Source organism: Cervus canadensis, chromosome 23 (genome assembly GCF_019320065.1).
Source record: "Cervus canadensis isolate Bull #8, Minnesota chromosome 23, ASM1932006v1, whole genome shotgun sequence".
NCBI lineage: Eukaryota > Metazoa > Chordata > Mammalia > Artiodactyla > Cervidae > Cervus > Cervus canadensis.
Genome location: NC_057408.1, coordinates 38,930,996 through 39,003,084, shown reverse-complemented (window position 1 = coordinate 39,003,084; position 72,089 = coordinate 38,930,996).

Here is a 72,089-nt window from a genome sequence, read left to right as displayed (position 1 = left end):
AAGTCAACCACCACGCTATACTCCTGCTAAAGAGGGCCAGTGTTCCTAAGATGACACAAAAGAGCAAAAGAGTTTTCAGGACCCTCTAAGGTGCTATTGTTTTAAGGTTAAAAATAAATATGCAGTTTTCATCAATTATTTGTTCAATGTAAGCCTGGTTTGACTTTGGAATCAGTGGGAAATTATTTCAAAGTCTCTGTTTGAGACTATAGAATTACTCTCAAAATTAAATAGATTTAAAGCTTAAATGTTAAAGAAAAGCAAGCAGCTAGAGATGGTTTATGTAAAATAAGATGAGAAAGGCCTCTGAGCACAGCACCAAAAACACATTAACATTCTAGAGATATGGCTCCACAAAAATTTAGTCACCTAGCTATGAAAAGGGCTTCCCTAGTAGTTCAGCTGGTAAAGAATCTGCCTGCAAAGCAGGAGACCCCAGTTCTATTCCTTGGTGGGGAAGATCCCCTGGAGAAGGGATAGGCTACCCGCTCCAGTATTCTTGGGCCTCCCAGGTGACTCAGACGGTAAAGGATCTGCCAGCAATGCAGGAGACCTGGGTTTAATCCCTGGGTTGGGAAGATCGCCCTGGAGGAAGACATGGCAACCTATTCTTGCCTGGAAAATCCCATGGACGGAGGAGCCTGGTAGGCTGCAGTCCAAGGGGTCGCTAACAGTTGGACACGACTCAGCGAGTTCACTTTCACTTTTCATGTCCATGCATTGGAGAAGGAAATGGCAACCCACTGCAGTGTTCTTGCCTGGAGAATCCCAGGGACAGGAGAGCCTTGGTGGGCTGCTGTCTATGGGGTCGCACAGAGTCAGACACAACTGAAGCGACTTAGCAGCAGCAGCAGCAGCAGCATAGGGGAGAGAAAAATAGTATAATATGAATAACATACATTTCTCTTTTGGAAAGGAAATTATAAAATTTTTTAAAAAGACATCTTTTAATTCAGGGAACCATACTTAAAGAGATAGAAAATGAAAAATCACTTCTACCTAGAAATTCTTTTTATTCAGGTACCCATGTTGTAAATCACTTATCTTTATTAATCATTCAAACTAGAGGATGTAGAATATTTGCAACCCCTAGAATCAAAGAACTTATTAAGAAAAGTAAGCTTGAACTTCAGATTGCCTCACTGTGAGAGTTAAGTTCTAATGTGCCAGGTTTTAGACTAGTCATTCTATGTAAAAAGATAAGCATCTCCTCATAAAATGATTTTCTTTCCTACCTAAAATGTAACCTTTTTGTTTTTCAACACTTTCAGAACATGTAGAGATAATTATGAGATATGATAAGGCACAACAACTATAAGAAAAAGTTTTGGTTTATAAATTGAATTTATTTTAATAACTTCAGATATATCTGCACCTACAAAGAATTATCTCTCAAAAAGATTAGCCTTTGTTTTTCCAAAATTGAAATATGCCAGAACAGCCTTGCTTGAATAAAAAGCAGGCCTGTGATAGCTTCTAAACCTAAACATAATAACCCTATTGTGTGACTTTATTCATTCTTAAATGACATTTTTTTTTCATTTTTTAATAACAGTTTTATCAGCAATAAATATATTAAGTTCACAACAGAGCACTTTTGATTAGTCTTTATATCTTAACTATCCTGAATTATATTTGAGGACTGTGCGAGTAAACACTATGTGTTCATTGCATAATTTTCTCTTTCTGGGCACATAGGAAAACTAAATTACAGCAGTCCTTGACCTTATACACATTCTGTTTGCTCTTTCAGCCTTCTTTTCCTTTCCACAGCAACATTGGAACCCACATGTTCTACATCTTAGATCTACAGTGATAGAAGCTGGGTTCCTGGGCTATCTCTTACAAAAGACCCACTTAGGAAAACTGCCTGGTCTACATCACAGTGACATCATTACAAAAGAGATATTTGCTTCATTAAATCATTGTGGTTTTGGAATTTTTACATAATGTAGTCTCAACCATTCTAATAGAGGTTTGCATTATTAAAGCAATTAGTTGATTTAAAATATCGATTGGTAGGTAAAACCATGATTATTTGAAAATGAAAAAGAGCAATAATAATGAAAATGGCTGAAATGATGACTGTTATCAAAACTAAAGAATCAAGTCGACATAAGTGAACTATAAGTGATTATTCCTTTAACAGTGTATTAGTAGAATGTGGAAAATAGATCTCTTGTGTTTTATAAAGTTCTCTATGTTGAAAGCTAAGAACATATTCTGTATGGTAAAGCATGTTCACATTTTCCTTGGAATAGCTGAATTACAGAATTCTCAGTTATGAACATATTTTGATTTTGAATTTAGGAACATGATTTTTCATAGAAAACACAGTCATACTGTATTATTTCACATCTGGCCATTTGTATACCACCATCATTTTTTTTGTTGTTATTAGCTTCATATACTCCTTATGCTTTCAGTTCAGTTCAGTTCAGTTGCTCAGTCGTGTTCAACTCTTTGTGACCCCATGAATCGCAGCACGCCAGGCCTCCCTGTCCATCACCAGCTCCCGGAGTTTACTCAAACTCATGTCCATCGAGTCAGTGATGCCATCCAGCCATCTCATCCTCTGTTGTCCCCTTCTCCTCCTGTCCCCAAGCCCTCCCAGCATCAGGGTCTTTTCCAATGAGTCAGCTCTTCATATGAGGTGGCCAAAGTACTGGAGTTTCAGCTTCAGCATCAGTCCTTCCAATGAACACCCAGGACTTACCTCCTTTAGGATGGACTGGTTGGATCTCCTTGCAGTCCAAGGGACTCTCAAGAGTCTTCTCCAACACCATAGTTCAAAAGCATCCATTTTTTCGGCGCTCAGCTTTCTTCACAGTCCAACTCTCACATCCATACATGACCACTGGAAAAACCATAGCCTTGACCAGACGGACCTTTGTTGGCAAAGTAATGTCTCTGCTTTTCAATATGCTATCTAGGTTGGTCATAACTGTCCTTCCAAGGAGTAAGAGTCTTTTAATTTCATGGCTACAGTCACCATCTGCAGTGATTTTGGAGCCCAAAAAATTAAAGTCTGTTTCCACTGTCTCCCCATCTATTTCCCATGAAGTGATGGGACCAGATGCCATGATCTTAGTTTTCTGAATGTTAAGCTTTAAGCCAACTTTTTCACTCTCCTCTTTCACTTTCATCAAGAGGCTCTTTAGTTCTTCACTTTCTGCCATAAGGGTGGTGTCATCTGCATATCTGAGGTAATTGATATTTCTCCCAGCAATCTTGATTCCAGCTTGTGCTTTTTCCAGCCCAGCGTTTCTCATGATGTACTCTGCATATAGGTTAAATAAGCAGGGTGGCAACATACAGCGTTGACATACTCCTTTTCCTATTTGGAACCAGTCTGTTGTTCCATGTCCAGTTCTAACTGTTGCTTCCTGACCTGCATACAGGTTTCTCAAGAGGCAGGTCAGGTGGTCTGGTATTCCCATCTCTTTCAGAATTTTCCACAGTTTATTGTGGTCCACACAGTTGAAGGCTTTGGCATAGTCAGTAAAGCAGAAATAGATGTTTTTCTGAAACTCTCTTGCTTTTTAGATGATCCAGCGGATGTTGGCAATTTGATCTCTGGTTCCTCTGCCTTTTCTAAAACCAGCTTGAGCATCTGGAAGTTCACAGTTCATGTATTGCTGAAGCCTGGCTTGGAGAATTTTGAGCATTATTTTACTAGCGTGTGAGATGAGTGCAATTGTGCAGTAGTTTGAGCATTCTTTGGCATTGCCTTTCTTTGGGATTGGAATGAAAACTGACCTTTTCCAGTCCTGTGGCCACTGCTGAGTTTTCCAAATTTGCTGGCATATTGAGTGCAGCACTTTCACAGCATAATCTTTCAGGATTTGAAATAGCTCAACTGGAAATCCATCACATCCACTAGCTTTGTTCATAGTGATGCTTTCTAAGGCCCACTTGACTTCACATTTCAGGATGTCTGGCTCTAGGTGAGTGATCATACCATTGTGATTATCTGGGTCATGAAGATCTTTTTTGTACAGTTCTTCTGTGTATTCTTGCCACCTCTTCTTAGTATCTACTGCTTCTGTTAGGTCCATACCATTTCTGTCCTTTACCGATCCAATCTTTGCATGAAATGTTCCCTTGATATCTCTAATTTTCTTGAAGAGATCTCTAGTCTTTCCCATTCTGTTGTCTTCCTCTGTTTCTTTGCATTGATCACTGAGGAAGGCTTTCTTATCTCTCCTGGTTCTTCTTTGGAACTCTGCATTCAAATGGGAATATCTTTCCTTTCCTCCTTTGCTTTTCTCTTCTCTTCTTTTCACAGCTATTTGTAAGGCCTCCTCAGACAACCATTTTGCCTTTTTGCATTTCTTTTCCATGGGGATGGTCTTGATCCCTGTCTCCTGTACAATGTCACGAACTTTTGTCCATAGTTCATCAGGCTTTCTGTCTATCAGATCTAGTGCCTTGAATCTATTTCTCACTTCCACTGTATAGTCATAAGGGATTTGATTTAGGTCATACCTGAGTGGTCTAGTGGTTTTCCCTACTTTCTTCAGCCCTATGCTTTAAGTAAAGCAATTATACCAATTCATATTTTAATATATATTTTCTACTAGATATTAAAATAAATACTTAGCTATTATAATACAAATGATCAAGGATGGTCACAAATTAGTCTTGTTGTCACCAGTGATATAAATACCCCTCTTAGAAACCACTCTTATAATAAAGGATGGTTAGGTTCCCAGGTAACCACATCACATCCACCTTTCCCCCAAATAACACCAAGTTTGTTAAAATATTACTATATCAGATAAGTCTGTTGAAATATTAATTTGTATCTATTCTTCCCATATGCTCCTCCCACACCCTTCTCCCATTTTTATCTCATAACAAGATTTCGTAGTTCTCTGCTGCAAGGGTTTTGGACTGGAGGAAAGCACAGGCAGCTTGAAATGACTTTGATCTTTAACTCATGGTGTGTCCTGAAGATGAAGTTAGGATCAGTAAGAAGTATTTAATTAGGATCAGTTTAGAAGTTTTCCCCAAGACTTGATGGTAGAGGTCTGTGAGTCCAGGAAGGCTCTGGCAGTAACCAAGGAGGTGACCAGACCTGCGGGCAGGGGGATGACTGTTAGGTGCAGTCAGAAAGGCTGCATCACAGGCACGAGGACTTCCAGCTCGTGTGTGCACACTCCTGGGGGGCAGACCTGTGTAGTCAACCAAGCCTCTGAAAAGCCTGGAACTCCCATTGGACCACAGTGCGCATGGGAGACAGTGGGTGGGACTCTTAAATTTCCATATGCTCTTGATGCAGCTACAGACCCCAGACACTTGGTCCAAATGGTTTGATCTCATTTGCGGAGTGGGACAGAGATGACACCGGATGACACCAGAGTGAATAAAAGTAAATTTCCTGCTAAAATGGTGGAATGGGGCCACCAATGGAATCTAGTTGATTTAGAGGACAATTTTAAGTGTGGTATTCTTTATACAGCTCAGTTTGTAGACTAAGATCTATGCTTTCCTACACTAATAAGATCATTCTGCCAATAGAATCGAACCACATTTTAGCAGTTTTTCTAAGGGAACTGTGTTTTACTTAAAGATTGCAGTTCTATATTTCTCCAACCCAGATGTTAGCATTAGCCCCTCATGTCATCTCCCCATACACACACACACCTACCCACACACACACAGACGAACACACACCCCAATACAATACTCCTAGGTGTACAAGCCAATGAGGGCTCCTCCTTCTAATTTTTCACACTGTAGGATCCTTAGCCAACAAAGATAGAATTCTCTTTTGAAAAACACATATAGAAACTTCTCTAAAGAAGGACTGAACCAACAATGGGGAAAGCCTTACCATTTATTATCATTGGTAAGAGAAACCATAGAAAATACTTTGGAAAGTGGTATGCCTTTGCTCGTTGATTTAATTACTGTTTTATAAGGTATCAACAAGTAGCTCCCTTGAAAATGTTCAGATCTATTATCTGTTAAGAAACTTAAGTGTTGACAACTCAGGTACAGTGATTAACATGGTATTATGATACATAAAATATGACCTTTCCAGAGGTTTGTTTATTGCCTTTATAAAAGTGTGTGTGTTAGTTGCTTAGTCGTGTCTAACTCTGCAACTCTATCGCTGTACGTAGCCCACCAGGCTCCTCTGTCCATGGAATTGTCCAGGCAAGAATACTGGAGTGGGTAGCCATTCCCTTCTCCAGGGTATCTTCCCTGCCCAGGGATCAAACCCAGGTCTGCTGCACTGCAGGCAGATTCTTTACCATCTGAGCCACCAGGGATCTGGCTTTATAAAAGAAAAGACTCTAACATTATCAACTTTTCTAAGGTTATATTTGAATAATGAAAGTGAAAGTGAAGTCGCTCAGTCGTGTCTGACTCTTTGAGAATCAATGGACTGTAGCCCACCAGGCTTCTCCGTTTTCCAGGCAAGAATACTGGAGTGGATTGCCATTTCCTTCTCCAGGGGATCTCCCCCACCCAGGGATCAAACCCAGGTCTCCCGCATTGCAGGCAGATGCTTTACCCTCTGAGCCACCAGGGAAGCCAAAAGTTACTCAATGTTTGTTAACATTAGTGTAGATATTTTAATGACACTGATCAAAATTTGTTAATTCTTCTAATGCAACACTCTTCATTCTGCCTGTCATTTTTATAAATTTTGTAGGGTTTAAAGGTTGAATAACCTGAGAGGAATCCTGAGTTTTCCCACAAGGGATATTTAAGTTCTACTGAGAATTGTTAGCTAGCACTGATTTTTCTGCTTTTGCTAAAGGATATCCATGCCTTGGCATGGCGCCTCCAGAGTATAGCTGATTTGTATTCATCCAGATTCCCTAAATGATCTTCCCCCAAATGCAAGCTACCGAATTAATACAAACCATATGTTACTAAATAAGAAAGAATTCTAGCTCATATGAGCTACCAAATTAAAATTTAATAAAAATGGAAAGACTAACTCTCTCTTGAATATGACCTCGGCAGAAGGTCATTATTTTTTCTCCTCGAAATTTCCTCAAACACGAAATTGAAAACAGGTAATGTACTACCTCCACTCACCCCATCACCTTCTATTCAGTCAGTATTCCTCTTCTTACCTTCTTTACCAGAGCCCAGTAAGTCATTCAAAGGGAAGGAAAATATGAGACTAAAACTAATAAGAAAATAAAGAAGAATAGGGTGAAGTTTGACAATGAAGCTTTATTTCCTCTAACTATAGCTGTAAGCCATTAGTTGAAAAATTTAATAATATACCAAGGTTTCCTATTACACGTTTCATTCTAAACAGTAATGCACCTTAACAGCTTCCCACTCCATGATTGACCAGTAATTCAACAAGAGTGATTTCTTTGTATGGAAAGGTACTTTCTTATACATTAAAAAAAAAAAAAATCAAAGTAGATGTCACTATGAGGTTGTCATTATGCCATGAGGGGAAAGAAAGTAAGTAATGCTTTCATTAATAGTTCTATTTTTGAAAGATTTTAAAATATAAATGTTTGGATTTTAAAAATTACTATGATTTATCAAAGATCTCAATACAAGCATTACTTAATATATTTTCAAGGATTTGTATAATTTTCACTACTACATGATTTTAAATTGTTAATGTTTAGTGTAAAAATCAGAAATTCATCAAGTGGTATAGCTCTTGAGAAATATTAAGTCACACTGGAAAATTAAGCTCTTCACTAATTTCCTATTTGTAAGTTATCAGTTAAGAGAAACAGTTTCTCTGTTTTAAGACAAACCAAAGATATAAATGAAAATAAATAAATAATAGCACCCATAAGAAATTTGTGCTTAGAGAAATAACTGAAAAATAGAGTGTAAATGTGTAGCCATCTGGAGAACAAGAAAATCAAAAGTAATAGGCAGCATTCAGAATTTATTACAAAGAAATTATGCCAAGAGCTTCTTATTGCAGTTTTCTGTGGAAGTGTTTAAATTAGTGAGTAAAGAAATACATTATATACTACATATTTGGGCCTAGTGATATCATTTTATACATGATCTCATGGCATAATATTTGCTAACTAATATAAATTAACTTGGCTGTAAATGCTATCATACTGATTGAAAATTTGCTAGCATACCACAAAAACAGCCAGCTATAATGAATGACACAGTCTGATGAAATTGTCTAGAGCCAGAGGGATGATATTGGATCATCTGTGATACATCAGATTATAAAATGCAAAGAAATTAATAAATCTGAAAACAGTTGAGATATCAAACAGGTATAAAATAAAGAGTAGAGAAGAAAGGAGATGTAATGAAAATGACATAAGTCAAAGAAACCAACAGAAGTTCATCACCACCTTCAGGTGGGGTCAACAGTGGGGTCCAGAATGGTTCCTGTCATCATCACAAGTATAATTTTGGCAAGGACACTCCCATTGGCTACTTCCAAATCTAAATGGGGGAGGAGGGAGAGAAAAAATAATTTAAAATATTCTTCACCACTATTATCTAAATCAGTCCTTCAAAATTTCTCCCAAATGGCAACAGTTCCAAAATCAAATTCCATTACCAGTTGATGTTTTCCTGCTGCACCTTTGAATGAAGAAATATGTGTTTTACTCTTTGAAGCCACAGTGTATGACATCTATTAAGAATTCAAAACTGTTTTTTGAATGAACACTGTTTGAGAGAACATCTCCAGAATGTCAGTCTTAAGTGGTGATGATTAATGGAGCAAAAGAGAAAATTGCTTTAGTTTATTCCACTGAAGAGTTAATTAAATAAAAAAAAAATTAAGCAGTTTTTGGGCCTATTTCCTAGTGCCGTGCTGTCCTATACTATAGACAGTAGCCATAAAATTTTAAAATTAAAACTTCTGTTCTTTAGCTACACTAGCCACTTTTCAGTACTCAGTAACCACAGATCAGGTAGGTAGCCTCTGCATTTTAGAACAGTTCTATCATTGAAAAGTCTTTTGAACAACACTGTTCCAGAGCATGTCAGTAGAATATCATTTTCTATGCATATTTTCTAAACTGTATATTCATTTATTTATTCAAAAATACTCACTGAATATACCTTATATACTAGTCACCAAAAATACAAAAATGAATAAGACCCCCTTTTTAACCATTTAGAATCTTTCATAGGAGAATATTAGTGATCAGATAGTCACAGTCTAGTGCCATGCCATGGACAGTTAATAGGAAGAAAGCAAAAAAAAAAAAAAAATGATGCAGAAGACTACTAAGGATTGATTACTGAGGTAATCAAGGTAAATATTTTTTTAATTAAGCCAGAAGAAGTAGAAATGGAGAGGAGAAGGAAGAACCAAAAGGTATTTAAGAGGCATAAATAGTGTGATTTGGTGAGAAATTGAGTGTAATAGAAAAGATGCAGTTTAGAATAACTCCCAAGCTTCTAGCATGAGGGGATGAAAGAATCGTACCACCATTATCCTGAATTGAGTCTATATGAGGAAAAATTAGTAGGGTTTAGAGGAGAGATGGTTTTCAATTTTTATATATGGATGCTTTTTAATAGTTGTATGTATGTTTGTCCAAAATTCATGAGAAAGTTTGAGACTAGAGCTGAAGTTTTGGGTATTAATATTGTGGAGCTGGTAGTGGATGAAATCACACAACAAAAAGGAATGTTGTCAATGAAAGCCAAGAAAACAAACATTAAGAACTTGTAGAGAAATTGCGGGAAAAAGAGAAATGAATGGGATCATAGAAACCAAGAGAAAGGAATTATAAGAAGGCGCCAACAACCTAAAGAGCTTCAAAAAAAAAGTTACATGAGATAAAAACTAGGGGGAAAAAAATGTCCATTTAATGTGCCAGTAGGTCAGGAGTGACCTTAACATGAACATTTACCTTAAATGACATGAGCAGAAGATTGGTAGCAAGAAACCCATAAGTTAATATGTGGGGAAGAAGGAAAGATGTGAGTAGAACACTTTTTCTGGAAACTGAACAGATTTGAGATGGAAAGAGCTATACATGAAGTGATATGTAGATGTAGGAAGGGATTTTTACTCATTTGCTATTTCAAGGTTTGAGCATTTAGTTTAAAAGTTTCTGTGTCCATAGACCATGGGTCCATCTTAGCTGGTGTGGATTACTTGTAGCTTACCTACAGAGCCACTGACCCTTGGCCAATGCTATGGAATGCATTAGCTAAAGATAAATGATGTTTGGAAACCATGGGCCTGTAAATTGTTGCAGAACAACAGCCTGCAAGTACTGTTTAGTAATAATAATTGGATTTATAATTCTACTTAATTTCAGAGTCTGGAGGAGGGGGCTTTCAAATTAAAGTCTGGCAGCATAGCTAGAATATACCTTTTATGAGGAGTTCATGATAAGAGATCTCCATCATGAGCAAATTTGAGTTTGCTGCTTAGGAGGTGCTTGAGATGTGTACACACATGGTTAGACCAAGAATACCTGTGTGACCCACAGATGGGAGAAAAAAGAAATCTAGGCCTGAGATCTCTGGCCCCTTCCCTGTGAATGTCTTTCTTCTATTGTTTCTGTGCTATATCCTTGCATACTTGTTCCAAGAGCATAAGCTAAGTAAACTAAGCTCTGTAAATCTGTGGAATACTGAGGGTGATTAACACATAATTAACACTGGCTAACATAATTTTAATAGCAAAAGTCCTCAGTTTTTCAGCCTCTTGAGTAATTTGTCACAAGTGTAATTTAGGGGCTCAATAATTACAATTCCTGAGGCTAGGTTTTTTCTCAAGGGAAAAAAAATAGAAATATAGTTTCATTTTCACAAAACAAGTTTAAAAGAAAAAAAAATTGTCCAGTTAACCATGAAATTTGTTACTAACAACAGCACAGGGATATTTGAATAGCTGATTTTCCAGGCAAACTATTTGATTGGTTCATTAAGAGAATAATCTATTTCAGATATTCACACCTTCTTGGTTGTACTCTTTCACTATATTTTCAGCCATTTATTCACCTCTCCATCTTCACTATGTAATTTCACATGCCCAAGCATCCCATCCATTTTTTTGGTTTATGATTAAAAAGCCAAAGTTTTTCCATCATCCTCAACAGTGGAGTGAATCCCTTCAGTTCACAGAGAAAAGACTTTTAATTACCTCTGTTCACACAAAGATCCTATAAGTACTTAGGAAAGAAAGCCAGATGGCAATGTTCATAGATATAAACTAAGCTGAAATAGAGTGATACAGGGATACAAGTAGGAGACAGTTTAACAAAGTGCTAAAGGACATATATTTTAAATCAGTTAGATGTGGAATAAAATTCCAGATGGGCTTCAAGGTATGACCCTGAGAAGGGTACTTAATGAATTTGAGCATCAGTCTCCTCCACTGGAAAATGGTGAAAACAATAATGCTTCACAGTGTTACTATAAGGATTAATGTAACATATATATGCAAACTGTTTAGTCCATTGACCAGCATATAATAAGTGCTTAATAAATGGTAATGATTTAAATTCAGTGAATAGGGTTCAATAGCAAATTATATGTTTATGAATATAATCCTTAACCTTTCCAAATCTCTCCACATCTCATTTTTTTCCAAATAGGAGAGTAAAATTAAATTTACTTAACTGAATTTTTATGAGCATGGAGGGACTGAATATATAAATGGTCAATGACCAGATCACATATAAAAATAGAATTCCAACCCACAGTCTCTACACCAAACCATCCAGAAGCCAAACCAAAGCCTCTGCAGCAAATCTTCCCCGAACAGTCAGTGCTTTGTCAGTTACTTCCAGCTCCCCTAATATCTGCCTGCACTTCTAATTTAGGACCAACCAGAGAAACCCAAATAAACTCCTCAAACCCACCTCAGAGGATGCTCCACTTCTAGTTAGCCCGCCTCTGGTTTCCCCATGTCAGCAGCTTCTGGTCAGAGCATACCTAAATCCTTTCTCTTTTCCACGATAAAACTTGACCACTCCTCCATCTGCCTTTCAGTTTCTATCCTAAGCAATGATGGTGGCTGACTCCCTTGCTATAGCAAGCTCTGGATAAAAAAACTGTTTGTTTTCATTTGGGTGGTCTTTTTTCCCACAACATTATAACTGAGGTTAACCTCAGTTCAATGCCAATTTTAAATGGCCACATATATTTTATTAGTGTTATTATTGTGCAATAAACAGACATGATCATTAAGGCAACCATCTGCTTGTGGCTGTACTACTTATCCATCAGGTATGTAATACAGATGCTCATGATCAATCCAGTTCTGTCCCTGCATCGTTACCAAAACCCAGTCTTTGACTGCTATGAGTGTTCCAGGTGCTTAAACTCTCTTCATTTCCTTTCTGATCATATGTCCTACCTTCTCTGTTTTGTCTGGACTCATGTCTAGCATTTTAGCAATTCTCTAGTCAGCATTCTCATATACCTAGATAACTCTTGAGTAGACACATACTCTTTTTTCCCCAGAAAGGGGACTCATTTCTTTTGAGTGTTTCCCCACTCCATCCATGTGGTTTGATAGATGCTATGAATTCTAGTAGCCCATCCCAAATATGAATGCTGTAAAAACAGGCAGGTTGAACCAACTGGGGTCAAGAACAGTTGTCCTAGGGCATTTCTAGATTTTTCTTACTAGGTTTAAGACAGAATCTTTTAGTCTTAGAGCTCACAAATTCCCAATTTGTGAGATTTTCAGAGCTCTTGGAAGTCATGGTTCTAGCCTAGTGGAATAATACATTGTGAGAATGATGTCTTTATTCAAAAAGTAAAAGAAAGGAGAGTGTATGCAGATATCATTCACTGCTCTGGGAACAGAGAAGAAAGAACAAAGTTTAGTTGAGTATGGGCTTACGCTGAGTCTTAGACAAGAGCAGAGGAGAGAAAGCAGGGTTGTGGATAAGAGCCAATGCAGTTACCACCATGCCAAGACTTCACCCAGGGAGAAGGGGAGGATTAACTTCACACTCAGATTTTTAATAGTTTTGGAAACTAGCCAGATATGGTTAGTAATAAAGCCTTCAGAATACAACAATAAAATGAGAACTGTTATATACCTGAGTATATATACATGAAAATGCAGCAGTCTCACATATAAATGTCTAGATAATTGTTCAGCGTAAACTGAAAGTGAAAATCCTTCAGATTGTTGATGTGTCTGACAATTAGATATCCATTTTTCTCTGAGTTCTTGACTTTGGTAAGTTTGCTATTGCCATAATAGGACCAAGAAAAATTATTGGGGTAGAGGGAGAATATCTCAAGAATGCTACACTTGGGTGAGGCTGCCCAGACATGTCATGCAGTAATAAGTAGGCCTGGAAGCTACCAAATCAACTCACAAATATTTATTGAATAACCAATGAATGTCAAGAAAGAAATAGTAGAAAATGCTTTGAATTGGGAGGAGACCCTTAGTCTTCCAGGTCTGAAATTTGCAAATTCTTGACTTTGATCAAGACAATTAACAGGCTCTGAGCCTCATTTTTCTCATCTGCTGAAGGGAGGGGTTGCGGACCATCTCACTGGAGGCCTTATAGGAATCCGGCCACACAACAGGAGGTGAGCTGCATCTGGGAGCAAGCAAAGCTTCATCTGCTGCTCCCCATCGCTGGCATTACTGCCTGAACCATTCCCCTCCCCTCAAAAAAAGTGTCTTCCCAGAAACCAGTCCCTGATGCCAAAAAGATTGGGGACTGCTGAAAATACAAAATCCCCAGCCTCCTAAGATGTGCAGTATTTGGGCAAGGCACTTGAAAGATGAAATATCAAAAGAAGAAATATAAATAATAATTCAAATAATAATACTCGAGCCCCACACTATTATAAGAAAAATAAAAGGTAGAAATAATTATTTTAAAAGAATAAGACCTTAGGGATTCAATTTTAGACAACGTGAAGTTCAACTGGGCGGCCAGTGGAGGGAGACTTCCCCTGCCTCCCTAAGGCCCTGAGGATTTTTCTCATACACTCGCTGAGTGACAGTCTGGGCTCAGCCTCCAGGAGGAGACTGATAGCTAAGGGATGGACCGAATGGGATAGTAACCCAGGCGGAGGCGGCCCAGGGTCCTCGGGTCTGTATGCTGCCGTGTGGGCGGCTGGAGAGCTGGGAGCTCCGGACTCACCAGCTCATCTGTCTCACCGCGCTTCGCCTGTCCACCCCGCCGGCTCCGCTGCGCCAGCGACCGAGGCCCCCGGGTCGGTTACCCGGTGTCCAGGCAACAGTGGCGGCAGCCGCTTGGGACCGCGGGCTCGCGCTCTGCGGTGCCTCCCCGCCGGTCCTGTGCCGGCCCCGCGTTTCCTCGGCGGACCCGTGCTGCCGGGCTCTGCGCGCGCTCTAGGCTATTCGCCGCCGCCAGCTCCCCACTCTTATTTCTTTTCTAACCAGTTCAATCCCACCAGACTCCTTTTGGTCTGTAGTGAAGGGGGATGCGGAGGTGGAGGGTGAGGGGCGGGGGAGGGGACGACAAGCAAACTGTAGCAGTTATGATTAGAATCAGGATCAGATTTCTTTAGGGCTTTCCAGGTGGCGCGATAGTAAAGAAGCCGCCTGCCAATACAGTAAGACGCGGGTTCGATCCCGGGGTAGGGAAGATCCCCTGGAGTAGGAAATGGCAACCCACAGTCCATGGGGTCACAGAGTCGGACACGACTGAGCACGTGCCCAGAGTTCTTTAAGGTGAAAACAGCAGAATTCCGTTTCTTTGCCCCTGAATGGAAAGTTTCTGATATCCTACCCTCATCATCGCCTCTTAAGAGAAAATCTTGCAGCGCCTGCTGTCCCAGTGTGAGGACTACAGGTGATAAGATCCTTTTGGTTTGATTGTTAGTTCTAAGGTGACGTTAGTACTGAGAAACTTGAACAAACTACAAGGAAGGATAGGAAATATTTGCTTTGTGTCCGGAGGTTGAGGTGGGGAAAGTGATGAAGACATCTACGGGTTTATTTCTAATAAAACAAATTTTTGAAGTGTGATTCATCTAAAAAAATATTAAGTGTCACAAAATACATACCTAAACTTTGTTTCCAGCTCAGTGAAATATCCTGTGACCTGAAGTTAAAGTGTTTTCAAAGAAAGAGTCTTGTGCATTACACTATGCTCACCAAATGTCGTCTTGGATGAAATCAAACACTAAACGATGAATTGAAGATGGTTAAAAACATAAGATCAGAATAAAGATTAGTATTCTTATGTAGTCAAATCGTATTTCCAGGCAACACTGGATACAGGCAAAGGTCTGGCAAGGTTAAGGAAGCAAAATCTATTACCTTAAGAGGCAATTCAATTAGTAGTCCTTTTTAGTGGAGTGGAGTCCGCAAGGCCATACCTGGAATAAGATCATTCCAGCCCAAGATGTAAAAGAGGAAGCAATAACAAGCAACCTGGAGGGAGGTCTTAATCTTAAATTCATATATGCAGAAGCAGAGCTCTTTTTGCAATTAAAAAATAGATTCCAGAATGCACTCTCCAGTTTCCCATCTTCCTCCATTAATTATTTAAATTTGACATGTTAGCAATACAATGTTAAATTTAAACCAAATGAATCATTTGCATACCAGTAAATATATATTCATGAGGGTTCAAATCATCTAAGTGAATATATTAAAACAATAACTAGCCTTTTTTCCACCAAAAAAACTTTACCTACTAGAAACTTCTTTCTTGATATTTTTTCACTTAATTAATTAGGACTCATTGACTCATAATTACTATACATGCAATTAAGGTAGAATTCTAAAGTGAACCCCAAGGACCCTGACTCCCTGGTATACATGCTTTGAATACTTCTGGGCTTTTAATAGGATGGATTGTATTCTGGTAATTAGTTTGTTATATGACACCATTGGCTTTAAGGGAGATTATCCAGGGTGAGTTGGACTTAACTGGGTGAACCATTGAAAGGGACTGGCCTCCTCTTGGAGTCAGACCTCTTCTTGGAGTCAGAGATTTGAAACTTCAGAGGAGCATTGGACACAAGGGATATTCTTTTTGTCAGCTTTGAAGATTGAGAGGCCCTTAGCAAGAAATGTAAGCAGCCTCTAGGAGTTGAGTATGGCTCCAGCTGACAACCAGCAAGGAAATTGAGGACCTCAGTTCTACAACCTTCAAGGAACTGAATTTTACCAACAATCTAAATGGGCTTAGAAGAGGACACTGTGTTCCAAATGAGAATATATCCTGCCAACACCTTGATTTCAGCCTTGTGAACCCTGAGCAGACCACCCAATCAGCCTCTCCTGGATTTCTGACCTACAGAACTGTGAACTAATTGAGTTGTAGGCTGCTACATTTGTGCTATTTGTTACATAGCAATAGAAAATTTATACACCTATTAACTTACTTCAAATGAACAAAACTGGGAATTTTTTAATAAAGATACAGGGTTATCTCAGGAAACCCAGGGCAGGATTGTAGAAGAAACTCAAATGGACCAAACATCAGACACTGCAAAATGAAATCAGTACTAGACCTATTGTCATAAAGAACACAGTGGATAAGGTTATCTTATTAGCAAATAGGAAAAACAGATTTTTTATGAAAATAAAACAGAAGTAACTGATTTTTCTATAGCAAGAATAAAGGATAGATTGAAATATTAACCATACATACAGAAAATAATGATCAAATACATTCCCTGCAAAACTATCGCTCAAGAATGAGAACAACAACAAAAACTCCATATTTTGAAAAAAACAAAAATGAAATTTACCATTGGCAGAGCTATACTGAACTATGTACTTTAGGAAGAATGAAACTAGTAAAGCTATTGAAAAGATGTGTGGTTAAATCTAAACAACCTGGCTGTATGACAACAGTTAGCCATCCACTTGTCTTCCAATTGTCCTTGGCTTTCTCTTCCTAATCATCTCCTATCCAATTAGTCCTTAAGACCTACACCTGCAACTGTTTTAATATATCTCCTGACAGTACTAGACTATTTCAAGAATTAGATTTAACAACAAAGTGCTCTGGGCCTCTTCTTTCTTACTTACACTGGAATTATTTAGAGCTGCTTTTAGATTAACTAAATGCATACCACACCTGCCATAGAAAATTGGCTGAATACTCCTATTTATTAATAATAATGTTTTATTAAGATGGACCAGACGGGTCCTCAGCAGACAATTGGAATCGGCATCTAATTATATCTAACAGAGTGGCATGATATAAATTATTCTAAATTAAAAATTACTGTCTTTGGCAGACATTCTCCAAAATTCAATTTGCTTACATCAAATTACTTCTTAAAGCAACTTAGCTCATTTTTATGTTGTAAGTAATTCATACTGATGTACAATGAGAAAAGAAGACATTCAAAAAGAGCATTACTGATGTTTTTCTATAATGATATATGATTCAAAATATTTCAAGATCAGAACCATTTTGCTCTATCATCAATGGTATAGAATTCAGAGACAGTCTTATCTCTATTCATGTGCTAAAGATGACCATTTATGCTTTCTAAATTAAATTTTAAATGACCCTAAAGGCTTAACATGTTTAGAGATATCTCTGTTGCCACCCTCTGTAAATTGTGGTAATTTATCTAAGTAAGTGCGTCTGAATTTTCATCATAAGATTACATCCATCTCATCTGCTTTTAATAAAGCATATGGATCTGCTTTCAATCCATATGCATTATAAAATACCTGCAATATAGTACTTCATCAGAGTACATAACCTCAAATTCTGTCTGGGCAGTTTTATTAAAAACTTGCCTGAAGGGATACTAGATGCAGAATATTTGTTGTTTTAAAGATGTAAAGTTATCTGCCTTTTCTAAATGTTTACAGCTGTTTTCCAGAATCAGATGCAGCCCATGTCAAATTACCTATTTGAGCATTATTAGCTTCCCACATAATGGGATCATTTTTACTGTGACATTAATCTTTCAACTTTTATCAAAAAGCACTCTGATTAAAAAGACATATGAAATGTGCCGATACATTAATAATGGATGATAATGTCCATCGTATCACTCAATGGACCCATACAAAATTCTATGTAAGAAATTGGGGTATCTGTGTGTGTGTATGTGAGAGAGAGAGAGAGAGTGGGAGAGGAAGGGAGGGAAGGAAAGAGAGGTTGAGGAGACAGTATTAAAAGAGATTAAACAGGCAGTTGTTTAACTCAAGAAATCAGTATAAACTGTGTATAAATTATGAGATTTATATAGATATCTGAGTCTCTCCTTTTATCTTGTCTGCCAGACTCTAAGCTTAGTTTTAGCAACCATATTAGCCCTTTGGCCTTTATTTTCTACTGCAATAAACATTGCATTTGTTTTCATAGTATATTTTTATTATTTGCATGTGTGCATGCTAAGTCACTTCAGTCATGTGCAACTCTTTGTGAACCAATGGACCATAGCCCAATAGGCTCTTTTGTCCATGGGATTCTCCAGGGCAAGTTGCCATGCCCTCCTCCAGGGGATCTTCCTGACCCAGGGATTGAACCTATAGGACCTTACATTTATTGTGAGAAACAATGACTTATAGCAACATAAATCAAATGTTTTTATAAAGGATACTGCTCAATAAAGATATAACCTGTGAAAGTCCTATCATTCAATAAGCTATAAACATTAATTTCTGCACTACCGGGGGAAAATAAGTTGCTATTTCTCATACAGTCATGATGCCGTCTGGTCCATAACAGTGTCTTAGCACATTGAAATGTTGCCTATAAGATAGTGTTGACTAAAGCAGAATCCAGTATGTTAGAATTAATCTCAGTAGTGAAAAGTAGCAGACTTGCATTCTGCTAAAGGCACAGTACTCACATTTCCAACCTAAGCAGCATAGTGAAGAATTATTCTGGTGGTTTTGGTATGTAAGCTATGCCAGAATCCCTATCTCAGAATCCCTATCTATGTGTGCAAAGCAGAACTTTTGGTAGCAGGCACCATATTAGATTTGAATGTCTTTACCTCTTGATTTTTCCATCCCCCTTTCAAGGGGTAGAGTCCTAATATTCTTGTGGGAAACTGTCTCATTGTCAAACAAGTCACGTAAGAGAGATGAATAGATATATAAGTACATCCATACGTATATCATGAGCAAGTCTCAGGAAGTACCTTTCATTAAAAACATTAATGAAAGGGGAATAAAAGAATCTCCTATCTTTGCTCAAAGCTGTGTATCTGTGATCAATGAGAAGGATCATTTGTAATTTCTAAGTTTACTCATTGATATTTTGCTTTTCCTGAGAAGTTTTGGATAACAAATTGTATTATTTATGCTATTATCTATTTGTGCACCGTTGGTGGTGTAGTGGTGAGTATAGCTGCCTTCCAAGCAATTGATCCAGGGTCGATTCCTGGCCAATGCAGCGGGCCAACCTTGGGCTTTCCTGGTGGCTCAACTGGTAAAGAATGTTGAATACTGCCACATGCCAGCCTCTGTACATTTCTCTACTCAGATCTACCTCTTGGGCAGATATTATCCCCCCCTTTTTAAGTGAGATTGTCATTTAGAATAAGTTCAATGACTGGCCCAGAGGCACAATTAGTAATTAATGAAGTAATAGTCACACAAAATTGTGACTAAAATCAGTGCTCTTCACAACACACCACTCACAGAGCCTGTTTTATAGGAAAATATAAAAGCTCATCCCCAAATAGGTGTTTAATTATTGTTTACTCCACTTATGTCCTGTGAAACATGAACCAGACAAGATTGTCATAATAATCAAGAAGGACATGAGGATTAGAGTCAGAAGGGAAAAAACCTGTTTTCTTTAGTTGGGATTCTGTCAGGAAGTAGATGAAACACTCAAGAAATGAGTGTTTTAGAGCAAAACTTAATAAAGTTTTGCTTTATTAAACTTATTGACACAGAGCACCAGACAGTATAGAATTATAGAAGCAGTATAGAATTAGTTGAAAGCAGACTTAGATTAGTTGTAAATGTACTCTGAAAAATCTATGGGAATTCCTAAAAATGTCTCTAAGTGTATTTGATATCATTAAAGAGAAGAGAAAGTGGAATCATACAAAACGCCCAGTGAAACCTCCCAAAAGGCGGAAACAAAGGGGAAGACTTTTTAAAAAGAAACAAATCCAACAAACTGAAAACTGATATTATCTAACTTCAAAACTTCTATAAACCTTTACTAATCAAGCAGTGTGATTTTAGTAGGAGAACACACAAACAGATCAATGGAACAAAACTGAAAGCCCAGACGTAGACCCAAACAAATACAGTCAATTAATCTGTGACAAAAGAGCAAAGGCAATTTCAGTGGAAAATATAGTCTTTTCAACAGATGATTCTGGAACTACTAAATGTGCTCAGTCACTCAGTTGTGTCTGACTCTTTGTGACCCCATGGACTGTAGCCCACCAGGCCCCTCTGTCAATGGGATCTTCTGGGCAAGAATATTGGAATGGGTTGTTGTTTCCTTCTCCAAACTACTAGATATCCACAAGGTAAAAAAAAAAAAAAAATTAGACCCTTCCCCAAAATATTAGCTTAAAATTGATCATAAGCCTCAGTGTAGAATGAAAACCTTTAAAACTTCTAGAAAATAACAAAGGAGAAAATCTAGGTGACCTTAAGTTTGGTGGTGACTTTTTAGATACAACACCACAAAAGGACAATCCATGAGAAAAAAAATTGATAAGTTGGACTTCATTAAAATGAAAACTATCTGCTCTTTGAAAGATGCTATTAAGAGAATGAAAAGTCAAGCCATAGACTGGGAGAAAATATTTTCAAAACATATATCTTATATAGGACTGGCATCTAAAATATATTGTAAAACTCTCAAACCTCAACAATAAGAAAGCAAGCAACTCTTTTTATTATTATTAATGGCCCAAAGGTCTGAACAGACACTATAATTCAGTTCTGATATCCGTGAAAGGAGAGTGGTAAGATGAGGCTATAGTGCAGCCCTGAGAGTGTCTCAGCCAAACCAGGGGCGGAATCCAGGGCAACAGCTGTCCCTGATAGGAGTCCCACTTGGAGCAGCAGTGGCTTGGTTCTAGTAGTACTACTGCCTTGGTATCTCTGTCATACTCAGTGTGAAAGCTATGAGGCATCCCAAAGTTGCATCACAGGCTGACAGCTAATTACACTAACTATATTGTATCCTTTCTCCCAGGGTCATCTAAGCTGGGCATTTCCATGGCTTTCAAAGTAGTTCTGAGTAATTATTTGGTGTTCTAGTCCAGATGTACATTCCCAGAGAAATCCATTTAACAATCCAGGAGCAGCTATTCAAATAGATAATAATTTTCAGCAGAATAGATCATGAATTTTGACAAAATGCAATATGAGCTCTAGGGCAGCTCATATTGGCTCATAGTGGCTCTGTACAACACCTCAGTTTGTGACAGACTGCCTTAATACTGTCACATTTGCCATGACAAAAGGCAAGGAGCAGGATAGTTGACGCCCTCAAGACACTGCACAGCACTTTACCGCTCCAGGTACAGTTGGAAACTGGCAGCATTAGGGTTACCTGATAAACAGATCAAGGCAGCACACACAGAGTTAGTATATGTTGCCTTCAATATCCAAAGAGGTCCACCAAGTGACTTGCTTCTTTGATTAGTGATGAGGTGCCACCATTTGTATTTCACTTCCTAGGTGGTCTAGTGGTAAAGAACCCACTTGCCAATGCAGGAGAGACAGGAGACCCGGGTTCAATACCTGGGTTGGGAAGATTCCCTGAAGGAGGGCATGGCAACCCACTCCAGTATTCTCGTCTGGAGAATCCCAGGGACAGAGGAGCCTGGCAAGCTACAGTCCATAGGGTCACACAGAGGTCAACACAACTGAAGTGACTTAGCACATAGAAAGTAACTTCACGTGCTCAAGACCACCAGACCCTTAGCAGCTTCATATGTATAGTATTTGCATCATACTATAGGATTCCAATTCTCTGGAATCAGTGTGGTTTACTAAGGCACCTAGGGAAATTTCATTTTCTTAATCATCCGTAAAAGTAGCCTTATTTCATTAACACAAGGAAGTTGTATTGTATGCTCTGGAACTTGTCAAATGATAAAGGGTCCTTCAGACTAAGAAAAGAGAAGTGAAGATTTGGCATATTGTTATGGCAGGAAGTGAAGGCATGTTGCTGTCTTCCAAGTTAATTTCAACTTGTTTCTGATTATCTTTGCTGATAGGAGTGGAAATAGGGAGCATTTGTTAAATCTGTGCATGAATAGCCTGGACTAGGGGATCTGTTGATCTGCCACCATAAAAATAACACATCTGGAACCACAGCTACAAATCGGCAGCTGACTTTTCAGCAATTCTGCAGTCATTCTTTAAAGACCCAAGTGACTTTTGCACCAAACACGGAGGTAAAGAGAGAACACGGTAGGAATAAGTACCTTGGTTTCTTCGTCTTCAATCATAGCACTAATTTGTAAAAGTCCTCTGGAGATTTGGCATCATTACCTTTGGTTTATTTTCTTGGTCAGAGGTGGGATTAACTAGAGGGGCTTCCACTTGGCTTTTATACCATAATAACTCCCACTCCCTGGGCCACAGTATCACTGTGGATATACTACTAGATGCAAAATATATCCATTTCCACTATATGTTTTTTGGATTAGGGTAATAACCACATGATTGGTGTACAGTCACAGTGAAACCAGCAGAAGGAAAAAGGAGGCCAAGTTCCATATATAACCTGGGATTTCTGTAGTCTTCACTCTGCTGTACTTTAGGCATTTTGGGTCTCCAGAGATAAGCATCATTTCAGAGGCAGGATCTAATAATGTACAAAAGTTCTGGGAAAATTCCTTAACCCAGTGCATATCATAATGACCATTGATCCTTGTGGGCAGGGTTTAGAGAGAGTCACAGTCTATATGAGCAATTGCTCAGTTAAGGTATTTTATTTCTGGGAACTGGCTGAGGTCTGAAAGTAGGTAAGAGATTATGAATCCCTTAAGAAGATATGCTTCCCTAGTGGCTCAGAGGGTAAAGAATCTGCCTGCAGTGCAGGAGACCTAGGTTCAATCCCTGGGTTGGGAAGATCCCTTGAAGAAGGGAATGGCTACCCACTGCAGTATTCTTGCCTGGAGAATTCCATGGACAGAGGAACTTTGCAGACAACAGTCCATTGGGTTGCTAAGAGTTGAGTGAGCGATTAACGCTTTCACTTCTTCACTTTTAAGAATGTGTAATTTTGCTTTTTGCGCAATAGATCCAGATACTTTCTGCCTATATGTATCTAAATGCACTTTATAGGCTGCCCAACTATTTTATTCCTATGACTCCCAAAATAATTGGACTATAACACAATTTCCTATGGGACACTTCATCTGATTGTCATTCTACCTGTGCTATTTATTATGGTTATTGTTCTCACTTTGTATCTGACAGTAATACAGATTCACTTGGCTTCTATAAGTGAAAGAATGACTGACTTGAAGGGAGGTTCATGGGAATTGAGGATTCAGTTTCCATAGCCTTGACTGTGTCTGTCCAATGTTTTCCTTTTTACTTCTGAATTAATCTCTTCCTCATCAATGCCCTTGGCTTAGCATAAGAGACCTAGAAATGTTGAGTTTTTAATTGAGGCAGGATCCCTGCCTTCATTAGAGGCAAGCCATGGACCTTATCTTAGCCATATTTTCTCTGAGACTTCAGGAGATAAGGAGTTTGTTGAAAGCTAACATAGAAGCTTTCTGATTTTCCACTCACATTCTGTACTAGCATTCAAGGCCCTCAGTTTGTCATTTTCTCTGTATATACTATACAAGTTCATCTGAAAAGTCAAGTAATCACGTAGCTTTATAATCATGATTGTCGCCACAGTGACTAGTTAACAAATTTAGTTTATCTCCCAGCACCTTACTTTCCACATAGACTTTTTTTTTTTTTTTTTTTTTAGTGGAGTGCAGTTTATTACACTGGCGGGCCCAAGGCAGAGTCTCCTCTTAGCCAAGGGCCCCGACCAGCATTTGTGACAATCTTTTATACCCCATGTGTACGTGTCCAAACCCACCACCCCAAATCCCTTGAGACTTACAAAGGAAGGGTAAATACAATCACAATAACCCCATCATTCACGTGTTATGTGTTCAAACAGTTAATAATAAGCCTGTGGTTACATTCCAACCAGTTAACAACCAATAAGCCTGTGATTACATTTCGATAGATACTGTCCGGAGGCAGGGGTGATTAGTGTCTGTTTTCTCTTCTTCAAGATTCCCCTGCCCAGAGCGGGGTCTTATCCTTCCATTGTCATTCCCACAGGCGCTAAGCACAGAGTTCAGAGTCCACTGGAGAGGTGGCCGCGCACGATCAGCACGGACAGGCCTGAGATGGAGTCCAGGCCCTATGAATTCCTTCTTCATTCCCCCCTCTTGATGCTCTTAGTTTCCATAACGAGCATCATTTATTGAGATATATTGTACCTTAGCCCTCCTGCCACCCACATGAGAGAATGCTATCAACCTCTGGGTTACAAAATTCACAAGGCATTGTAGGAAGCAGGGCCCACAAAGCAGTATGATCAAGATTACTATAACAACAGTTCATTAGACATGGCTTTCACTTGATTTTGCATATCCTCCAAGGCAGTAGATACATCTTCAGACAGGTCAGGGATGTACACACCATTCGCCAAAGTCCCTCCTTGGGCTGCTGTGAGTATGTCTAATGCCATCCTATTTTGAATTACTGCCTTCCTCATCTGAATCTGTTCTTCGTTCAAAGCTTGAATGGCTTTAGTACTGTCTAAGAGGGCCTGTTTAATGAAATTAGTTAAGGCCTCTACCTTAACCATGATATCCGTTGTCCCTACAGAGGGTATAAACAAGGCAGCAAGATAGTCATACCATTGGAACACAGATCGTGTCCATCTTGCATGCAGATAAGGCAGGTTTACTGGAGGCTGGTGTAGGCTACGCTTAATTCTGCCATGGGCGAAAGCAAATCCTAATGTGCAACGCCCCACCCAGCCGACTGGTAACCATGGCCATAAATTAAGCCCACAGAGCCACTGGTTCCCATTGGGGGCTACCCAGCGGATTCCAGGATTATATTTCCAGTCTTAACCGGGCCACTGAGCAGACTGATTGGGGTGATAGGTAACTTCCAAGAATTGTTTACTTTGTTCAGGGGACAAATAACAATTCTTTTGGGTCTAGGGGATGGTCTCCAAATCCAACTTTCTGTTCTTTTTGTTCCCAGCAAATAGTAGCAGGGGCAATCAACTGTCCTTTCTCAGGAGTCATCCAGAAATATTCATCCCAGACCTGGTAGTATTGCTCAAGGTACCGGGAGGCCTGTCCCCTTTTTGTAAGGGAGCCCTTTTCCTCTTTAATTCTCATATATGAGGTATAAGCCTTTGTTATCTCCGTAAGGCTGGTGTTCATGTTAAATGTAACCCTACCACATAGACTTCTTATTTGGTAACAATTTGGACAGTAACAATGCCATCACATGAGTCGTATTACTGTTAACGTTTCTCTCTAGTGAGCAGTGTTCACTAGTGCTCCTTAGGTATTTAAGAAAACCGGTTTCATAAGCTCAACTTGAAGTTCTGTTTTCAGGGACCACAATCACTTACACTGTCAAATCCAGTTAATCCTTGAAAACATGGAAGTTAGGGGTGTTGACCTCGGCGAAGTAAAAAAATCCACTCTAACTTCGCATTAGGTCCCCCTTATCCTTGGTTCCTCATGTGCAGATTGAACCAGCATTGAATCAAATTGTATGGTATTGTACTGCACTATTTACTGAATTTTAAAACAGCTATGTAAAAGTGGACCAAGGAAGTTCAAACCTGTGATGTTCAAGGGTCAACTCTAACAGTCAAAGTAGAACCAGCTAAAAAAAGGCATTCTAAAATAGTAACACAGAGAACAATCAAGAGATAATTCACAACATGTAAGTAGGTTTGGAGGCTTCCTTGGTGCTCAGATAGTAAAGAATCTGCCTGCATTGCAGGAAACCTGAGTTCAGTCCTTGGGTCAGGAAGATCCCTGGAGAAGGGAATGGCTACCCACTCCAGTATTCTTGCCTGGAGAATTCAATGGATAGGGGAGCCTGGTGGGCCATAGTCCATGTGGTCACAGAGAGTCGGACTCAACAATGCAAGTAGGTTGGAAGAAAAATAAATTATTAGTGAAAATTCCTGGGAATAACAAAAAGGGGAGCTGTAACCACCTGAGGATGTAACAGGAAACAGAAGTTAGCAGAACAAAGAAAAATGAAATATAATCCTAGAAGAGGATGTTTGACAAGAGTTCTGACCCTCAACAACCTGGTAGGACTGAAATGGGAGAACATATACCCTAACAGCACTCTTTTCTTCCCCTCTAGTTTCTTGATGATGTCCCCGTTAAGAGATTGAACTAAGAGAGCAAGGGTTCCTTTGGACTTAATCCAAATAATTCAGCCTTCTAATGCACAGAGCAGAGTGGTGAATGGTGCAGAAATGAATGCAAAGGAGCAAATAAAATGTATTCAGCAGAGTTGTAAATGCTCTCATGATACCTAAGAAGGCACACTGAACCCACCTGACTCAGTGTGGACCTAACCTCGTGGTAAGGGATGATAGAGAATAGGAAATAGCAGAAACTCTAGATATTTGGTGTAAGGATCTAAAAAAGCGAAAGGATCCATGAGCCTCACTTTCTGATTAAAGATGCCAAACATCAGAAAGAAGTCTCTCAAACCAGCATGGGTTGCTGAAAGTAAATTTGAAATTGTGACCACATGGAATTCAAGCTGGCTTGAAATTCAACATCTAAAAAAAAATTAAGATTATGGCATCTGGTCCCATCACTTCATGGCAAATAGAATGGGAAAAAGTGGAAGCAGTGACAAATTTTATTTTCTTGGGCTCCAAAATTACTGCAGATGGTGACTGCAGCCATGAAATTAAAAGGCGCTTCCTCCTTGGAAGGAAAGCTATGACAAAACTAGACAGTGTGTTAAAAAGCAGAGACATCATTTTGCCCACAAACATCCACGTAGTCACAGCTATGGTTTTTCTGGTAGTCACATATGGATATGAGATTTGGAATATAAAGAAGGCTGAGCACCTAAGAACTAGGATACTTTCAAATTGTGGTGCTGAAGAAGACTCTTGAGAGTTCCTTGGACTGCAAGGAGATCAAACCAATCAATCCTAAAGGAAACCAGTCCTCAATATTCATCGGAAGGAATATTCATTGTTACTGAAGCTGAAGCTCCAATACTTTGGCCACCTAATGTGAAGAGCTGACTCATTGGAGAAGACCCTGATGCTGTGAAAAGATTGAAAAGATTTATTCCCTTTTGGAGAAGGGAGCAACAAAGTATGATATGCTTATATGGTATCACTGACTCAATAGACATGAATCTGAGCAAACTCTGGGAGATAACAGAGGATAGAGGAGCCTGGAGTGCTGCAGTCCATGAGGTCACAAAGCTTGGACAGGACTTAACTCCAACGTGTTCAGGTCTCTTACAACCATAAAAAAAGGGAGAAAATGCAAATGAATTTTCCTACACTTACCACATTCTTTGAGAGGGTTGTGTAAGGTCTCAGATACCTGGAGGGATTTAAAAAGCCCTCCAAATAGTCATGAAAGTCCACAAGCCAACCAATAAAAGGCACGGTGGGCCCTTAAAGATGGCCCACGATGCTGTGGGACAAAATGCTCACAGGCAGAGACCATAGGATGAGCTCTGTCTCAGTTTGGCTACATCGAACAGAAAATATGCCACACTCATCATCAACAGTTGGGAGAACCATCATGGGAGGAAGTTTTGGATATCTCTGATTTGACTGATTACAATTTAAATGAAAAATAATGAAATGTCAGCATGTACCTGAAATTGATTGGAATAAATTATCAGCCATCCATCAGAATAGGCGTTCAAAATAGAGGTTGTTCAATGAACAAGCAAAAGGTTACATTTGCCACTTGAATATCTGACTTAAGAAATCTTGCCCCCAAACCTGTAACACACACATATTGTATAACCACATAATGTGCTTCACTAAGGGCAATTTGAACAAAGGTTTAGATTAGGGGGAACAGAAATAAAATTTCCAATATCCATAATTCTGTTCTGCTTACCCTCAGGCTTTTCAATATATAATTTCAACAAAATATTTTACCCAGATGGCACATTGGGTTAATCAACACCATTAAGCTTAAACTATGCAAGTTTTCTCTTTAACACATATTTCTATAACTCAGCATCATCAGGACGTTATGTTTTTAAAGTAGCAATACATTTGCAGTTATTTTCTTTTACTTGAATGTGAGATTAATTCTAATTGAGTGTACTTAGAATTTATAAATTTTACAGAAGGAATAGCACAGTTATTAGCCCTAATGAAGCCCCTGTGGTGTGTCAGCCCAACCAGTGACTATTTACCACATGTCTTATTTGGCCTTCAAATTCTTCCTCTGCCACAACATGCTATTGCTAAGTTAATTATAATCTAGAACTCCCATTAAGTTTATGTGCATGTGTTGCCTTGCAGTCTTCAAAATTTAATCATGACTTCTGAAACAAAAATTTCCATTTTAAGAAAACTATGCTTTCCATTAGAGTTTAATAAATTAGCAATATAAAATGAATGTTTTTTCCTGCTTTTCAAAATATGAGAGTGAAAATTTCTAACTAATGGAAAGACATTTGTGCTTGAAATGAACACAACATATACCAAGTTTTAGCCCCAAGCCAGTTTTTATGACCAAGTCACCAGATCCTGAAAAAGAAATTTTTATGGTAGAAATGTCACTTCTTTAATATACAGACAGTAATTTCAAGGCTTTTATCACTTTAATTATTTTTGTTAATAATCTAGAGGCTCAAAAAGGTTTCTTGATTTTAATGTCATGATATCTGCTAAAATATTCTTTTATATCTTCTATCTTATCAAATTTATCTGCTTCAAGATCTATTTTTCATTGAGAGATTTCTGCACCTAGCTAGAAATACACAGTAATGAAAGTAGTGCTTCTAAGGCTGCATGGACTACTGGCTTCATTTAAGAAACAGTTATATCAAAAAGATTAAAATTCTCCTTAATTTATTGTTAAAAATAAAGGGTATCTCCACTTACTTATTTAGTAAGGAGCCTGTATTTGGCTGTAGCTCTTTTTGGCATACTTAAATGCTTTGCTCCTCATCCCATTGATTTCCATCCTCATTTAGGAAGAAGAATGAAATATGGCAAATACTTATTACACTTACTGAATGTTTATTACATACCAGATACTGTTATAATGCTTTACATTCATTAATTTATTTAACCATCACAGTGAAACTCTTGGGTACTTATAGGTGAATAAACAAAGGTAGACTTCCCCAAGATATCACAAGCAAGTAGGTGACAGAGAAAGCAGTAAATTCTAGCTAAGTGACAGATACACTCTTGACAACTTTGTTGCACCACCTCACATGTGAGACTCAGTTGGTTGGGACGATCTCTTGGAGAAGGGAGTGGCTACCCACTCCTGTATTCTTGCCTGGAGAATCCCATGGACAGAGCTTACAATCCATGGGGTTGCAAAGAGTCAGGCACAACTGGAGTGGGCTGTGCCTGACTGATGCACAGTCAGAACTGTGATTAACACAGTTCTGCTTGGTAAGGGTCAAAGCTGTTATTGCCCAGAATTTTTAACAATGGGAAGTGAGACCTCACTATTCCACTTGACACATTAGAAATAGGGAAGGTTAATAGAGGATTATCAAAAATAGGTTGTAAAATCCAGACTTAAAGGGAACAAATAGCTTAAGAGGTTAAATGTTTGTATTGCCTAGTATTGATCCTTCAGATATCTCATTGGAAAATAAAAAATGTAACTAAACAAATGCATGGGTATTACTAAAGTCAGTTAGACTTAATTTTTCTGATTTAAAGGTCTGGCATTCCTACCATGCCACAGAGCTTTAACTTACTCTCTTGAAATTATTAATGACAACATTAAGCATCCTCAGGCAATTCTTTTTAGTTAAAAGAATTTTAGCAATTACATTTAAGTTATTAGCATTGGTTTATGGCTAAATGTATTAGCTCATGAAATTACTTTAACTCTAAGGTTTAAAATAATTTATTTTATTTAATATGCAGTTGAAAATGAGAAATTATTTTCCCAAGGTAGTCTGTATCAAAAAATACTTATAGAAAAAACTGTTTATTATAGGAGGAAACTGTCCACACATTCAGTCACTTATTTATTAATGCAACAAATGCTTACTGAGCACTTAGCTATTTGCCAAATATTTTTATTGCAGTGAACAAAACACACAAAGGGCCTGCCTTGATGGAACTTACATTCTTATTGCAAGAGACATTCAGTTACTCTATACACTAGTGAATACATATAATGTCAGGAGCCAAAAGACAGTTAAGAAAAGTTAAGGCACTAGAGTAATAAGGGTGGGTGTTACTGAGGCATTTTATATGAAAAGGCCTCTTGGGGAAGATGTCATTTGAAGAGAGGCTGAATGAATTATGGAAATAAACCATGAGTAATAGCTGGAAGAGTGTCACTGACTCAGGGAACCACATATGCCAAGTCTCAGAGACAGGAGAATGAGGAGTTTCTGCTATATATTTACTGTATTTATACTAATGGTAGAGGGCAGAACTGCTTTCTGCAAGAAATATGGGCTTAAAGGGAAATTGGAGCCTTTGTGGCTCAAATGTAAAGAATCTGCAGTGCCAGAAACCTGAGTTCGATCCCTGGGTCCAGGAATATCCCCTAGAGAAGGGAATGCAATCCACTCCAGTATTCTTGCTTGGAAAATTCCATGGACAGAGGAGCCTGGTGGGCTGCAGTCCATGGGGTTGCTAAGAGTTGGACATGACTGAGTGACTAACACTTCACTTCATGGAAACTCTAGAAAAATAATAATTTTGGGCTTCCCTGGTGGCTCAGATGGTAAAGAATCCACCAGCAATGTGGGAGACATGGGTTCGATCCCTGGTTGGGAAGATCCCCTGGAAGAGGGCATGGCAACCCACTCCAGTATTCTTGGTCTTCCCTGGTGGCTCAGATAGTAAAGAATCTACCTTTAATGTGGAAGACCTGGGTTCGATCCCTAGGTTGAGAAGATCCCCTGGAGGGGGGCATGGCAACCCACTCCAGTATTCTTGCCTGGAGAATCCCCATGGACAGAGGAGCCTGGCAGCCTACAGTCCCTGGGGTCACAAAGAGTCGGACATGACTAATCACAGCACATCTTGGGCTTCCCTGGTGGTTCAGATGGTAAAGAATCACCTGCAGTGTGGGAGACCTGGATTTGATCCCTAGGTTGGGAAGATCCCCTGGAGAAGGGAATGGCTGCCCACTCCAGTATTCTTGCCTGGAGAATTCCATGAACAGAGGAGCCTGGCAGGCTACAGTCCACAGGGTCACAGAGTTGGACACAACTGAGCGACTTTCACTTTCAAAGGGGGATTAAGATTAAGAGCAGATCCTGCAATATCTTTACAGCTGTGAAACCAGAGAATACGTAAGTCATTGGTACCACAAACTGGGTTACCCACACAGGTAGCTAAGTTTGAACGGAGACAACCATAGTGAATATTTAAAGTGCACAAAAGCTACAGGTTAGAAATCAGTTGGCAATGCTTACTATCATAACATGACTGTCAAGAGTTGAGAGACTGCAGAAGACAATAAGGTTCTAGGAGCAGGAGCCAGCCATTCAACGGGCTTGAGAGCCAGTCCAGCCCACAGAGCTGAGAGCCACATAAGGCTGGTAGTTGGTTGGAGAATGCTGGGAAAGGAGCCTTGTTCTTTCTTAGAGTAGGTTCTTACCCCCAGTGCAGCAACTGAGCAAAGCAAAGCTTTCTCTCCTGCTGAAGTAATATTTTGACTCCCTTCGGCTGGAAAAAATCATATATAGATCCAGTGCAATGTGGTGGCTTGTTACCCTGTTCACCAAATAGAAGCTAACGTGCATTACTAATGCATGGAGAGAAAAGACAAAACTTGGTGTATTATTGGAGGAAAAATTAGATCAGTGTGTCCAGAAGTCGGTGAGTGAGCAGGAATTCTAGGAAATAACAGCAAATAAGTAGTTAAGTTGCCAAGACCAAATCCTATAGAGCTTAGAAGGGCAGACAGGTCCTAATCATACAGACTTTAGGACTTCGGGTTTTTGTGTAAGTGTGATAAGAAGCAATTGGAAGGTTATGAGCAAGGGAATAAAGTAATCTGTCTTCCATTTTAGAAGGAACATTCTGGCAGCTGTGTGGAGAATAAGATCTAGGGATCAAAAAGGAAAAACTGAAAATGAGTTAAGTAGCTATCCAGATAGGAGATTATGGAGGATTAAACATCACTGAGCCATGGTGATTATAATAAATGGTCAGATTGTGAATATGTTTTTAAAGATAAAGCCAACAGAATTTTCTGATGGACTAGATATGGTTTCTGAGAAAAAGAGAGAAGTCGATAGATTACAAGGTATTTTTGGCTTAATCCAACTGAATATATGTCCTATTTACTGGGATGATAGACACAGGGAAAGGAGTAAACTTAACAGCAGCTCAGAAAGGAATCACTAGCCTCATTTAGGTATATTAAGGTTAAAATACCTAATAGAAATCAAATAAGGGATGCAAAGTTCCAAATGAAGAAGAAAGTTTGGCCACAAACTATATATAATTGCATTATGATTATATGGATAGCGTTTGAAGACATGGAACTGCAGGAGGTCACCTAGGGAGTACGTATAAATACAGAAGAAGTCTGAGTGTGATTCCTGAGCCAAACAGATATTAACTAGAAAATAAATCAAGGTGAGGTGAGCACTGGGAGCCAGGGGCCCGGGGCTGCACCGGTCCTTGGGCTGTGTGGTTTCAGTGAGGAGGCAGAGTGCACTGAGGACAGAACAGGAGAAAAGGCAGTGGAGGTGGCCAGTACAGACGACCATGGTGAGGGGCGTGGCGTAAAGCCGAATTAAAGTGTGAGCTATAGCTGGAGGGAGATGTGAGATAAAGGAGGGTTTTTGGTAAGAAGAAAAATTTTATAGCATGTATATCTGGAAATGGAGGTAGTCCAGCATAGAGTACTTGATATTCAAGAGAGGAAGGACATAAATTTGGCTAGAGAAAAAGCAAATGAAAAGTATAGGACAAGGGTAAAATTCATGATTTATTTACCTTCTAGGTAAAACTTCTAGGTTAAAATCAACAGACTATAAGAAGAGAAAAAATTTTATTTTAATATTTCTGGTCTCACAAACAACACGAGATATTCCTTAGGAAATAGAACAAGGCAGAAATACATAATAGTTCTAGGAGCAGAAGTGGGAAAGTTCTTGGGCTCCAGAAACCAACAGAAGCACATGGAAATTAAATTATATTAACAATTGGAATTAAAAGTGCTCTTTAAGAGTCAGGGACCAGGACTTCTCTGGCAGTCCAGTGATTAGGACTCCACAGTTACACTGCAGGGAGTCCAGGTTCAATCCCTGGTCAGGGAGCTAAGACCCCTCATGCCAAGGGATGCAATTGCATAGGAGTCAGGGACCATGCAACTAGCAATTGTCATCCTAAGTGAAGTAAGCCAGAAAAAGACAAATATCATATGATATCATTTATATGTGGAAACTAAAATACGTCACAAATGAACCTATCTATGAAGCAGAAACAGACTCAGACATAGAGAACAGATCTGTGGTTGGTAAGGGGGAGGAAAGATGGAGGAGGGGTGGACTGGGAGTTTGGGACTAGTAGATGAAAATTATTCCATTCAGAATGGATGGACAACAAGCTCCTATGTATAGCACAAGGAACTGTATTCAATATCCTGGAATAAACCATATGGAAAAGAATATGAAGAAGGATGTATATCTACATGTATAACTAAGTCATTCTGTTTCACAGCAGAAATTAATACAACATTGTAAATCACCTATACTTAAAAAACCATGTCTGAGCCAACTTACTACTCAAACTTTGCCTATCACCTGTCCAACTTTTGAGGAGGTGCTGGGGGAAAAAAAAAAAAAAAAAAAACAACCTGTTGACCACTAGTTTGGCTTATATGAAACTATTCTTAGGGTGAGAGGACTTAATTGTGACCACTTGCCCAGAAATTGAACCGAGACACCTTTTGATAGATATCTCCAGTATCATTAGATAGCATACAGCCAAAGTGGCAATAGAAGTTAGACAGTTCAATCAACTGCCAAGAGAGACAGAGGATATGTGAACATTTTGTTTAAGAAAAATCTGCAAATCAAAACTACAAAACACATAAGAAAAATAACAAGAAGAAAAAAAGTCAACAATTTGGAAGTGAATTTGTTTCAGGTGACATTAAAAAATCAGAATGGTTTGGGGAAAGTACTTCAAATATTTTAGAATTCTAAATAATATAAACCAATATCTGAAATTCTATTCAGAGGCATACACTGTTCTAGGTGCTGGGAATAGAGCAGATAAAACAAGACACCCAAAATTGTTACCTTCATGGAGCTTACATTTCGTGTAAGTAAGAATAATTGAATAAATAATGCCCATGAAAGTAGGCAAGAAATTCTGAAATAGAACAAAAAGAAATGAGTCTGTATGAGATTCATTAAAGTACTGGAAATAAAAAGATAGTTACTAACATTGTAATGCAAAAAATGAATAAACTCTAGATTGGAAACTTTAAAAGAATCAATATATTAGAAAACCAGGAACACATGCAGACATGCAACCATCATTTAAAATATGAAGAATCACTTAAGAGATTTAGCGTAAAGAGAGATTTAGAAGAAAAAAGAGGAATTAGTGAGGAATCGATATTTTGAGAGGTAAAGATAAATAATTTGCAGGAATAAAAATTCATTAGTATTCTATTCAGAAGGACTCTCTGAGAGCTAAGCAGAAGTAATAAAAAAATAAATCAGTGCATAGAAACATTATAGCATGATTGCAAAATCTCAAAGATAAAGAGAAGGATCTTAAAAGCCACCTGAGGTAAAGAGCTGATGACTTACAAAGGAATAATAATTATACCTACAGCAGTTTCCTTATCAGCTCAGTCATGCCAGGAGAAAATGGAATAATGTGTGCAAATTGTCAACTTAAACCTAAAATGTAATACCCTAATATTTCTAGAAGGAGAGAAAATTAAATGACTTTATGTTGAAAAAGGTTAAGATAACTTGCCAATATCAGACACACAATAAAATCTGTAAAGCCTCAGCTTCAACAAGAAGAAAATCCAACCCAGGATGAAAGAATGGGATAAAAATATATAGTTGACTCTCATTCACAAGTTGTGTTTTAGAAAGTCACTGGGAACACTCAATTCATGAATACTGAACCGGTGCTCCTCAGGGAAACACACATATCTCTCACGGAGATTATAATCTTAAATCACTCATTCTGGTAGATTCTGTTTTCTTTATTTTACAAAAAAGAAAACAAAGTTCAAAAGCTTTAAGTGACTTGCCTGAGGCCACTGCTACCAACAGGTACCAGAGTGGGGACTTCCAGCCGACTCCGAGCCAGATCTTCCTGCCCTCCACTGCACTGCCTATAATGCTTAATCCTCCTGTCATCCTTGCAGAGGAGCTTGAAGCAAGAAGGCAAGCAACGCCTTGTGACCTCAGCTACAAATATCTATCTTGTGGATTCAAATGTCTCACCACTAAGTGCATAACTACAAATAATCATGAAAGCCAACAGTATGGATTTAGGGTTACAGATAAACTTTAGTGAGTAGATTTCATACTACTTACGCACATACTAGTGAGTAGTATGAAATCTGGAAACAGTGAAGATGGACTATATATCTATCTATATGTATAGTCAGTTACATCAGTACAGTTTACTAATACTTAAAAAACAAATAAGTGGTTTAGTTTGTTCTTAAAAAACATAAGCAGAAATAGCAGGCAGAAAAACAAGATAGAAGGACAGACACTGTTCATAAAATAAGTAGATGATGTTAAGTTCTATATGTCATTGGTGAATAAGAGATATCAAATTGTGCAGAAAAGATTTATCATAGTAAGTCTGAGACTGCTATTCTTAGATAACTTGCAAAGTTTACCCCTGGCTGACATCTAGGAACTACTAATTTAGCAAGGTTCCCACAGTTCCCTAAATGATATGGTGGCTCACTGAACCCAAAGTGTTTGTGCAAACAATATGGTTTATACTGAACACCTGCTTTCTTTGCGGGAATCTGGAACTTTGATACAGGTTAGGCATGGGGGACTGAATCCAAAATACCCAAGCACTGAGTTTCTAATGAGCCTCCTCGGTAGTCAGTATTTCACTCCTGTTGTTACAGCTCATTGCTGAAGGAACTAAATGATCCTTTGTGACACCACTGGGAGAGGACTCTCAGATGTTTGTGTCTCGTTTCCCGCGAACTTTGCCCTGCATGCCATTTCCCTGTGCTGATTCCGTTTTGTATTCTCTTGCTGGGATGTCAATAAACCATAACCATGAGATGGCTAGATCATGAGCCTCAGAGTGAATCGCTGAATCTGCAGGTGGTCTGGAGGACAACCACACACAAATGAATTGAGTTATTTTAAGAAATGTTTATTTGTTGAAATTGTGTAGCCTTAGGGAGTGTTGTGTCCTGCGATAATGGCATTATCTAAACTAAAGGAATTTCCTTCCCACCCTATACAGCTATAAACTGGACAAAACATATAAAGCATCTCACTTTTTGAGCACTAGAAAAAAGCAAAGCAGGGTCATAATCTATGAGAGAAAGAAAAAATAGGAGGTGAGCTACACATTTGCCGAATTCTCTGCCTTGGAGGTCTTTCCCTCTGCTGGTGCAGGAGGCAGAAGCTCACTCCGGTGTGGTGCAGTCTCATCCAGCTGAGAAGCAGGAACTCATGGCCTTGGAGACACATTTGAAGACACCCAAAAGGGTCAAAATCTAAAAAACTTGGAGCCCCATTAGAAGACTTCTTGCTTCACCACCTCCCACCCTACTCTGCTCGACAACCAATTGGTTGCCAAGTTATGTAGATGCTATTCTGTACTCTATAATCCTGACAGATTGATGTTCCCAAAGTACAGCTCTAAACACATCATTTGCCTGCTCCCAAAGCACTCCTCACCTAGTGTACATTACTTTAATTGAAGAGGAGCTATGAAAAAATAAATAGCCTCATATACTAAATTTATAATCACTAAATATAGCAAGAGTCGTAATGTTGCAAGAACCTTGAATCATCACAACACTTTAGGTTCAGGAAAGCATTGAGTACTATTCAGCCACTAATGAAGTACAGTAGACAAATTCAGTTGCAGCACAAAATGGCCGTAGTATAAATAATGGCAGCCTATTTAAAATGTAATAGCACATTTTGCTCCCAGCAGACTTTGGTTTCTGTCTATCTGTTCTAAAATCATCAAAGATATATGCAAATTGTGTGTGTGCACATGTGTGTGTGGAGAGAAAGAGAATTTCATTTATTTTTAGTAATCTATTCTTTTCACAGCAATGCCCACTAGCAGAAATACTTTGATTGAAGAGGAAAAAGCATATATCACCACGCATCCATTTGTGATAAGAGGGTTTTTCTGTGTATAATAAAAGCATGAATTCACCAGAAATATAATGTATATTTATAATATTCCAGTTGTAAAGTCACCCTGCATTAATGTTCCATGTTAAATAAAGAGAGAGAAAAATGAGACAGAAAAAAATAGCTACATTTCTATTTAACTTTTTGTAGCAATGTAAAGAAATAGAAGTCTCTTTAAAAGCAGTCATACTTAGATTAGGCTTCCCAGGTGGCACTAGGGGTAAACAGCCTGCCCGCCAATTCAGGAGACATAAGAGACACGGGTTCAACCCCTTGGTCGGGAAGATCCCCTGGAGAGGGGCATGGCAACCCATGCAGTATTCTTGTCTGGAGAATCCCATGGACAGAGGAGGCTGGCAGGCTGCAATTCATAGGATTGCAAAGAGTCGGACATGACTGAAGTGAGTTAGCACGACACATACTTAGATTGGTGGTAATTCACCTCATTGTGTTCCTGTTGGCTAAGCACTCCACAGCACTCAATGGCCATTATCCATATTATCTATTTTTATCCATTTATCCATTTTTAGCACTCTTTCTCTAGTAGTGTACATCACCTCTACTCCCCTAAAGCTATGTATATAACATATAATCCTTTAGCTTCCTTAGTAATTAGTTGAAATAAAAAGTGAGATTTCCAGCACAAACATCCTCAATTTTCTGCCATTCTTCTTCCAGAAAATTGTCCACACCTACAGTTCTCCTCTCTTCCTTCCTATGTATGACTGTGAATATTCTTCCTATTCTAGAGCAATTCTTCCAGTTGTTTTATTTTTATAAATAATTTATTTCTCATGAGAAAAGTAATACATACTTTGTTGTTCAGTCACTAAGTCATGTCCAACTCTGTGACCTCATGAACTGCAGCACACCAGGCTTCCCTGTCCTTCACCATCTCCCAGAGTTTGCTTAAACTAACATCCATTGTGTCAATAATGCTATCCAACCATCTCATCCTCTTCTCCTCCTGCCCTCAATCTTCCCCAGCATCAGGGAAAGATTTTAACATACATGTTAAAATAAGATGCTAAAACTACACTGTGAAAATAATATCAACATAAAACAATTTTCTTATACCATATCCTTGGTGTCCCTTCCCTAACAAGAAATTTAATAACTTTTTACACAAAATGAAGGCATGCCTTTGTATGTCTTTTGATGGAGTATGCTCAGTTCTTCTTATGTCTTCAGCGTTTCCATGCTTTTTTAGCTTCATAGCCTCTTCTACTTGACTCTTAAGTTTTTGTTTTACAGTTTTCTGTTCTGCTATTACCACTCCTTCCAAAGTGCAGACTCTTTACTGAAATATATACATTATATATACTTTAATAGTCATCTATTTGACATTAAAGGTTCTATCTCTAAGCAAATTTGAACTTGTGTAAAGTAGCAAACATAGCTCTTATGGGACATGTACATTTACGATGTACACGAGTCTTCAACTTATCCTGTCCAAAACTCAAGTCATCTTTAAGAAATGCCTGAAGTTTAAAAAATCACAACAGTTGATAGCCTGGCGTGGTGACTTTGGGTGATACAGTCTCTTCAACAAAGTATTAGCTTTTTACTTGAGTTGTGTCTTGTCATTTTAAAGTACCTGCAAACATGGATGTGGCCTAAACATAGTCAATAAACCCAAAGAATCTAATCTTTAATTGGCAGGCCATTATATCTATCATCTGCTTCATTTGCTTAATGGCCATTAACTAGATACATTTTACAAATGCGGTACTTGCTAGGAAGGCAATACTTTAATCTCGTTTTTTGCTACTTGGGACCCCAATCTAATATCCTGCTAAGGCTGAGACTTTGTTCCCTCTGATAGTATCAATTTTAGAAGAATATTTGGTTGTTATTATTGTTTTACGCCAACATTTAAGGTTTCAAGTTACATACTCAAAAAACTAACCAAAAAAAAAGCCTTTATTTTCTGACCTTTCAGTTTTCCCACAGGCTAGACAGGCTACCTGTATTCTTAGTTTATCCAACTTCTTATAGGACATTGCTAAAATCATTGAGATAACTACTACATACCAGTCTTTTGCATTTTTCCATAATTAAACTAATGAGGCATAATAAGCTTCACCTAGCACCAACTTCACTTGACTTTGAAAGATAAAGGACAGGAAATGGTGAAGCATGCACAGCAAGAAAAGAGCAGAAGTCTCATGACACCCAGACATAGCTTCCAGTTAGCCAGGCATTCTTCCTCATCTCTACTGCACTAGTCCCGGTACTCAGGACAGCTTCATCTCATCAGTGCTCAGTCATGTCTGATGCTGCCACCCCATGGACTGTAGCCCGCCAGGCTCCTCTGCCCTTGGAATCCTCCAGGCGAGAATACAGGAGCTGCCTGCTGTTTCTTACTCCCTGGGATCTTCCTGGCCCAGGGATCAGAACCAAGTCTCATGAATCTCCAGCACTGGCGGGCAGATTCTTTACCACTGAGCCAGCTAGGAAGCCCCTTATCTCATCAGTACCAGTGATCATTAATCTCAGTGAAGAAGTAAAAACGAAAAGCTTGTTCTAACATACAGAACTTGACCTAATTCTCTTTTATCTTCGATCAAGGGGAGGTAATGTACTGACAATTCCTTGCGTTAGTGTTGCAAGAGGATTTGCCAAGAGTCATCAGATGAAACTTGAGAGAAGGCTGTAGAGCCCGTCATGAATGTTCCTCATCACCGTTTCTCTTAACTCCCTAGTCCAGGTTAGCACATGTGTCTTTCATCCTATATAGTAAGATCAAAATACTTTAAAAAGATCACACATTTTTGAGCTTTGAATAAGTGTCTTTCTGCCCACCTTCTGCCCACCTGTGTCTTTCAGCATCACCTTCTGTCAGTCAAAACTATGTTTATTCTGTGTGTTTTTCTGTACTTTCCAAATTTTCTACCCTGACAAATATTACCATTAAAATATATCTTTTAAAAGAATTATATAGAATTTTTTAGATAAATTTGTGGAAATGCCAAGAATTCGTCGGATTTAGAGATAGAAATAGAAAGATATATATAGAAAGACAAGTTTAATGAGAAGCTGTGTTTCTCCTGTATATCTGTATGTATTCTGTATGTCTCCTCTATTCTCTGTACATATACAGTATATATATACATGTATGAGTGAGTGAGTGATAATCACTCAGTCCTGTCAAACTCTTTGTGACCCGTGGACTGCAATCCACCAGGCTCCTCTGTACATGGAATACTCTAGGCAAGAACACTGGAGTGGGTTGCCATTCTCTTCTCTAGGGGGTCTTCCTGACCCAGGAATCCAACATGGGTCTCCTGCATTGAAGGCAGATTCTTTACCCTCTGAGCCATCAGGGAAGCCCATATGCATGTATACATATATACAAAGAAAAATACTTTCTCATAAAATGCATATTTAATATCTGTAAATACACATCTACAAGTACATATTTCCCTCAATTTTTCAACATGTTTACAATTGTTGAAATAAATTCTCTAACTTGAGTTTCTAACCCTTTTTAAAACTAAATTTAATCCCCAGATTTTATTTCTTTAATTGCCATAATTAAAATGATGTCTCTGCTTTTTAATATGCTGTCTAGGTTTGTCATAGCTTTCCTTCCAAGGGAGAGGTATTAGTATATGCTTCTAGCTAGGACTGGATGGAGCGTGAATCTAGAAGGAAGAGGAGGTATGGTTAAGACAGACCTATGCACACAGCAGGGGAAGGAGAGGCTAGCGGAAACTGAGAGAGCAGCATTGACATATGTACACTATCATGTGTAAACTGGGTAACTAGCAGAAAGCTGCTATATAACACAGGGAGCCCAGCCTGGTGCTCTGTGATGACCTAGAGGGGTGGGATGGGGGAGGGAGGCTCAACAGGGAGGGGATATATTTATAATTATGAGTGATTTGTATTGATACACGGCAGAGAACACCACAACATTGTAAAGTAATTAATCCTCCAGTTAAAAAAAGAGTGATCTCTGATGTGATGTTTAGAATTTCATTAGCAAAATTTATGTGCATCCTTTATAACAAAGATTACTTCAGTACTGTTCTATATTGTAGGATTCTTAAATTCCATCTTAGATTGAGAGAGAGAAATACGACTTACACTTCTAACTTCTGTCAACAAAGGTATTAAAGTCTAGGTGCTTTGCTTTAGCTGGCTATGACCAATAAGCCCATGAATAAATCAGTTTTTGAACTTTATGAGTTTTCAACTTTGGTTACATCAAAACATTAAAATAATTCAGTCTTAGATTCTTAGTTTTTGGAATGATGACCAAATTTGCAACAAGCAGTGATTAAATTATGCTCTTTAATTTTACTTTGCATGTTAATACTATAATTTGATTTCAATTAAGATCCCAGTTTATTCAGATAGTATTTAATTAGAAGGATGAGAAAGAACTGGAGGCTATATTCTCTGCATCAATAGAAAACAACTGCACTTTTTTTAACAGCCAAATCGCAAAGACACTACTACAGAGAAAAGCTCCCATGTTTAGCATAGAAAATATTGTTGTGTAAATAATTTGTTTAACTTTCAACTTTCTACCCATATATTGAATAAGAAATCTAGAATCTAAAATATGATCTGAGATGGAGCATGTAGAGGATAATTTAATTGTTGAATGATTTCACTGTGGAAAATTAATGATTGGAATACAAGGAGGCATTTTTATTCTAGGTTGCAGCTTTTTTGCCTGTGTTCTGCAGTTAATTGCAGACATCTCAATCGGGCTTCAATTTGCACCAATAGAATCTTTTTATAGGAGAAAGGAAGAAAATTTCCTTGGCTGGATCAGAATGTCAGAGAACTCTGGCATTTAACCTCAAGACAAAGCCTTAACTAAACTCACATGGAGAAAGGAACCGCAGAAAAAAGCTCATCAGAAGTCATAAATTGTGTCAAGATAAATCTTTGAATTTTGGCACCTTTGCCCATCTGTTTAAATTACTTGAAAATGTTTTTGTAGGTGAGAGTGACCTTGATGAATTAGATCTTGAAAGTAAGAAGTCTGTGAAGTTTTTTCCCACTTAAACAGCAATTTTCATATTAACACAAGTGTGACCTATTTAAAGAGGAACAAATTAGTCAGGAAAAGAAGACTATAATTCAAATAAGTTACCTAAAATCTTTAGTTTAAAACAAACTTTATGAAATATCCTTAGCAACTTGAATATGAATATTTCCTTTTTTCTTTTTGTCAGTTGGGTTCCCAGCTTTAGAAGTGAAAAACAGAATCTGAATATGACTTAAATATCAGATAAACAAGGGATAATTTTTTAACATAAGTATGTCCAGGGCAATATTTGGGAGATACTTAACTAAAATATTACTTGTTTATCTGAAATTAAAATTTAACTGGTGTCCTTTATTTTACTGACAGCTCTATTTTTAGGGAGCAAAAAAACAATCATAACCCCTTTTATTTTGGTTGTATATGTACTTAAAACTATAAATATTATGATCTTGTATACATTGTCCTCATTTATATTTTTATACCTCAATTTCATTTGTCTGTATTATCAAGACTTACTTAAAGTTATATGACTATGAAAAGTAAGAAACTAAATGTTTAAAAATTCCCTTCCAACATAGTCTAATGTATTCTATGGGTAATTCAATCTGGGTATGCTGCTCACATTCACAACTATGATGAAGTCAATAGAGGCATCAGTCATTTTAATGCAAACTTGTATACTCTTTATTAAGACATTATTTCTTTTTTAAGTTATAAGCAATAACTCTAAAATGGTAGCTTTTAGAGGATAACATGTTGAAAGGCTTGCCAGATAAAGTGATGCCCATAGGAAATTTAACAATACTGGTCTCAAAATCTCCATCTGGTAGTAACATCAACTCAAGCATGGGCTCAGATATACACTACTATATAGGGTGCCCTATATTTGGAGACCTTCGTAAATATACTTTACGGTTCTATCTGGGCCACCCTAAGATTGGTTTGGATCTTCCATTTTGTTTAGTAACCTCATGGTGAGTAAAAATAAATATTAATCAATATTCTAGCATAGTCCCAGCATTAGAATCCCTGTGCTAACCTAGCCAGTTTTGTGCCTCTTCTAAACGTTGTGTCAAGTCTTGTTTATGTCATCACACTCAGGCCCCTCGCTCCCAAGGATTTTCTTCTCTACATCAACAGAAATATGTATGTTTTCATAGCAAAATTCAAGTTAAAAAAGCATAAAATATCACCAATTTTAACATGGTTTGTAGAAAAATAGTAGATACATGTTTTAACCAAAGAATTTAACTAATCAGTCCTTCATTGCCCTACAAATAAGCCTACAAATAACCTAGATTAGCTCGCCTACCCAGTTCATATCACCAAAAATGCAAAAGGAATAAATGCTATTAATAACTTATAATAGCTTATGGCATATATAACATAATTTACCTCATGCATAGCGTAACTTTTTAACTAATTAGGCAAATTTTCTATGAGAGGAGCACATTATACTCACCAGGGAAATTTTCCAAAACATACATGCCAGGGGCTCACCACTTATTTTTTTTGATTTTGCAGATAGGAATTGAATAGCAGACATGAGATTAAAACTCCCTAATTTGAGCTTGATACCCTTATCTGGTTGAGAACTATTATTTTTCCCCCCTGGCTATCTCCATGTGAGAGTAGAAATCCTATAAATTGTTTTACATAAACAGGTTGATAGTGGCTCTAGGAAGATAAATGGTAGATGGTGTTAGGAAGGAGTATTGTGATTTTTCTCTTGTTATTCTTTTGTTTATTCACGATGAATGATGAACTACAATGATAATTTTTAAAGATATGAATTCTGTAAGCTAAAATGAAGCTATGCTATATCTATCCCAAAAATAAGACTAGCAAACAATATGCTGTATATAAAAGGTACAGAGTTGCAGTTTTTACAGCTAAAGTCTAATTGAGAAATAAAAGATCTAATAGAGAAGTGGGTAAAGATCAGACTTAGGAGTCAGAAAAATTGTGTTTAAATCTCTATACCTCCCAGTTTTACCAGTTCATATTTATATGACTATAAGCTGGTCTCTGTTTTTCTAGAGGAGGAGAAGTCCCAATAAAGACAAATACCTGGATTAACAAAGCTAAAATTTGGTCATCCTAAGAGTTTAATGAAACTGATAAATCTTTAGCAAGTCTAATCAAGTAAAAAAGAGAAAATGTTACAAATTTTACCTCAAAAAAGAGAAAATGCAAGTTATTAGTATCAGAATTGAAAACTTCACATTGTTAGACATCCTATAGATATTAGTAAGATAGTCATGGAATTTATAAAGAACTTTATGCTAATAAATCTGACAACATGGTTCAAGTGGGGAAATTCTTGGGGAGAGGGTTAAGTCTTAGTAAAACTGACAAACAAGAAACCGATAATTTGAATAACCTATATCTATTTTATTTATTTATTTTTATTTATTTGGCTGTGCCAGGTTTTAATTATAGCACCCAGGATCTTTAGTTGCCACATATGAGAGCTAGTTCCTTGCTCAGGAATGGAACCTGGGCCCCCTGCGTTAGTCTTAGCACAGAGTCTAAGCCACTGGACCACCAGGAAAATCCTATGAAACTTTAGGAAGCCCAGAAAAATAATAATTTGCACAAATACTTTTAGAAAATAGAAGAAACAATACAGTCCAACTCATTTTATGAGGGCAACACTAACCTGATACCAAAAACAGACAAATATATCAAAATAGAATGATACTCCAATTAATCTCATGATCAGATATAAAATCTTTAACCAAATATAAACAAGGTATCTAGCAACAAATAAGTAAATCATAACCAGGTAGGATTTATCTCAGAAATGCAAGATGATTGCGCCCCTCCTACTGTCTTGCTGACATGGTATATCTTTTTTTGGTGGGTTCCAGTATCTTCCTGTCGATGGTTGTTCAACAGCTAGTTGCGATTTTGGTGCTCTCACAGGAGGAGATGTGCTAACATCCTTCTACTGTGCCATCTTGAACTGGAAGCCTTGTCTATATGAAATTTAAAATCTGTCACCTATTCACAACCACATAAAATTGGTAGAGATTCTATTTTTTAGAAAATAAATTTAGATATTCATTTGTTTAGGCTTTGTTTTATCCTCCTCAATTGTATTTTATGGAGAATTTTCTAAATGTTATACTCAACATCTCAAATTTATCCTAGCTGTTTTGTAGCTTTTACGCGGACATTGCATGAATTATTTTTGTCATTTGCTTTCCTGGGATTGTATTGGTTGTATAGAGAAAACATATGGATCTTTATTTACTTATTTTATTAATTCTGGGAAGTTTTCTTAATCTCTTGTTTATTTAAGTATAGAATCACAAAATTAGCAACTGCATGTAGTTTAGCCTCTTCTTATATGGATTTCCTTCTCTATTTGCATTAACTAAGACCACCAAACAATATTGAGTCATTGAAATAATAGTGAGTCTTCCACAATGTTCTGATATTCAGAATTTCATTAAAATTTATTATTGACATTTTGAATATGCTGTTTATAAATATAATAGATGCTTTTATTCATATTTTAAGATTTTGTCAAAAGTGACTGCTACACTTTATACCAAGTGTCTACATTATACTAAGTGTCTTTTTAATAGCTGATGACACAATCAAGAGAGATTAAAATCATGAGATTTGATGAAATATTTCTTGATATTTAATTTTCTTTCCATTCCTAGACTAAATTCCATTTTATTCTCAAATTGTTTTTAAATGCACTGCTCTTGTTTCAAATTGCAGGCATTTTGTATAGAACTTTTGCATCTGTATTCAGAGTTGAAACCATTGCTTTGTTTGGATTTGGCAAAATAGCATTATGTCAGCTTTTCTGAATGAACTGAAAAATATTTTCATCTTTATGTATAATCTGATGTAACTTTTATTAAAAACATAGAACTTATAGCTATTTTCAATAGAGATGAATATATATGGGAATATACTATATGATATGGATGACATTACCCCACTCGGTACTCTTGCCTGGAAAATCCCATGGATGGAGGAGCCTGGTAGGCTTCAGTCCATGGGGGTTGCTAAGAGTTGGACACGACTGAGCGACTTCACTTTCATTTTTCACTTTCATGCATTGGAGAAGGAAATGGCAACCCACTCCCGTATTCTTGCCTGGAGAATCCCAGGGATTGGGGAGCCTGGTGGGCTGCTGTCTGTGGGGTCGCACAGAGTCGGACACGACTGAAGTGACTTAGCAGCAGCATGGATGACATTCTCATCAGGAAAATAAATATTAATAAATAATAATGGGTAGTAAATAATAAAATATAGAAAATAAATGAAATATAAAATAAAATAATAAATTTTTAAAGATAAATAAATGAGTAGTCATACGAAATAATTCACTGCTTATGTATTTTCAGTGGATTGAAGATTTAAATGTACAATAAATAAAACTATAAACACACTAGAGATAGACAGGAAGGGAGGATAGCAATTGTTTTATATCCTATTTATCTGAAAGAAGGGAAAGTCTTTCAAACTATGACAACAGAAAAGAAAAGCAAAAAAATTAAAATTGAAAAATTTGACTTTATAACAATAAATATTTCTTTTTGACAAAAAGTGTCTTCATGAGTCAGAGTCTCAGCAGAAAACAGAATTCAACTCAGGTGAGTTTTGAAGAAAAGTCTTTAATAAATGAACCACCTGTAGAGGAAGAGTAGCCTTGAGGGACACAACAAGGAGGGATTGAAGCAACCAGAAACTACCAATGATAAGAAAACATACCACCCCTTGGTTTGAAGACTACGGGAATGAAAAAAATGTTCTTGGAGCCCTGTAGGAGCTGGAGCCGCGGAGCTGTGGCAGTTCATCAGTAGAGATGCAGCAAATGCCTGGAATGTGTCTCAAAGCAGACAAGAAACAAACAAACAAACAAACATTCAAACCTTTCTGACTTCCTGACTCCTTGTAAAGGACAGACTTCTAAATGAGACTTCAGTGAGCCACAAATCCTGGATTCCACACCCTCGTGTAATCCTTTTCCTTTCACTGTGGGCTGAACCCAGTAACTTGCTTCTAACCAACAGAATACCACAAAACTGGTCAGGGTTAGGTTACAAAAGATTTCAACTTCTTTATTGATCAGTTCAGTTCAGTTCAGTCGCTCAGTCATGTCTGACTCTTTGCGACCCCATTAATCGCAGCATGCCAGGCCTCCCTGTCCATCACCAACTCCCGGAGTTTACTCAAACTCATGCCCATCGAGTCGGTGATGCCATCCAACCAATCTCATCCTCTGTCATCCCCTTCTCCTCCTGCCCCCAATCCCTCCCAGCATCAGGGTCTTTTCCAATGAGTCAACTCTTTGCATGAGGTGGCCAAAGTATTGGAGTTTCAGCTTCAACATCAGTCCCTCCAATGAACACCCAAGACTGATCTCCTTTAGGATGGACTGGTTGGATCTCCTTGCAGTCCAAGGGACTCTCAAGAGTCTTCGCCAACACCACAGTTCTAAAACATCAATTCTTTGGTGCTAAGCTTTCTTTATAGTCCAACTCTCACATCCATACATGACTACTGGAAAAACCGTAGCTTTGACTAGATGGACCTTTGTCAGCAAAGCAGTCCCTGGTCCATAACAATTCTGAAATCCACCTGGAAAAATATTACAAGGTTTCCTTCCTCTGAGGACATGGAATGCACCTTGTGTGAAAAAGTGAAAGTGTTAGTAGCTCAGTCATGTCCAGCTCTTTTGCAACCTCATGGACTATAGTCCATCAGGCTCATCTATCCATGGAATTCTCCCTGCTGGCTAGAAAAGGCTCTCTGGTCTATTGTTCTATTTGTGTCACAGTTAACCACTTTTGATTCTTGACTCAGCCCTCTGAGATGGTCTTCCTTCCTGTGGTCAATTGCATAAGAATGATACCTTGTTTGCTTATGAAAAGCTTTAAGTTCATTTTAGTCCAAGTTGGTAGCCTACCTGCTAGTACAACTTCCTAAAAAAGCTTCATAGGCTTTCTCTGTATTAGATTATTTTCAGATTAACTTCCTCTCAATTAGACAAAAGCTATACCCATATTTCTTCTAAATGCAAGCTTAAAAACATATCTTTAAAAGGTAGATATCAAATTATCTTTCTGATGTAATAAAAGCAATTGATCTAATCAGATTTGGGGTCTGACATTTTAAATCAGTTTTATGGAAGCATAATTTAGATACAGTAAAAAACACACTTCCTATTTGTCTGTTAATGGATTGAGCATACTCTGCAACTGGAGGAAGCCCTCAGGCAGAGATAAGAAACTTCAGTTTGTGAGCAAAGGAAAGCAATTTTCCTGTTGGCTTCAATGCCACTGGTCCCTGAATCCAGGCCAGGCGTAGGAAAAACAAAGTCCCACACCTGCTTCCCCATGCAGATCCAGCCACATCATGCAACCTAAAAGACTAAGCCAGTTCCTAAGCTGGTTATGATGGTTCTCCAGAGAATTATGAAGAAAAACATAACTGGATGTGGCATAGACTTTTTCTCTCTACTCCTTTCAGCCAAGTACAACTATAAGCTCTGAAAATTATATAACAGACAACGAATGGGGTACTCTGAAAGTTGTAAAGAGGAAGGCAAACTTGTTAGGGACCTCTGGACTTGAGGAACATCACAGCAACAGAGCATTATATTGACTCCTCACCCAGAGGGCAAACCAGTGACAGCATTCATAACCCTCACGCAACCTTCCAACAAAAGTTGGCCCAGAAAGATTGATTCCTCCCTAAATCAAAACACCATCAAAACCAGGCAAGGCTGACAGCCCTGGCAAGAGTGATGGATAACGAGAGCCCTGCTGATGATAGCAGACAGAGGAAGTGCACTTGTTCTCCTGAGGTTATTCCCCACCAAGAGATCTGAGGTGGTTGTGCGATAGAGACCAGAGGGATCCTTCCACAAAAGGCACCTGGCCAAGAGTTAGGGTAAGAGTTAGAGAAAATTAAAAAGTCAACAGTTCCTCAGGGACCTGAGGAATGGGTTCTGTTCTCCATTCCTCTCAGACAGACAAGTCCCACCACTGTAAGAGCCAGGCCCCAGAAGGGCTCTCCTTCCTGAGAGGGCTGAGAATCCTCCCCAGCTAGAGACACTGGGGCAGTGGGCTGGGGTAGGAGGTGCACCAAGCCTGGAAAGACCAGCCAATATAGTCTGTTGCAGTTCCTTCCACTTCCTCAAACAACACCAGCAGAGACTACTGCAGGATGGCCCCTGCAATAAATCAAGCAGACCAAAACTGCACTGCAAAGCTCTGCAATTAGACTTAGCTTTGGGACCACAGCCCAAGAAATTAGGCTAGGATTTGCATGCTCAACATAAACAGGCTGACTGCTCCACAAAATAAATGATTTTAAAGTGCCTCATTATCTCCTAACATAACAGCTAACATGTCCAGGATGCAATGAAAAATATCCCCCATCATACCAAGAACCAGGGAAATTGCAACTTGAATGAGGCAACAAAGTTAACTGATGCCAACGCTCAGATGAATCAGATATTTGCATTATCTGATGAGGATTTTAGAATGGCCGTCATAAAAACGTTTCAATGAGCAATTACAAATTTTCATGAAACAAAAAATAGAAAACATCAATAAATAAATAGAAATTATAGTTTAAAAACGCATGGAAATTATAGAACTGAAAAATACAGAATTAAAACCTAGCTGGATGGGTCAATAGTAGAGTGAAAATGACAGGATAGAATCCATAAACTTGACAGATCAGAGAATTTCCTTTATCTGAATAACAGAGAAAAATCAACAGAGCCTCAGGGACTGAGGAGCAATAGCAAAAGATACAATGACTTGGATCAGCTGGAGTCCCAGAAGTGAGTGAGGATGAAAGAAGATTTAGAAAATATTAATAGCGGAAAATTTACCAAATTTGCCAATAGACATAAACCTACAGATTCAAAAAGCTGAATAAAACCCACATAAGAGAACTAAAAAAAATGCACATGAAGATAGCATAATAAACTTTGTAAAACTAAATCAAAGGGAAAATATCAAAAATATTCACATAAAAATGACACATTACCTGTAGGAGAACCACCTCAGATCTGTTGGTGGGGGAGATAACCTATTTGAATGATAGTGGATTTCTTATCTGAAACTGTGAAGGTCAGAAGAAGTGACAAAACTTTTAACTGTAAACTTCATAGGCAGCAAAATTACTCTTCAAGAGTAAAAGGGAAATAAGTACATTCTCAGATAAAGAAAGAAAGAATTTGTCACTCACAGACCTATCCTTAAAGTTTGGCCAAAGGAGTAGTAAGAATGTGCAAGACAGTGGAGTAGGAAGAACCTGAGCTCATCTCCTCCCTTAGGCACACAGAAATTGCAACTGTTTACAGAGAAACTATCCATAAGAGTGACCGGAAGACTAACAGAAAAGATCTCCTACAGCTAAAGATATAGAGAAGGAACCACAATGAGGTGAATAGGAGGGGCAGAGACACAGTAGTCAAGACTCATAACCCCAGGTAGGTGACCCACAAATAGGAAGATAATTACAATTATAGAGGTTTCCCCAAAAGGGTGAGTGGTCTGAGCCCCACATCAGACTCCCCAGTGGTTTGCTTATATTTGGTAAAATATAAGAATCTGATGAGAGAGTGGGGGCTCAGACCACTTAACGCTTTCCGATGAAAGAAATTGAATACGCACAAACAGATGGAAAAATATATAATATAGTACTCATAGACTGGAAGGATTGATACCATTAAAATGACCACAGTACCCCCAAACAATCTACAGGTTCACTGCAATCCTTATCAAAACACCACCAGTATTTTTTCACAGAACAAGAACAAATAATTCAAAAATTAGTATGGAAACACCAAAGACCCTTAATAGTCAAAATAACCTTAAGAAATAAGAACAAAAGAGGAGTTATCATGCTTCCTGATTTTAAATTATGCCACAAAGCTACAGTAACCAAATCAGTATAGTGCTGGCACAAAAACAGGCTTATAGATCAATAGAACCTGCTAGAGAGACTGGAAATGAACCCACACCTATATGGACAATTAATCTGTGACAAAGGAGGCAAGACTATACAATGGGGAAAAGACAGTCTCTACAATAAGTGGTGCTAGGAAAACTTGACAACTACATGCTAAAGAATCAAAATGCACTACTTTCTCACACCATATATAAGAAAAATCTCAAAATGGATTAAAGACTTAAATATAAGACCTGAAACCATAAAACTTCTGAAAGAAAACATAGGCAGTACACTCTTTGACATTTGTCTTAGCAATATTTTTGGATATGTCTCCACAGGCAAGGGAAACAAAACCAAATATAAACTGGGTATCATGAAACTGAAAAACTTTCCAATAGCAATGGAAACTATTAACAAAGCAAAAACATACCTACTTGAATGGGAAACGATATTTTCAAATGATATATCTGGCAAGGAATTAATAGCCACAAATATAAATTCAACTTCAAAAAAACAAAAAAACCCAATTAAAAAAATAGGCAGAGGACTCGAATAGACATTTTTCAGAAGAAGATGGAGATGGCTAAAAAGCATATGAAAAGATGCTCAAAACCACTATTCATTGGGAAAATGCAAATCAAAACCACACACACACACACACACACACACAAAATACTGCCTTATACCTGTCAGAATGGCTGTTTTCCAAAGAACAACACAAAACAAGTGTTGGTAAGAATGTGGAAAGAAGGGAACTCTCTTGCACTATTTATTGGTGGGATTGGAACTTGGTGTCCCTGATGTTGAAAATGGTATGGAGATTGCTCAAAAAATTTTAAAAAATAGAACTACCATACAATCCAGCAATTCTACTCCTGAGTATTTATCTGAAGAAAAGAGACACTAATTTTAAAAGGTGTATGTACCCCTCTGTTCATTGCAGCATTATTTACAGTAGTCAAGATGTAGAAACAATGTAAGTCCCCAAAGTAGATGAGTAGATAAAGAAGTTTTGGTATACATATATACCAGACACATGCAGTAGAATATTATTCAGCCATAAAAAAGAATGAAATCTCTCCATTTGTGACAACATGGATGGACCTAGAGAGTATTATGTTAATTGAGAAAAGGAAATACTGTATAATTTCACTTAACTTGTGGAATCTGAAAAACAAAGCAAATGAACAAATATAACCAAACAGAGTCATGGATACAGAGAACAAACATGTTACTTCCAGAGGGAAGCGATGTTATAGATGAGAGAAACAGATGAGGGAGATTAAAGGGTAGTAACTTTCAATTACAAAATAAATAAGTCAGGTATGAAATGTATAGTGTTGGGAATATAGTCAACAATTACATAATATCTTCATATGGTGACAGGTAACAACTGGAATTATCATGGTGATCATTTTGTAATGTATAAAACTATTGATTCACCCTGTTGTGTACCCAGAACTAACACAGTGATGTAGATAAATTATAATACTTCAAACAAACTCATTGCAAATGAGATCAGATTTGTGGCTACCTGAGGCAGGAGAGAGGGAGGAATTGGATGAGGTAGTCAAAAATTACAACCTTCCAGTTATAAGATAAGTAAGTATTAGGGCTATAATGTACAACATGATAAAAATAATTAACACTGCTGTACATTATAAACAAAGATTAAGAGAGTAAACCCTAGTAGTTCTCATCACAAGGAGAAAATTGCTCTTCTATTTATTTAGTGTTGTATCTATATGAGATAATGCATGTTCACTGAACCTATTCTAGAAATCATTTCATTATGTATGTAAGTCATTGTGTTCTACATCTTAAACTTACACAGTGATGTATTCCAATTATACCCAATATAAAAATTACATCTACCAACAACAACAGCAGCAACAAAAGAACAGCTAAAGGAAAAATTTTCAAAAAGAAATGATAAAAGGAAGAATCTTGGAGCAACAGGGAGAACAAAACAAAGATAGAAAATGGAAAGAAAAGTAATATAAGTACAGACTATCCTTCTCCTCATCAGTTTTATAAATCATTTTTGACAAATGGAACAAAAATTACAACACCAGCTGATACTCAAGACAATGATATTTAAATGTGGGGAAGGTGAGGGACCTACAGAGGTCAGGTTTACATACTTCACTTGAAGTCGTGGTGAGGTGAGGTGGTAATAACAAGGTGATATGTGTTTGGAAAAGGCAATAGGGAAAATCCTTGTGGTATTATAAATATTCTGTATCTTGACTATGATGAGTGATCCATGAACCCGTGCATGTGATTAAATTGCACATGAAAACACATAGATGAGTACAAGACAGATGCAGACATCTGAATAAGATTTGTGAATTGTATAAATATCACTATAGTGATTGTGATTTTATACTGTAGTTTTGCAAGATGTTACCACTTGGGTAAAGCATATGTGGGATCTCTGTGTTATCTCTTATAACTGTATGCTAGTCTATAATTATCTCAAAATGAAAACTTAAAAAATTACTCAGCCATGACCCTAAAAATCCTATAAATACCCTTCCATAGCATCCTCCTTTTTAGACACCACTAAAACTGTTAAGACAGAGTTCTCCTTGCTGCATTAAGTTTAATAAACTCAGTTTTGTCCAATTAAAAAGAAAAGAGTGTCACTGACATGTACATGTATTTCCAAGTTTCCAGAATGTGCTCAAATTCTTACTAAATGAATTCCATATTTTCTACTAGTCACCAACCACAGGAAGACTTTACATATTCAACTCAGTGAACATTCTTATGGAATAGTTGTGTCATAAGCATTCTGTAACCTTGACTCAATTTGGGGGCTTTTAAGTCTGAATCAGTTTTGACTGCTCTTTTTAAAAGTAAGTGCCTCTTGATCATCAAAGCGATGTTCTACACATAGAATCACAAGAATGCAAAGGATACAGAGGATAATCAAAGAATACATAGCTTTAACAATCAAGCCAACAGATAATCCTGAACATGTACAAAACATTCCTTTTATTCCATTTTGCTTTATTTTCCAAATCAAATGCAATCAGTAGGGTGGGAGAAGGATGGAGAAGATCTGAATTTTCTTTTTTGTTCTTTTAAACTTATGGTAATTTTCTTAACAGGCGATGGTCCTTCAGCTTAGACTTATGTGTACTATGAGACCATCTCTCTCATTAGAATCACTGGAGAGCAACCACTTCCCTTTTGGAACTTCTTTCTCTTCTGTTTTCATACTGTGGTCTATGTCCCTTTACCACCTTTGCACCTCTATCTTTGGAAACACAGTTTTCATAGTAGGTCCCCATCATGGGTAGGCTCTGACTTCCACGAGTAATGTGTCTATTACATAGATACTTTATATTGTGAAGAAGGATCCTCCTTGTCTTTATTATCTTGCTGAATACATCTAACTTTGTCTTGACAAGGGCATGGTAACTACCACTGCCATACAATGTGCCTTCCTTAAGAAGGCAGGAAGAAACAGAGAAATAATGTGTCACTCCCCAAGTTCGTAAGTTGGCTTATCCATTAAATAGTCTGAAAGTGAAAGTCACTCAGTCGTGTCCAACTCTTTGCGACCCCATACACTCCATGGAATTCTCCAGGCCAGGATACTGGAGTGGGTAGCCTTTCCCTTTTCCAGGGAATCTTCCCAACCCAGGGACGGAACCCAGGTCTCCCTCATTATAGGCGGATTCTTTACCAGCTGAACTACAAGGGAAGCCCATTGTAGTTCTACATTTAGAACTACATTTATAGTAATCTACATTTCTCTGAAGAATGGGGCTTCCCAGGTGGCGCTAGTGGTAAAGAACTGCCTGCCAATGCAGGAAATGTAAGAGTTTCAGGTTGATCCCTGGGTTGAGGAGATCCCCTAGAGGATGGCACGGTAATCCACTCCAGTATTTTTGCCTGGAGAATCCCACGGACAGATGAGCCTGGTGGGCTATGGTCCATGGGGCTGCAAAGAGTCAGACAATTTAGCATGCATGCATGTCTAAAGAATTTTTGTGATATCTTTTGTGATATTTTGTGACTATTTTGTGATCAGATAAAACATCAGGTATATCTCACAGTCTTACTGGAAATTAAAATGATCACAATTATGGTTTTTTAGGCAAATTCATAAACTTTGGATTTTAAACAGAAAAGAAATGTAAGTAATGATAAATTCTGCTATTTATAACCTTGAGTTTGGGCACTAAATATAAATACAGCTCCATGAATTTCATGCTATGAATATAATGGGAAAGAAGCAAAACCTAACATGTTTATATTATCTTATATATTTATAACAAATTTATATAGATAAAGATAAGAATGAAACTGTGATACAAGAACTGGAATAGAGCGTTGTGCAGTCCATGGGGTCGCAAAGAGTCAGACACGACTGAGCGACTGAACTGAACTGAACTAATATATTAAATTAATTAAACAAAGAGGCCATGAATTTGAGGTGCCTTCAATGCCTTAGTAACCTACTTCAGTAATCCAAAACCTAAGCCTGCAATAAGGCTTTCCTGGTGGCTTAGACAGTAAAAAATCTACCTGCAATGTGGAGACCTGGGTTGGGAAGATCCACTGGAGAAGGGAACAGCTATTCAGCCCAGTATTCTGGCCTGGAGAATCCCCATGGAGAGAAGAGTCTGGAGGGCTACAGTCCACAGGGTCGTAAAGTGTCAGACAGGACTGAGCAATTAAGCACAGCATAGCAAGCCTACAATACCTCAAGGATAATAAATAGAAATGGGACAACCCATCACAAAGACCAAATAAACTTTCCCAAGTAAGGTAACCACTAAGCAACAGCCATTCAAATAATTTCCTTGCTTTACTTCCGCCTCTTCCATGTAAAAGGCTTTTCCTAGCCCCTCTCAGTGGAGTGCTCCCAAATGTTTTCAATTTGATGATACCTGATTCCAACAGGTTTTTTAAATTGCATTTATTTATTTTTAATTGATTGATGATTCTTTTTATAATATTGGTTTGATTTCTGTCATACATCAACATGAATTAGCCATAGATTTTTGCACTAGTAAACTTCAAAAAAATATTTTTGATTGTTGCATTTTTCTTTCTTATTTTTATTTTTTAAATTATTAAAGTATGATAACACATTTACAGGAGACTTAGAAAATACAGGACAAAGTTACATATGTTCCACTATATATTACAATTATTTTTTTAAGTAGATGAAAATTTTTAGTTGGAGTTTCAATATCAAACTCTCAAAAATTAATAGAATATATAGAAAAGTAAAAGAATATAACAGAGCTGAAAAGCACTATGAATCAATTCAACATAATTAAGATTTATACAATTTTCACACAACAGCAAGATACAAATTCAAGTTTCCATAGACTATAAACCAGGAGACATTGGAATATATCCAGGGACATACAACAAGATGCAAAAATTTAATGGTCCAAAGGTATTGAAATCACAGTCTGTTCTCACCACTGTGGAATTATGTTCGAAATCAATATCAAAAGATATTTGAAAATAACCCATATATTTTCAAGCGCAATGTGACAGTTACCAAGCAAGATCTTTGACTTAGCCATTGAAAGCCTCAAAGTTAGAAAGCTGAAAAACACAGAGGACAATGGCAGAGAAGAAATCATTTAAATGAGAAATTAATATCAAAGATACTTTAAAAACCCCATGTACTTGGAAATTAAATGTTCACTTTTAAATAGTGGGTGTATCTAAAAAGGCATAACAAGGAAAATTAAAAATATATTTGTGGCAGAATAAAAATGAAAACAATTTATCAGAATTTGTTGCATACAGCTGAAACTGCTCAGTGCAACTAAATACAATGTGGAATGTTGAATAAGGTATGAAAACAAATAATGGACACTAGCATAAATTCGGTAAAATTTGAGCAAAATCTGTACTTTAGTTAATACTGTATCACGTGTTATTTTCCTGTTTGTTTGTTTTTTATTTTTACAACGTAGTATTTCTTTATACTCTCAGAACTGGATTAGAAGTTTCAAGTCTTATTCAGCTTACCTTTAAATCACTAAGATAATAAGCTTTCTGGACTTTTAGCAGTAATACTAGATGACAGGATAAGTGGAACTACATCAAAGTTTTGAGTGAATGTAAGTTAGAAACCTAGCATTCTGTTCATGCTTAGTCACTCAGTCATGTCTGACTCTTTGTGACCCCATGAACAGTAACCCACCATGGGATTCTCCAGGCAAGAATATTGCAGTGGGTTGCTAGTCAAAATATGCCTCAGTTTGTCTTTCATCAGAGAGAACTGTTCCTAATCTTTTGAACTGGAAATGTGACTAGCCTTTTTAGCAGCAGCAGTGGTAACTGCCACACAGTAAACAAATTATAAAATTAGAATGACTGATATTCAAATTCAAAGCAAGTTCTTTTCAACCACTCAGTGTTGGAGTCGGATAGGCTTGAGTTTGAATCTAGCTTGACCAGAAGCTCTGTGACCTTGGACAAATTATATAACTTCTCCAAACCCTAAGTTCCTTATCTATAAAATGGGGGTGATGATAGTATTTCCCAAATAGAAATGTGGGCAATAAATGATTTAATACATGCAGAGTACTTAAAAATTCCTAGCACATAGTATTTTAAGTATTAGCTCTTATACCGTTACACTTTTTATTACTTCCCCATTCCTGCTTTTCTGCTTTCTTTCTGACAGAGTTACTAGCACTTTAAGTATGGTGCTCTTCCGTCCTGTTGTGACCATAACTGTCATCTTACACCTCTGTCACTGACACTAGTGCAGACCCGAGTGAGACGCATCTTGGTTTGGGCACGTCACAAGGTGGGTGGAGGCTGTCAGATCCAGACAGCCGACACATTCCCAGCAGACCACCACCGACTAGCCTAGTGCTTACCCAGCTGACAAACCTGGTCTGAGAGCCGAAACATATCCCTCAGAGATGCCCCTTTCCTAATATGGGGCAGTGACAGTTCATGGCACTCTGCCTTTAAAACTCTACCCCCTTTCTCCTACCTTGAATTTCCTGCCAAGATCCTACCTAGACTCTGTGCTGGGTTAAATTCCCTGCTTGGGAGGAAAAAGTTTTACTCAGTGGTCAATGTTTAGTCTCTAATAGATTTTTTCCTCTTAAACAGTATGTGTAATAATAACAGATTCTTGACGTATTTATTTTTCTTCTTGAAAGCTGTGTTAGACTGGTATTACTACTATTACAAATTTCCACAAACTCAGTGGTTTAAAAATCACAAGCATATGCTTATAATTCTGAAGGTCAGAAGTCAGAAGGCAGTTTCACTGGTCAAGATGTTGACAGGCCAGGTTCCTTCATGAAGCTCTGAGGGGAGAGTTGGTTCCCTTGCCTTTTTCAGCTGTAGTGACTTCCTGTATTCCTTGTATTATGGCCCCTTCCTCCACTTCAAAGTGCATCTCTCTACTTCCATTTTCACAATATCTTCACCTCTAACTCCTGTGTGCCTCTTATAAAGACCGTTATGATGACAGTGTGCTGGCTGAATAACCCAGGGTGATCGCTCCATCTCAAGAATCTTTATTCATTCATATCTATGAAGATTTTCTTACCATATCAGGTAATACAGGTTCAAATTGTGATGCTGGAGAAGACTCTTGAGAGTCTGTTGGACTGCAAGAAGATCAAACCAGTCAGTCCTAAAGGAAATCAACCCTGAATATTCATTGGAAGGACTGATGCTGAAAGTGAAGCTCCAATAGTTTGGCCACCTGATGCGAAGAACTGACTCATTGGAAAAGACCTCAATGATGGGAAAGATTGAAAGCAACAGGAGAAGAGGGCAACAGAGGAAGAGTTGGTTTCACCAACTCAATGGGCATGAGTTTGAGCAAACTCTGGGAGATAGTGAAGGACAGGGAAGCCTGGCACACTGCAGCCCACAGGGACGCAGAGTCAGACACGACTTAGTAACTGCACAACAACAATACAGGTTCCAGGGATTATGAGATGGACGTATTTGGGTGGTCATTATTCAACTAACCCCACATGTATTTCACCTAAGAGAACAAAATAAAAAAGGAAAATGGGGGGAGAAGGAGAGGAAGGAGGGAAGGAGGGAGGGAAAAGTGAAAGAGAGAGGTGGAACAATAAAGGAGATTTTGCATTACAGGACAAAATCAAATCATACACAGCTCTTCTTTAATGAAGCATAGAAAGAAGCGACCTTCATCATGACCAGATGGATTTCATGTTTTTTTAATAAAATAGATATGATTTTCTAACATAAAAGAAGAAAGAGGGCGGGTGGGGGAGTAAAGCAGATAACACAAAAGCTATCCAATTTGAGAAGTACCGTCGTCAAGGACAGTATGAATTGCTTAGGGAAGAATTTTAAAAGAGCTCCACTGCAGAGATTCAGAATGAAGGAGAAAATAAAAAGCCTTGTTTTATTGTAACTCAAGTGAAACCCTAAATGGCAAGAGCCCTTCAAGTAATCCTTTTCCTATCCATGCTTGCTGCTCACAAACATCCATCTGGTTGAGCCTGTTGAGAGTTTAGTGGAGGAGAGTGCCACCATCTGCTTGATTTCAGCAATAACAAGTCCAGCAGGATGCTACAGGGGAGGATCCTGTTGTGTGTGGTGTGGTGTGGTGTGTTGTATTCCAGGGAGTCAATGCTGGGTTGTTTGATAACAGCCAATTTTAAGAGATGTAAACGAGTATAAAAGTAATAGATAGATTCACATTCTAGGGATAATTTTCTTATAAAAATTCATTCTTTCCTATGTGGTCAGGCAGAGAAAAACCTCAACAAAGATAATTATAGCATATTAATTTACTCATTGTGAATCCTGGCTAGAAATTTTGGGGGGTTAAACTTGTGTGTTTAATAGAGAAACAGTGTTAATTATTCATAATAAATAGGTATCTGATTTAAGCTATCTTGTCATGTCATTAAATTAATCATGAATATGTATTTGTGAAACATTTTCATCATATCTCATGATTTACAGATGCTTCTGCAAATGCCTATAATGCAGTCTTTCATTAACATTGCTGAGCTAAATGCATTTTCAAGAAAGAAGTCTTTAAAATAACATGAGATGTAAGCAAAATAACTAAACTGAATTTTAACATGGAAATTTGTGTAATAAGGATTATGAGAAAAATATTCATGAAGCACAAAATGAGAAGACTATTATTCAAATAAAACAGAAAGAGCTTCTATTTTTATATGCAGGCAAATGCCAAAAAAGGAAAAATAAAACATTTGAAAGAGGAAATAAAACAGCTTCGGGTTTTTCCTCTCAATATAAGCAATAGTTTAACGTCTAGAAAGTTAGAAGAGTTTTTCCCATTTCATTTAAGTCATATTTGTTAATGAAAGTAGGAATTGAATGGTTATAATTCACATGTATATTAATACATACACATAGTGCTGCCAATTTCAGTTAATACTATTAGTATTTGAAAAATGGACAAGAATGAATTAGACTATCTACTAAACTAATTCACTCTAAAGCATTTGGTTTAGATAACTTCGTTCATGTAAATCAATTTATTTCTGAGAACCCAAAGAAAGGGAGAGAATGAAATAGAGATGACATTTTCTGAAATATCTTACTAATGAAAATTGAAAAATGAATGAGTTATACACCTTTATTTTCTTTATTGCCCAGTCAAATACTTATCAAGAACCCATTCTGTGGTAATGAATAGGTGAGACATCTTGTTAGGTTCTGTTCAGTGTAATTGTGTGAAACATAGGGAAACCATCTCCTCTGGACCATCTTTAGGCAAAACTACAAAATACATTAAACTGAAATGCTATGAATACTATCACTACCCAAGTCCCCAGATTCTGGGGTCTCTTCAACCCTCCCACACTCAGGTCAGGCCGTAGTCTCAGGCGGTTTCCTGAAGTTCTTTCTCAAATCCAGCATTTGTAAATTTGTCCCATTTTCTCGGGGAGGGGGTGGCTTCCTATGTCACTGGCTAGTTAACTGAGAAGATTGATTCCAGCTGTGACAGATAATACCAGGCTTGTTAAATTTCATTCTAGGCTGGGAAGGCGGCCAAAGCCACAGGACAAATATGGAACATTAGCATTGATTTTAAGCACTTTCAAAATACTTTCATATATATAATCCCAATTTTTGCCCCAGAAAAATCTTGTTAAAGACTGATGTCTCTCCTTCTTGAAAACCTGACTTCAAATTGCGTTACCTTAAATATAATGCGCTGATGCGTGCTTGCATGTGTGTTAAGTCACTTCAGTCATGGCCAACTCTTTGAGACCCCATGGACTGTAGCCTGCCAGGCTTCTCTGTCTCTGTGATTCTCCAGGCAAAATCACTGGAGTAGGTTGCCATGCCCTCCTCTGGGGGCTCTTCCCAACCCAGGAATCGAACCTACATCTCTTTTGTCTCCTGCATTGGCAGGAGGGCTCTTTACCACTCGCACCACCTGGGACATCCATAATGCATTAGTATTTGTCTTTAAAATACTCATGTATTACAAGCTAAGAACAAAAATTGTTTCAAGAAATTATAGAATTATTCTTTAGTGTAAATTTTCTGTTTTGTTTTGTTTGTTTTTTTTTTTTGCAAAGTAAAAGGTTATTTGATAAGGTACCTATGAACTATAGGAAAAGTTTTGTTTCTTCTGAGAATATCTGCTTAGAAATAACTCAGGAATAACTGCTCAGTTTTATCCTATATTAGGCCATCAGTTGAGTGGTAAATCAGAAACCCAGTTGGAACGACAATAAAAAATACTGGAGAAGAATGTTCAATGAACATTGATAAGTAATCACAAAATAGAATAATTTCCATTTCATAAACATATTTGGAAGAAGTACTGTACTCCAAGAGTATACACATTTTAAAGTTTTGCGGGGACAAATAAATAAATCTTCCCCGCATTACAATGAGAAAAGACCAGATTCAAATTTGGACAATTTGGAGCTATCTTACTAGTCCATTCAATCACAGCACAGTTCATTAAGTAGATTGTGCCACGTTAGGATGGACTTAGAAGGTAAATCAACTGAAAAACAGCTGATTTGTTGATATGACCAGGCACAGGCTTTGAATGTGTAGTAATTTCCCCAGACTTTTATAAGGACTATTTCACTTGGTAGAACTTTGCTAATCCAGATTTATGGAAATTATACTAAAGCTCATATTTTGCATTATCTGTGAAGAAAGGACAGGCTTAGCAAATTCACAGCTGAAGAAGATCCTATAAATGTTTAATCTGTTTGCAACTGTTTTCAAATATTGTGGTAGTAACCATTGTACTACTGAGGTAATTAATGTGCTATTAAATAATTACAGATAGAAGTGTCTTTCTTCCTTGGAATCAGCAAGATCTCTGTTTGGTAGGGTTTTTCACTTAGTTTGAAGGACTGAATGTACTTAGAAATAAGGTTGAGTTTTTTAAACAAACAAGGAAGACTTCAGTTTCATGTGGCTGATTATTCCCCAGATTTGGGTATCTCACTCATTAAATTCACCCTGTGGAACATAGCAGCACCTAGCATAAAGCTCTATTGCAAAATAATTAATTTATAAAACAGGTGTAACGCCTACTTCTTCTATTCCTCAGTCTCACTATTAAAAAAATAGGCTCATATGATCTATAATTCAAATACTACACCAGTTCCCTAAGTGACTAAATTTTACCAAGCTTTACTACAGGAGGGCAAAATTGGTTTATGTAACGTTTAAGAGTGATAAATTATTTATCTTTAATGTTAAACACACTACACTCGCAAGCATCATTGAAGATAGAAGAATCCAGGTGGGACAGGAGTTTTTTGTTAGTTTAAATACAGTCTGCTATTTCCCTGTTTGCTGTTTTTGGCAGTGTATGTGGTTTTTTCCTAGTTATATGGGATTTCATTCTAAAAATCATATTTGTAATGCCAACTTCCATAGAACTCAGGTGCTTAGTAATATTGGACTTAGATGAGCAATTAACATTACTGTGATTGTGGCATAACTTTGAAGTATTTTTCTTCTATCATAATAGTTCTCTACTTTAGTACCTATTTTCCTTTATATTGGCCCAAATTTATTAAGAGTAATGGAAGAAAATATTTAGTAAATGGTGGTAGCCAAAGATAAAGGAATGAAGGGAGGGAGAAGGAAAAAGAAGAGAAAAAATGGGGCAAGTGGGAGGGAGGAGTGAAAAACAGAGAGATGAAAAACAGAGAAAATAGAATTGGATATTGTTAGTATCATTACGGGCTTTTGAGAGGCACCTGCAGATTATCTAAATATGAAAACCGATTTTACACTATGGGGAGAGAAGAGATTCATGACTGGAAGGGACCTTAATAGGACTTCTGAGGTGCTGGTAATATACTGTTACTGTATCTGCTCACTGGTTATGTAGGTAGATTCAATTTGTAACAATTCATCAAGCCTACACATATGATATGTGTACTTTTGATATATTATATTTCACTAAAATACTTTAAAATAAAACATGTGCTACAGGGGAACATGTATTACTTTCCATCTGTTTTCAGTTTACCTGGACAAAGTGACTTTGAAAGTGACTTCAGGCCATTGATCAACTTCATAGTTAAATAAGATCTTTTCTTATTGAAGAAAACTGCTAAGCTTAGGTTTCAGTTAACTGGCTCTAGCTTTTTCATAACTTAGTTGTCTTAGACAAGTGACCTATGTCTGCAAAATCTCGGTTTTCTATTTTGAAAAGTGTTATAGGATCATTTAATGAGATATTAATTCTAATCTTGTTTTTCCTGAGGTAGGATGGACAGTCATATTCTAGCCTTCCTAACCACCTTCTTTAGATTTCAAGATCCATTCTTAAGAATATTTCTCAAACCAGTCCTTGTTTGAAAAAACCAAATTGTGTTTTTTTTGTTTGTTTTTTTGTTTTTAAATAAAAGAACATGCAATTACATCATAGTTGTGAGGATGGAGGGAAGCTAGAGCATTTTGAGGTAGAAAGAAGAAATAGTTGGAACTCTGTCTAAATCAAGTGGAATCCTAGCAGGTTCTGTGATCTGCTGAGTTCTGGTCATACTCCTTAGTTCTCAGCAAACAGCAAAATCCCCATGGTTCTGTCCACAGTATCAGTGCTAACCCTCAGAGCAGTTTCTCAGCCTTGGCCTGTTGATATATTGGGCTGAATAATTCTTTGTTGTCAGGAGCTGTCCTGGCATTGCCAGATGTTTAGCTGCATCTCTGACTTCTACTCACTAGATGCCATTAGCACCTCCCCTCCAAACTGTGACAACTAAAAATTATTGCCAAATGCCTCCTCAAGGGCCAAATCCCCTTCACCCTGTGGAGAACCACTGGCTTACAGTAAATGTCAGAAGCTGAATTCGGTATTGAAAGAATGGAGGGCATTCTTTAAGCTGCAAAGTCACCTGCCTTTAAATGGGCCTCTAAAATTGAATAATAAGCACATAAAATGATGTACATACAGACTAAGTCCAGCTTCTCTAGACTAAACCTCAAGTTTATATCAGTCCCAAGGGTTGTGGGTGGAGGACTAGTCAGATGATTCTTCAAACCCTGGCAGGTAGTAATTGAGCTAGAATTGACTTGATTTAGAAAACTAAAGAAACATAACAATTATTATATGTAAGTGTTATGGTGCCAGTTTGTACCTGTTATGTGTTTTAAAAAAAAAAAAAAAAAACGCCTTAGCAATGTTCCTAGTATATTGCAAAAAGCCAACAAAGTAAATGTGTTAGTATCATCCCTACTTTATAGATGAAAATGAATGACAAAGAGCTTAAACAACCCTTCAAAGAAACAGAGCTAATAAGCAAAATGGATACTGAAATGAATTACTTCTTGTGGCCTTACTCTTTGTACACTGTTGCCCATGTTAAAGGCTAATTTTGTTGGAGAGCCTAGAAAGTACCACTTTATCTCCTCTCAGTTCAACTCAGAAAATATAGTCATCCATTATGATCCTAACACCCGTTTTAGTGATTTCAGGGTACATGGCAAATATATAACCCAATTTAATTTTTTGGGAATTGAAGACACTTAAGTAGTAAAATGATGTATATAGACTACAGGCACTAAAAACATTCTGAAAAACTCAAAATGGATTGAGGTAGGTGAGGAAAGCGCCATGGGATTTTAGGTAGAAACTTAAGAAAAGGTAAAACAAGTAGAGAAAATTTAGGGAGAGGCTTAGAGATCAGGACAACAACATATATATTTCTGTGCAGAAAGACCCCATAATCTGGCACCAACATTTGATCTCTAGCCTCTGCTCTCTTTACAGTCCCCACAGCTTTCCCTCTCCATACGCAGTCAAGCCTGCAAATACTATCCTTCAGACATGTCAAACCCTCTCTAGATTCACATCTTTGGTACAGGCTGCTCGCCTGACCTGCAATCATTCTGCTCACTCTGAGCTCTTAATTTAAAAAATTTTCCCTTTCAAATCCAAAATTCAAATTTACCTCCTCATATTTCCTAAGAAAATGCCAGCAACTTCCTCTTCTCTATTCCCATCACTGTCATAGCACTTACTATATTGTTTGGTTGATTTATATGTGCTATATGTGCCTATATGTACTCCTAACCATGTGTCCAATGCAAATCTCTGATAAGTATACCTGTATTAATCCAGCATGACCCATAATTTTGTTCTACCTTTTAACTGAGCACCATCAAAGTCCACTTATACAAATATTTACCAGACCCTTTAAATTCATTTTTAATTGCACACTAAGATATAATTACAATTTCCTTTTACATTTTCAAAAACATCATATCTAAATCTAAAGTCCACTTTGACCTCCTCAGTCATAGTATCATTTCCGTTTCCTCTAGGTAATCAATATTATGTCTTTGGTGCATATCTCCTTTTTAAAAAAAACCTCAGTTAGTGTATGTGTGTGCAGTTTTAAATTATTTTATCTATTTGTTTTTATTTAAAGGTTATCATATTTCATGAACTGTACAATATAAAACTTTTGGTGTAATCTATGTTGATAGTTATAGAATGTATATTTTAATTCATAGACAGTATTCCATAAAATGTACATTTCGTGTCTTAAACTTCTTTGGAAAGATGTGTAGTTTGTTTTTAATGTTTTGATAATTTAAATAATTCTGCAGCAGACATTCTTTTGCCCTCAGGCAGATATCTAGAAATAGAATTGCAAAGTCACAGGATGGAAAATTTACTTTTAATTATACTTCCAAATTTCTACCTAATGTGAGTAAATCAATGTTTTCATACTCTAAAAATAGCTTAGAATGAATCTGTTTTCTACATTTTTTCCTGATACTTATTACCAGACTTTTTTAAACTTTTGCATAAAATAATCTCACTTTGTTTTTATATCCATTTCTATGACTAGATTGATTTGGAGAGGACTGATATTTTTCCTCATGTGAAGAGTTGACTCATTGGAAAAGAACCTAATGCTGGGAGGGATTGGGGGCAGGAGGAGAAGAGGATGACAGAGGATGAGATGGCTGGATGGCATCACTGACTCGATGGGCATGAGTTTGAGTAAACTCTGGGAGTTGGTGATGGACAGGGAGGCCTGGCGTGCTGCAATTCATGGGGTCACAAAGAGTCGGACACGACTGAGCGACTGAACTGAACTGAACTGATATTTTTCCTAATACTGAATATTGCCATTTATGAACATAGAATATTTCTCCTTTTAGTTATACCTATATGTATCACTGAATAAAGTTTTATTACTTTCTCCATAAACATCTTGCATTTTTTTTTAAACCAGGGATCTTAACTTTCTGTTACTATTGTAACTGTTCTTATAATATATTTTGATTTTTAGTTTTTTACTGATGAAAAATAAATTGATTTTGCATGGGGAATTTTATCCAGCCAACTTGCTGAGTTCTTTTATCAATTCCATTCTTTATTAGTTGATTCTCTTAAATGTTCTAGGAAAAACGTTATCTTTGTAATCTTTGAGCCATTTTTTTCTTTTGCTATTTTAGTTTTATTCTCTAGTATGACAATCAATAATAGAAATGGTCAAAGAAATTCTGTTCTTCTTTCTGCTGTTACTGAGCATGTGTTCAATATTTCATTATTAAATGTGATTTTTGCATCAGTTTTTACCAGATGGTAGTTAATGAATTAAGAAACTTTCTACTTCTCATTTTTTGAGTTGTTACCATGAATGTATGTAGATTTTATAAAATTCTTAATCAACATCCATGAAAGCAATCATATAATTTTCTCCTCAAGTCTGTTAACAAAGAAAGTTACCTTGATAGAGTTTCTCATTTTGACCCATCTTTTCAATGCATGGATAAGCTTTCTTGGTCAGTATATCATAAAGTATTGCATTCAGCTACTAGTATGAGAGACCTGGCTATGGTGAATTATACACACGAGGGCTCATATTCCCCACATAATCAGGTCTAGAGTAAAGCAGTTGCTGGCACTGGTTCAGCAATTTAAGGATATAAGAGGGGAAGTCTCTGTCTTCTTGTTTTTCCTTGTAATCCCAAGATTACCACTAGAAATGTAAGCATCATGTCCTCATTAGAGGCAGGAAAAATGAGGTGGGGAGTTGCTTGGAAGGGATTTGAGTAATGGTAGTTTCCCAGAAGTCCTAACCCCAGGTTTCTCTTTGCATTTTGTTATCAATTCAACCTCCAAAAGATTGAGAGAAATATAATTTTTAAGCTGGTTATATTAGTCACTGGATTAAAATGAGGGGTTTGTTACTAGGGAAGAAGGAAGCTGAGTATTTAATAGATAGCTGATTATCCTCTCTATGTTTGTAATACATCATCCTTTTAACACATTGCTTGATTTGATTGGCTAATATTTTATTTGTAATTCGGCACTATCACTGGTACAACCCCTTAGAGCTTATCCAGATTTCGCCAGTTATACACACATTCATTTATGTGTGGGAGGAAGGGGGTATAGCTCTACGCAGTTCTAGCACATGAATAAGTAATCACTACAACAATCAAGATACTTAATTGAACCATTATAAGACTCCTCTCTTCAAGTTTTTTACAGCCACACTCACTCCTGCCTCTGCATGTTAACCTTCAACAATCACTAATTTGTTTTGCATCCATGTGTTTGCTACTTCACGAGTGTTATATGAATGGAACCATGCAGTATATATCCTTTTGATATTAGATGTTTTTCTCAACATAATGTCCTTTACGTTCATGCAAGTTATTGCAGCTTTCAATAGCAAGTTATTCCTGAGTAGTATTCTATGACACAGATGCATCTTACTTTATTAATCATACAATAATTAATTGGATGTAGGACATTTGGATAGTTTCTGGTTTGGGACTACTGTATTAAAGCTGCTAAGAATATTCATGTCCAAGTTTCTACAAGGAAAAGAGTTTTCATTACTTTGACATATGTACACAATACATATGCCGTTTCTAGATCATACGGTAATCCATTTTTTAATTTTAAAGGGAACTAGGAGACTCTTTTCCAGAGTGCTTGCAATATTTTATATTCCTATTAGAAATGTAGGAGTGATTTGGTTTTCAACATCCTCACCAGTGTTTGGTATTATCACTATTTTTAACTTGGTTCTTCTGACAGTCGGTTGGTTTTAATTTGCGTTTATTTAACTGACTAATGATGTTGAACATATTTTTATGCACTTATTTTCCATTTTCATATTCTCTTTTGAAAAATGTCATTTCCAGTCTTTTGCCCTCTTTCTAATTTGATTGATGTTTTTTAAATATTGAAGTTTGAGAGTTCTTTATGTTCTAGATGCAAGTCCTTTATCAGGTATGTGCTTTACAGATATTTCTCTCACTGTGTGATTTGTTTTATTATCCTCTTAACAGAGTCTTCCACAGAGCAAAAAATTTAATTTTGACAAGGCTCAATTTATCCATTTTTAAAATTTTATGGATCATGCTTTTTGGTATCAACTCTAAGAACTCTTTGCTGGATGTCAGCAAGAATGGTGTAATAAGGAGCTCCAACCATCTTCTCCTTCTTAAAAGCAGTGATAACATACAAAATTGTCAAAATCAACATTTTCAGAAATGTGGAAATTAGCCAAAGACATTCAATAACCTGTATGTTGTTTATTCAAGAAAATTGGCTGAATCTTGATAATAACAGTGAACTTTGTGCTATTTTTACTTCTCCTAGTCTCATGACTCTTCATCAACCCCACAGTAGCTCTCAAAACCAATGCTCCACCAGCTTACTGAAAGCAACAGCCTAACAGCCTAGAAGGTGAAATAACAGAGTGAGATCACATTTAAAACCCAATTCCCATATAAGTGTCATTATTCGACCTGTCTGGCAGTTTTCTGGGCAATCCCAACAGTAAGGCTTATCTTTCTGTGGCCTGACACAGAGCTGGCCCAATGTAGAGAGCCTTTTCCCTAGAGATATTTGTCAGAAACAATCAGCCACAATTGTTTAATGTCCCAGCTGCTTAGGTAGCAATGGAAATTGACACAAACATCAAACAGATAAAAAATCTTAAAAGGGAAGGTTTTGAGTGAGATATATGTAGATGACTTTGAAAAGCTCTGAAATATTCCTAGAAATCTGGAAGGCCATGTGCATGCAAAAGGCTCTGGGAACAGCTATGAAAGAGCTGAGAGGGCCCTAAGCTCTCCACCTCTGAATGTGAAGTTTTGCACAAATAGGAAATAAAAGTTAAGGTAGACTTGTAAACTTCATGTCTGAACATTAAATCAGGGCCTCCCCCAAACCACACAAAGACTTTGTTCATAATCTGAAAGACTTGTTGCTTCATGCATTAAAAGAAATCTTTGTCCAGTCATTAGCTAGCCATTAAGCTAACTGAGCACAGACTTCACTGGCCACACACTGAAAAGAATACAGACCAAAAAGAATTTATCCAGGAAAGCTGCTAAACAAGCAAACAACAAAAAGACAATAACAACAGCAAACAGCAACAATGACAAACTTTTTAATGTTTAAATGTCCAGTTTTCAAAAGAAATTAATAAAGCATGTAGAGAAATGAGAAAGCATGGCTCATACTTGGAGGAAAAAAAGTCAATTGATAAAAATTTCCCCTGAGGGTACTAAGTCATTGGATTTACTGGACAAAAACTTTAAATGAGCTATTTTATATATGTTTAAAGAACAAAAGGAAACCATATCTAAAGAATTGAAGGAAAATGTGCATCTGTGCATATCTCATAAATTTTTGTTCTGCTCCAGACATTGTGTATACAAGGACAATGGAGACTGAGTGTAGGATTTTGCAGAGTTTTGTTTTTTTTTTTTTCTCAGAGACTATGAAAGTCTTTCTTCTGTGGTAGCTAAGATTATTATTGATTATTTAAATTCTTCTTAAGAGTCAAGCTGATCTTATGCTATTCCTTAGTTTTGATTAGGTTAGTTTCTCCAGTTGAGTTCTCTGCATCTAACCTCTCTCACATATCTGCTTTTCAGTACAGTCACTTTTTGACCTGGGAGAGGGTAGCTGTACTTTTCAGTCATTTAGTTTACCTTGGAATTCAACTTAGTTAGGGTCTTAGAATCCAATTATCACATGAATGCATGAGACAGTGTCCCTCCACTTTGAATCCCCTTTCCACTTTTATTTTCTTTGTAGAATTTGGGAGGAGAGAGCATTTGTTGATAAAATTGTTGGACTAATCAATTCATTTGGGCAATTAGGGCTCCAGATCTTAATATGTTTCCCTAACTCAGTTGACTCTTCCTCATTCCCGATGCTGAGGAAGACTGAGGGCAGGAGGACAGAGGATGAAGTGGTTGGATGGCATCACCAACTCAATGGTTATGAGTTTGAGAAAACTTCAGGAGACAGTGAAGGACAGGAAAGCCTGGTGTGTTGCAGTCCATGGGATTGCAGAGCTGTACATGACTTAGCGACAAAACAACAACAATTCATCTCAAGCAGACTGATTTTTGACCTGCCTCAACTCAGGCAAGATGTTCACCTCCAGCTGTAGAATTTTCCTCAGCTCCGTACACACCTGTGAAGGGTTTGTTCTTCACCTAAGAAGTGGCTATTGCTGTTGGTGTCACCACAGAAAGAAAATTATATCACAAGCATCCTACATGCTAATCAAAAGAGAACTCTCAGTTTACTTATTGTTTATTTTTCTATTTTCTAATATATTTAAGTTCTACATTTTTCTCAAGGATAGAATATCCCACACTGTTTATACATAAGTAGTTAGCCATTATTTATTCTAAATCTAAATGTTAACAATTTCATTTTGATGTTCTCTTTGACCCACCACTTTTTTCTCAAGTTTATTTTATAACATTGCTGTTGCACAAGATGTTTGGCTTTTATTTTGTTGTCTGAGTGACTGAGCACACACACATCAGACCTTTATATTTATTGCATTTTGATCAAGGCATACAATTCATTGGTTATTTCTCAATTTTTGGAATAATTTTTCAAGCTCATTGTGATTCTAGCACATGATTACTTTTATCTTTTAAAATTCTTGAATGTTTAAAAAACTATAGCATCTATTTTATGTGCAAATAATTCTGAATAACTACCAATTAGGTCAAGCTAATTTATAATATCTAAAACATCTAGAGTTTTATTTACCTCATGGTTATTAATCTGAGAGATATTTTAAAATCTCAATATAACTTTTTTTGTCATTTTTTTCATTGCATTTTATGAGTTTATTTTGTAAAGACCGTGGCTATTGTATTATTTTAAGGTATTGGGTTCCTTTTATGGAAAAAATGATGCCTTACCTTGATCCTTTTAATGCTTTGTAC